The sequence below is a fragment of the Artemia sp. Qi Xiang Cuo genome, chromosome 20 (genome assembly GCF_049724085.1).
Source record: "Artemia sp. Qi Xiang Cuo chromosome 20, ASM4972408v1, whole genome shotgun sequence".
Lineage (NCBI taxonomy): Eukaryota > Metazoa > Arthropoda > Branchiopoda > Anostraca > Artemiidae > Artemia > Artemia sp. Qi Xiang Cuo.
This window is the reverse complement of record NC_142813.1, coordinates 29,530,631-29,593,850: the sequence shown is the minus strand read 5'-3', so window position 1 is coordinate 29,593,850 and position 63,220 is coordinate 29,530,631. Positions and strand designations below refer to the sequence as shown.

Below are 63,220 nucleotides of genomic sequence, written 5' to 3'. Positions count from 1 at the left end.
AGGAAAAAAATGGCCTGAGGGGAGGGGGCTATTTGCTCTCTAATCTCTTTTGACTCTCAAAAACTGAACCAGAAGATTCAATTTCAATTCAAATTAACCCTCTCTGAAGGTTTTACGATTATCCCGTCAATAAGAACCATATATTCGCCCAGGGCATAACTTACAACACCTACCTTTGGGCCCTGGGGGCTCTGTCGAGCCCGGAGTTTTTGTTACATGGTATTTGAACTATTTAAAAACAATGGCTATCTCAAAGTTCTTATCAGATGGGTTCGAGAAAAAAAGTGCGTGGAGGGGGGGGGGCGAGTTACCCTCCAATCTCTTTTGACTCTTAAAAAGTGAACTAGAACATTCAATTCCGGATCAAATGTGTCCTCTTTGAAGTTTATACCAGAGTGCCCTCCATAAGAACCATATATGCCCCCAGGGCGTAACTTAAAAACGCCCACCCTCGGGCCCTGGGAGGTTGTGTCGACACCGGAGTTTTTTTTATATGATCTTTGAGCTATTTTTAACAAAATAGCTATCTCAATTTTTTTTAGATGCATTTGGGAAAAAAGGATGTGGGGGGGGGGCTGGCTACCCTCCAATATCTTTTGACGCTTAAAAAGTGATCTAGAACTTTCAATTTCCTATTAAATTATCCCTCTCTGATGTTTATACGAGCATTCCTTCCATAAGATCCATATATACCCCAAGGGCTTAACTAATAACCCTTGCCCTGAAGACCTTGAGGGGGGAAGTGTCATACTCAAAGATATAATTTACAGAACTTTCAACTACGTTGAACAAAATGGCTATCTCAAAATTTTGATTGGATGTGTTTAGAGAAACGGTGGGTATGGAAGAGATGTTAGTTTCCTTCCAGTCACTTTCGACTAATAAAAAGGGCACTAGCCGTTTAAATTTCCAATCGAATGAGCCTTTTTTGAAGTTTTATGATAACACTTTATATAAAAGCCTTATAAGCCCCCCGGGCTAAACTTACAACCCTTGCCCTGAGGGATGCGGAGGATTGTCATTCTCAAAGACTTAATTTCCAGAACTTTCAACCGCGTTGAACAAAATGGCTATCTCAAAATTTTGAATGGATGTATTTGGGGGAAAGGTGAGCGTGCTGGGGGGGGGGGGTAGTTGCCCTTAAATCAATTTCGACTATTAAAAAAGGCACTAGCCCTTTGAATTTCAAATCGAATCAGCCCTTTTTGAAGTTTATACGACAAAGCTTTCTATGAAAAGTTTATATGGCCCCAGGGCATAACTTGAAACCCTTACCCTGAGGGCTGTGTCCTCCTCAAAAACATAATTTCTATCTGGAAATCAACTATGTAATGTGAAATGGCTATCTTAAAATTTTGATTGGATGTGTTTGGGGAAATGGTGGGCGTGGAAGGGGTGCTTGTTGCCTTCCAATCCCTTTTGACCCTTAAAAAGGGCACTAGAACTCTTGATTTCCAATCAAATTAGCCCCCTTTGAAGTTTTTACGACGACCCCTTCCATATAAAGTGCCTCTGGGAAGAAAAATAATAATAAATTAATAAATAATAAGACATTGACGCCATATAGCCTTTACTATAGGCAACGCTATAGCGTTGCCTCTGATTTGCTTCCAGTGAATCACAAGTCAATTTTACGACGGCATAAGTCAAGGGGGTTGTTAATTTTGTTTGTTCACAGAGCTCTATTTTTCTTTTGACCTATACTTATGTGTAAGTTATCTGATATGCCGATTGTACTTCTTCCTTGTTTTACCCACTATAGCGCTATAATCAGTTTTTCCACTTCGAAAATTTTCTAATCCTGTTCCGCCGGCCAAAAATCCTGAAAATATTTGTCAGCAGAACTGAAATATCTTGAAATTTTTCCTGGCAGAAAATAGCAAAAACCCTGTATAGCTATGTTGATTTTTCAAAGCATATGCAATTTCTGTTCGTATTTTAACACATAAGTGATGCTGAAAGTCAGAAAAAGGAATAAGATCAACAATGCAAGTGTCAGTCTTGAAAAAAGAAGTAGTCTACGGTCAGCGGTATTGGTCTCCCTTTTTGGACGTATTTTTTATAGCTAAATCCGATTTATAATTTTCCCTTTCTGCAGTTTAGCTACAATTTAAGATAGTTTTAATGATTCTTGTTCCTTTGATTTTAGTAATCGAACTGTGAGGAAGAACGAAATCTTATTATCTACTAATTTCAATGCAAGCGGATTCCCTGGAATGGCGGGAATTAAGATTTTGAGGTTTCATTACAGTTGTATTACAGTCTTTGACTGAGTGAATCGTCGAACTCACCTTTGGTAAGGTTCGTTCCGTACGTATAATAAAATATGCAAATCGTAAAAACCTCGAACTACCTCAGAAGTTGTGTTTGCGAACCATTTACTTCTCAGAACTTCATAAAAAAAATACCAAAAGATTGTCACAGTAATATAATGTCACAAAATAAAAGATATCAAATATGAGAGGAACTGTAGAAAAAAAAAAAAAAAAACAAGAAACTTCGAGGAGCCCGGCTCAGACAAATCAGCACGTCAAGACTGCATCATAGGTAAAGTAAATCGACCAAGATGAAGTCTCACGCTAATCGCCACATGACACATTTTCCAAGATTTTTTGCTGTGCAACAATGGAGGATAGGATGGCGAGGTCTCCCCTCCGTGACTCACATTTTCTGGAGCCAATTCTGAGCTGATTTTTCCATCTGAGTTTACTTTAACTATCGACTATAGTCTGAGACTAATTTATTCAATCACATTCGTCAACTGTAGCGTTTGATTTAACATTTTTCATTTTATCAAGAAGCTCTCTATCCCAGCACAACGAACTCGAGTTCTTTTTGGAATGTCTAGTGGCGATTTTTGACTGTAAAATGGCACTTCGCGTAGCAGATTTTAGCTTGTTGCGCTTTTCTGTTTTCACTTTCTTCATGACGCTGAAAAACTTCTTAACAACAGCGTTAGAAAAGGGCTAAACTGAGTAAATACCTGACCACCGATAGAACATTCCCAAACCGAGGTGCCCCAGCTGGCGTTCTAACCGCCGCCACACTCGTCCAAAAGTCAATAATGTCACCTTTGTCGGTCATGGTTACCTGCATATCCCTCCATTCCTCAAAAATTTTCTTGGCGTTCCAACCGGGCATCTTGTTTTTTTTTTCAGCAAGACTTCAAGAGTTGAATGGCTGACGAGTCCATGGCTTTTCCCAGATCTACGAGTTCGGCTAGCAAAAAATTTCTGATTCAAAGACAAATCACCTTTTTATCTGAATTATGGCTTCAACATAGAACTCCCTAACTGCTTTGTATATCAGTATCACCGACGACTATTAAGCTCATGTAAGATCGTTTGATTGCAAAGTCTCGAGACTTTCATGAGCTGCAACACTAAGGTGTGTTTTGCATAGGGGTAAATATTCGTCTTCTAGCAGAGGATCCCATTCAAGGCCGACCGTTCCCACCCTGCAGACGTAACTGGTTTCTGTATACCAGCATCTGTGTTTTCAAGTATCATCATTAAAAAGGGATGATAGAAAAGTTGATTACCCAAAATCTAAAATATCAACATTTCTCTCGTGGGGTTCCCTGACTATGAATTTGTTGATTCCTGGAAATATTCTTTTTTCCTGGCAAGAGATCAAAAATCCAGTTTCTTGCCCTGAAATATCCGGGCAAGAGGAAACACTAGAGATCAAAAATCCGGTAAATTTCCTGATTCATGGAAATAGTTTTTTTTATTTGGCAAGGGATCGAAAATCCGGTTTGCTCTGCAAAATCCGAGCAAGTGGAAAAACTGATAGATGCAATCCCATCCGTGGCTGCATCTATCACCACTGAAAAGCGTATTTTCTTGAAAATGTCGAGAAGCTGCTCATTGCAATAAGGACCTAGTCCTTGGCGAATCGCGCTGATGACTTTTTATTTTCCAAATGACACCTTTTCAAGGACAGACTTGGGAGGAAGGCTTTTGATCATTGGCACAAGTCTATCCGCAACACGTGTGTTTGTGTGTGTGTGTGTGTGTGTGTGTGTGCGTGTGTGTGTTTTATTGTTCAAATAAAATAGAGTTGTGAGAAAGTCAAACTTTAGTGTAAAGAGAGTGGCGTTGAGGAGGGGACAGTCCCTTTCATATACGGAATTCTATGTTGCACAGCGAAAAATCTTGGGAAATTTGACACGTGGCGATTAGTGTGAGACTTTATCTTGGTCGATTCACTTTATCTATGATGTAGTCTTGACGTGCTGATTTGTCTGAGCCGGTTTCCTCGAAGTCACTTGTTTGTGTGTGCTGACAAGAACTGCTGGCAAGAACATTCAGGATTTTTGGCCAGCGGGACAGGATTAGAAAAATTTTGAAGTGGAAAAACTGATTAAAGCGCTATTGTGGGTAAAACAAGGAAGAAGTACAATCGGCATATCAGATAACTTACACATAAGTATAGGTAAAAAGCAAAATAGAGCTCTGTGAACGAACAAAATTAACAACCCTCTCGACGTATGCCGTCGTAAAATTGACTTATGATTCACTGGAAGCAAATCAGAGGCAACGCTATAGCGTTGCCTATAGTAAAGGCTATACGGCTCCAATGTCGTATTATTTATTTATTTATTTTTATTTTTCTTCCCAGAGGCACTTCATATGGAAGGGGTCGTCGTAAAAACTTCAGAGGGGGCTAATTTGATTTGAAATCAAGAGTTCTAGTGCCCTTTTTAAGGGCCGAAAGGGATTGGAAGGCAACGAGCACCCCTTCCACGCCCACCATTTCCCCAAACACATCCAATCAAAATTTTGAGATAGCCATTCTATTTTACGTAGTTGATTTCCAGATAGAAATTATATTTTTGAGGAGGACACAGCCCTCAGGGTAAGGGTTTCAAGTTAGGCCCTGGGGCCATATAAACTTTTCATAGAAAGCTTTGTCGTATAAACTTCAAAAAGGGCTGATTCGATTGCTGGCAAAAAATGCAAAATTCCACATTTTTGTATATAGAAACCTGAAACCTCTACAGTAGGGTTCTTTAATACACTGAATATGATGGTGTGATTCTATAATTCCATTCAGGTTCTAGAGATTTCAGGGGGTCTTTCCTCCTTTTTCGAAAATAAGCCAAATTTTATCAGGCATGTAGCTTTTAATGGGCAAAAGTGATCTTGATGGAAGATATATATTGGAATTCAACATTAATATTTGATTCTTTTGATGTATCAATTGGTATCAAAAACCCGTTTTCTAGAGTTTCGGTTACCATTGAGCCGGGTCGCTCCTTACTTACAGTTCGTTACCACGAACTGTTTGATAAAGACGACCAGGTAGACCTCAGTGAAGACAAAACATTTGGAAAAAAGATTGGCCGTATTGATTATGACGCTAGAAACAATGGGGATTTTTTTTCAGGTTGGCTTGAAGTTACAAGGCACATAAACTGGACCCTGGGAGGTCCCCTTGTTACAGTGAATTGAGGTAAAAAAAAAAAGAAGTAGTAGCATAAATTCATGGCTCAAAAGTAAAAATAATAGTTTCTCCGATTGACATGAAACTTTCCTGGCTAGTAGACAGGGACGCACCTCTTGAATAAAGACAAAACATAAAAAAAAAGAAAAAATTATCGATTTGTAACGCTCGCAAAAGGCCCAACATTTTTTCTCTCCGATTCGCTTGTAACTCAATTGGCATGCAGACCTGCCAAACGAACATCAACCAGGACATATTATTAAAGAAAAAACATGGCTGTGGCGACCTGGGGTCCATGTTGTATATCTTGAAACAGAAACTGGGACAGGAGGGGAGGAACTTGGACCTTAATTTAAGCAATTTAGTCATACAGACTGAAAGTTCTTGTATGACTGATTGCATAAAAGTGAAATATAATTTTTTTGGAGTAGAATATATCTGTGAAGTCTGTGTATTATATTGATCCCTTTTGGGCGCTTTAATTTTTGGTCCTTGCCCCTGGAGCTGTACTTATGTCCCCCTGAAATTCTCATTTTTAGGATTTTCTGATTTATTTGATTTAAAGCCTTTTTTTGTAATTTAGATCTGGCACCAAATGTTATTGGGGGGGGGGGTAAATGTGGTTCTGAAGAGTTAACAGGTGCCTATTGGATGGATTTGGCTCCCAAAAAGAGCGCTAGCACTTCTAATGTGTGTTCGAATGAGCCCTCCCACAAGTATCTACGACCATTTGTTCTATATAATGAAGGGGGAAAATGCATGGGAGAAACATCGCTCTATACTAAGTAAACGCTACTTTGTTGACTCTGATAAATATTATGTTTCCAATCGGATGTCTCACAGCTCTGAGCCTCGTGTCCTTGTAACCTTCAGGTCGTGCTTGCTTCATTATTTGGATAAGTAGTCTTCTTATTGGCAATAGTTCATTTTCACCATAGTCAAGTTTTGATTAGAATACTGCGGACTTCTAATGTTAAATTTGAATTCTGAATCAAGACTGTTTTGTTTTGTTTGGACAGGAGTCTGTATGTTCCACGAATTTGACCGCGGCTGAATCCGTGGCTAATTGTGGCGGGATAACTATGTTGGGACAATTGATCGCATCAGCTTTAAGACTTTTGCCCGGCTACGATGGATCTATTTGAATAAATATTTTTTCTTATCAATCTCAAACCTCTCAAGCTTCTTTCTATTGACAGCTACTTCTTTGTTTGAAGTTCTTTTATCTTTTACTCTTGTAGCAGCTGTCTTTTTTATTACATCTGATAGTATTTCGTTAATCCAAGCTGAAAATCTAGAATGCTCCGCTCTTAGTACTGATATTTGTTTTGAAATTGAGTCAGATCTTTTCATCTGCAAGCTCATTTCTTCTAATTTTGCCACAATATTTTTCATTTCCAAGTGGAGGAGGGACATTGCCACTGCGTACTAGAAGCGGAAAGGAGTAAATGGGTTTGTATTAACTCATTCTCCAGTGGTAGGATTTTTCATTTCCAAGTGGAGGAGGGACATTGCCACTGCGTACTAGAAGCGGAAAGGAGTAAATGTGTTTGTATTAACTCATTCTCCAGTGGTAGGATTTTTCATTTCCAAGTGGAGGAGGGACATTGCCACTGCGTACTAGTAGCGGAAAGGAGTAAATGGGTTTGTATTAACTCATTCTCCAGTGGTAGGATTTTTCATTTCCAAGTGGAGGAGGGACATTGCCACTGCGTACTAGAAGCGGAAAGGAGTAAATCGGTTTGTATTAACTCATTCTCCAGTGGTAGGATTTTTCATTTCCAAGTGGAGGAGGGACATTGACACTGCGTACTAGAAGCGGAAAGGAGTAAATGGGTTTGTATTAACTCATTCTCCAGTGGTAGGATTTTTCATTTCCAAGTGGAAGAAGGACATTGTAACTGCGTACTAAAAGCGGAAAGGAGTAAATGAGTTTGTATTAACTCATTCTCCAGTGGTAGGATTTACAATCTGTTTCCAATTTTGTTTACAACTAGTTGCTTGGGATGAAACCTTTGACATCAACAAATCGTCAAATTGTTGGCTAATCCTGTAAAAATGAATTTATGAGTTTTAAGATTTCGACTATATTGTAATTCTTGACAGTCCGAAAAACCCATAGCGAGTCAAAATTAAGTGCAATTATTTTAAGTAACGGCGGTTTGATGTTATTTGGTTAAGTTTAAAGTGACGGTAGAAATTATATTTATGTCGTGAAAAGTTCAAAAACGAATGTCTAGCAGTTTTTTTAGACATTAGCAGTCGGTATAGCAGGCACAAAATCTGGCACAGTATCGTGAAAAATATTCGATTTTTTTTTTATATTTATTGAGATAATTAGAAGCGTGTAAAATGTAAAAATTTAACACATAATCATAATTTTGTGTGCTAAATCTGATTGTGGGTATTGTCTTCCAGCGTTCATTCCTTGGCCTGTTATTTAAGTTTAACTAGTGTTTATAATTTTTGTTTGTTAAATACGTAGACTTTTTGACACGCCTGAAAAATAAATACACTTGCTAGGATTGGAATATAGAACAGCTTTTTTTGTGCAAAATTTAAAGATTTTTGACGTTTTTTTGTTTTCTTTAATGTTAGACAAGGCTATTACTTTTGAGCTTGAATGGGTGCTGTTTTTCTTGTGAATGCTTAATTGCACTTTTAGTGTAGTTTTTCATTGTAATTGTTCTGTTTGTCTGTCCCCTCAGTAGGTTACAATTTTGCACCTTATCTACGTTGTTTTCACATTACGTTCTTTGAAAATTATGACATTGAATCTTTGAATTGCACTCCTCTGACCCTTTTATAGAAAACAGCAATACCAAAAAATATTCAAGATTTTACTATAACCATTATGGTCGAACATCAAAAATATCCCCCGCTTTTCGTATCAGATGAATAGTACAATCCTTTCAAAACCTGCGGTGCAGCTTTTTTCGATTTTTCTTCAGTTCCATTTTTATGAATCACAAATTGAATAGTATGGCCTTTTTAAAGGTCCATGGCGTCGACGATAGGAGCAAGTACAACAATTTTAAGAAGAAAGTCCGTGTCCGAAGACCTGAGTGTTATGGAGGTGCTTGTTCGAAAGGTGAGGCGCATTCATTTCTCCTACGATAAAACTTGGTTATATTCAGTTATGTTTAAAGTTAGTTGTAACTCTGCCTAGATAAATAAATATGCTGGGTAATAGACCATTCTATTTCTTGACATATATGAACAGTCTTTTCTTTTATACTCAACATAAAAAATGTCTATAGAAGTTTAAACTTCTAGTAATTACCACTTTAATTATTTGAATTATATACAAACTTGTCTACAATAACATAAAAAGGAGAAAGTAACAAATGAAAAAAGAGACAAAACAATTGCATTAATGAAACGACAAAATAACATGCAAGTGTGGCCTAATTTGAGAAAAGGAAAAAAAAAACAGAGTGGCCTACGTACGCGTGTGCGTGCTTGTCATTTTTACAATAGCGTTTCCAGGTATTTGGGCCGCCAGGGCCTTGTCCAAATGTATAATTGTTGGTTCTCTTTGGGTCAAGGGCTAGGTTTCTGGTCAGCTCAAGTGATTCCAGGCTATTTAAAATTACTCACTTGTAGCCATGACGGGTATATTGAACCTTCACAGAGAAAAATTGGAAGTTTTTCTCATGATATCGGTCTGGAAAAGTTATAATCTTCGTAATTATATTAGGATTTGATGTGCCTAATGTCCAGTTATATATACGAATTTTCTGTTCCCTTTACAGAATTTTCTTCTTGTACTAGGACTAGTACGTTTTATTGTACAAATTGAATTTTACGTTGTTTTATATACGAGTCAAGCAGTCCAAGGGTCATAAAGAGCTTTAGGGCTGAATTGTTGTTTTCTAGGTTCACAAGGCCTGAGCCTTGGAGATGGGAGGAAAAACCCATTAACGGATTTTTAAGGGTATGTGGGTCCCAAACTGGGAAATTGTAATTTTTGGGTCCTATGTGCACTTTTTCTGGGGAGTCTGAAATTGCAGTAGTTTCTTGTTGGCTTTTGTTTGGCTAGCTATCAGTTCTGATGAAAAAATAATTATCTTTCTTTTTTTAGTTAGGCCATTACGATATGTGGCTATTATTGTTTCAACCTCTTTCTAAATTAGAAAAAAAGCACCGACAAAAACTTACTGATGAATTTTGCAAGTCGCTCATATCTTTTCCCGACATATATGAATGGCAAATACAATCTTGCTATTTAGCTGATGATAGAATCTTCTATGCTATTTAGCTGATGATAATTCCGTGTCCACTGAAGGTAACCATGATCGTGAAGACGTTAGTTTTCAATTTCCTGAACTAAATAGTGTCTGAGCTTTACTTTTCAGCATGCGGGTTGAAGATAGACAAGCGGCCTGATGCGTGGATGGTCAATTTCAACGTTTATCAGAAACTCTATGTTCTAGGATATCATTTCTTGTCCTATGCGAGGGCGCACAGCTCAAACGGATCCATCTAGTCCTTATGCACGTGAAATAAGGGTGTGATATTCTGTTCATCTGCTCTAAGGATCTATTGCCATACGTAGCAACCATCACTCTTTTGAAAGTCTTGCATTAGGTCTGTGGCCGAATGCGGGTGTACTTTTTTGCAAGGCTCTCCAGAACTCTACACTACTGCAAACCTGAAAGAGGGTTTTAGGATGAATTGTAGCACCAATCAGATACCCATATAGCCTGAAAGAGGGTTTTTAGAATGAATTGTAGCACCAATCAGATACCCATCTAACCTTTGTATAAAATAATTGGCTCGGCGTCAGTGACGGCTATTTGCAATTACACCTATTACCTTCGCTATGACGAACCAACCTGACTTGCATTGCCACTTTCAAAGGCAACTAGCAGTAATATGACACCCTGGACAATATCTAAGAATAATATATTTTGTACAGAGTACTCGAATAACAGCATTGTCGGACAGTGTACTTCTACTTGGAATAATTTTTCAATCTCTTTGATGAAACCCGTTTCTGATCCCCGAAAACCCGTCTTCTGATTTCTTCAAAATAAAATTCAACAGACACAACCTTCATAAGGTCAAAAATGAAAAAGAATTTGACTAGTAGTGATCTAGGGTCAGAAGCGATAAAAAAAAATGTATGAAATAACTTTAGATGAGTTTTGACTTGGTCGGTTTTCTTGGTTATTTTTAAGATTCCAATGATTATGTGCTCTGTGTGTTAGAAGAATAGGGCGCATTACTATATATGAAGCGACTTTTGTCGCTTCATAAATAATAGAACAATCACCGCTTAGATAAATATAGAACTATCACCGACACCAAAAGGTGTTTACTTGCAAAATTTAGTTATTTGAATCAGCATCGGAGTACAGGGTTTTGGCCAATTGCTAAGCCAAAACGTTACAGTAGGAAGAATTTCAATGTATTACTATTTCAAATTGTAAAGTTATTTCTCCTGTTTAGTTCACATAAAACTTATGTTTTTGACACAAAGTCCTTGAATATTTAATGCAAGATTACATTAAATCAACGCCAAGATTATCAACACAATATGGTATTTGCTCAGCATTAGTTTATGTGGAAGTTTATGTCATATAAATGGTCCTTGAGCATTAGATGCTGAAACTTGATATTTATGTAAAAAAAATATTTATTTATTTATTTGAAAACACATCATACAAAAGCAAGAAGACAGAGCAGTAAAAGAAAACAAAATAATAAAGACAACAATTAGAAACTTCGCAAAATACAAAACAAGCAAATATACGAAAGGAACAATAATAAAAAAAAGACTTCTAAGCGAACGAGAATAAACACAAACATTTACTTTCTAATGTGCCCATTATCTTACCACTGCAAGAAATGGCTCCAGTCGTGTGACAATTTAGTCATTAAAATTCGAAATTCACAATACTTGTTGAAACGGTTGTGCATGAATCAGTTATACTATAAAGAATAAACACAAACAAGTTTTGGGTCCAAGGTGGGAGCCGAAGGCGATAATTTAAGAAACGATAACAGCACCATCTAATTTGCATAACATATGTACGAGAAAAGAAATCTTCAAAACGGCGGGACCTACTATATATGCTGCAGAACAGTAGCGTTAAACAATCATACAAGAATTAAATTAATATTATTATGAAAAATTATTGAGAAACCCGTCACAATTAAACACACAACAAGACGGAGCATAGGAGAAAACTCAATACTTCACTGCTTAACAATGTGGGACCAATCATTTAAATTCCCATAGTCTTATGTATTCTTTCTTTTGAACCTGTATATATCGGGTATTGCATTATTCCCTGACTTTTGCCTTGAAATTTCTTATATCTATGCTGGGCTATGTGTCTTCTTAACCTTAATGATGATCCTTCAACTTTATGAAATAATCTTATTTCCTTTTAAAGATACCAGATGACCAAAATTGCATAGAGATAAGAGTTGCTGTTATGGGAAATGTTGACGCTGGAAAGTCAACATTAATCGGTGTGCTGACGCAAGGCTCATTGGATGACGGATCTGGTGCTGCGCGTGTAAATTTATTCCGGCACGCTCATGAAATCAAAAGCGGAAACACCTCCTCCATCAGCAATGAAATCTTAGGTATTGATCAAGAGGTAAGTATTCTAAAAAGTTTTAAAAGCGTGCAATCTTTAAAAGTAGAAAACTGTAAGAACTCGCCGAAAAGTGAGAACAGAAATAATCAACATTACTAAATATTATACGCCCTGTACACGAAAATCTGTGATAAGATTTGTATACGCTCCTCTCAGTGTGTTAAGAATTAATAGAAGCGAGTCCCATTTTCTGTGCTAAAAATTGTATGTGGGCTATTCGCAGTCAAGAGTTTGCCGACTTTCGCGTTAAGTGTGTATTTAAGAACGAAAAGAAGAAAGGTTATTTTTTTTTTTTTTTTTTTTTTTTTTTTTGCCAAAAAATGAGTTAATGAAATGCAAAATCAATGGAATTTGGGGAGTTTTTTTTATTGACATTATAAGAAAGAGAGAGTACCGACTGCTAATGTAACAAAATGGCAGTTGTGCAAGCCACAACAATTTTAAACTTGCTGTGCTAATTGAAAACATTTGATGTACAAATTTTTCCAACTATGAACGTGTGTGGAGAATAAGGGTTATACACGCACAGTTTAATTTATGTGTAAGTCTGAACAGTCCTTAGAGCAACACTTATCCTTGGTCCACATAGAAAAAAATAGCTGCGATAGACAGTATTCGTCAGTTACATCAATGAACAGATTTCTTGCCGCTATGCTCACACAGGATTATCAAGTCACCCAAGTTTTACTGGCTAAACATTCAAAGTTGAAAGAGCGTGGTTGGAATAAATCAGGATAATGTTTTGCTCTTATGCTTTCAGGACTAAAACTGCATTTTTGTGTCTCTTCCCTTTCTTCGTAAATTTGTTGAACCGGACAGCAATAACTATCTTCTCAGCCAACTCATTTTCAATACTAAATGCTTCTTCCTTTGTTGTTACTGTTGTTTAAAAATTTGCTAAAAAAAATTGCTGATTTGCCCAATTTAAACTGAATTTTCTATCTTGATAGGATGCTTACAAAGCAACTAAAATTGATCCCTTATTGGTGAAATTGGTTGCTTCCTTCTTAGCAAATATATCGCAGGTTGTCAAATACCAGAATCATTATTCAAATCCTCTCCCTGTCCACAATGGCATACTCCAAAGTGCTCTCCTAGGTTCCCTCCTTTTTACAGTCATGATCAACAGCCTCGCAAAGGAATTGCTTAACCGATGGAAATTTGTTGATGACCTAACGGTTGTTGAAACTTGCTTCATAAATTTAATACGTGACCCTATGAGTATCCTCAATGAAATTGGAGACGAAGTCTTGGACTTAGACATGACAGTAAACCGCTCAAGTCCATGATAATGCCGATTTGTCTCCTCAAATCCTCGCCCTGTTTTCTTAATCCTATCCCTCCTGAAATTTCTATGTCCTCATTTAAAATACTTGGCGTCAAAAATCCTTCAAATTTAAAGTAGGATATCCAAGTTAAAGACATCCATAGAGCTTATGTGTATATCGCCCTCCTTAAGCTCCTAAATATTTAGCTTCCCCCCTTCCTATTCCTTACGGATTTACACGTCTTTTGTCTGTACTCATCTAGAATATGCTTGTCCAGTTTGGCACCCTGGTATCTCTCGCGAAGAATCGGAAAAAATCAAACTAATCCCAAAAAGAGCCTTGTGAATGATTTTCAAAGTAGGCAAAGTTCCATACTCTCTTCTCCTAAAAAAAGCTAGTCTGGAATCCCTTGAGCGAAGGAGGGTTTCGTTGTGCCTCCGTTTTGCAAAAAATGCAATAACAAATCCTCGGACAGCAAGTATTTTCCCGAAACGTCACTCCCCATCCAGATTACGGCCGCCTCGAGGTGTTTCTGAGCCCATCCCTGTTTTGTCCCCCATTTTCTGCGTTACTTCCAGATACGAAAGAACTTTTGTCCCCTTCATTACAGAAAAAATGAATAAAATGTCCCACTATTTTTTTCCCCTCTTTTTTTCTCTGTTTTTTTTTTATTAGCTGAGGGTGCCGCCCAGGTTCTTGTACTCATTTGCTTGTCCCTTTTCTTTTTTTGTTTTAGTTCCCCTTGTAATTCTTGTATATTTTATATTTCGTTCATCTTTTTTTTGTTGCTTATTTATTTATTTTTTTCCCTCCCTCCCCCTCTTTCTTGACCATTTTATCTTTTCAACTCTTATATTGACTTAGTGTAGTTGAATTATTTACACTTGTTTAGTGCTCCTTTTAATTTATATGTATTTATGTCTCGTTCTTGTTTGTATTTATTTCCTTATTTTGTCCCCCTTTTTTATGTCCCTTTTAATCCTTTTTCTGATTTGTATTTGTGTAAGTTTGGTTTGGCCAGTTTTTATTTTTTTAACTTTTTTAATTGACTTTTTACAGTGTAATTATTGACTTTTAAATGGTTGTTCATTATGATTTTTCTTTTTTTGTTGTTGTTTTTTACATTTTTGCCAGTTTTAGTGCAACCATTAATATTGTCGACTCCGAAGTCCGAATTTGGCCCTTTGTGGGCTGGTGGTAGAGATTTTTTAAAATAAAAATATCTTATCCTAAAAAAATATCTTATCTAAAATTGGCAATTAAATAGTGGTAATGACCTAATTTCGCTCCCATGTGAACCTAGGCTTGGGTAGGATGCACCAATATAATTTATATTAGGGTCTCACCCCCCCCCCTTTTTTTCTGTCTCGAAGACTGTGGCAATAAGTTTTTCTTTTGGAGGAGGTAATGTTCTAATTTGTAATGACTATTTTAGCTAAAAAAAGTTAGGTCCTTGTCATATCCTTTACCGGAAGAGTTAAACTCAACAGCTACCTAGAATGCTTATGTTTTAACAATGATTTTTCAATAATATTGTGCAAAAAATCTGATAGCTCTTGGTATTTATTATGTTACACTATTTGTTATTCCACCTTCATGAAATGATTTTTAGCACTGATATTGATTTTGGGAGAAAGCTAAATTGAAAAACGAGGTTTTAAGACGCGCTGGATTTAGTGGCATAATTTCTATGCACATTAAGTACCTTCTCTGTAGGGGGGAGCTCCTCTTTCTTTGCCAAATTTTTAATAAATAAATGTAAAAATGCATCATAGATATGTAGTACTACTTGAGATGAATCTTAGAAATATCTTTTAAATAATTGGTAATCAGAGGCTTTTATTTAATAAAAATCAACATAGATGAGCTTGTTTTCAGATTGTCGTCTGTGAAAGCTAAGTTTCTCCTGTTAACTAGCACTTTTGAGTAGAATGATATCGTGCGTGAGGTAAAATATATTCTATTTATTTTGCTTTTTATATCACTATTATTAGTTAAGAAAACAAAGTATTTAAGAAACAGAGACAAAATGAATTGTGATTCAACCGTGCAATTATAAATGTTTATCCACGTGCGATCAGATTTAATCCTATGAGGTCTGAATTTTAAATTTCTCCCTTCAACAGCTAAGAAGGGAGCTGAAATATGGTGCTTCTTGGATGTGCTACTATTTCTGTGTCACAGTGGAAGCCGTAAAAGAAACTTGATATATCTGTAAAATGTACTTCATAGGTCTTCTTTCCTGCTATTGACATTTTCTAGAAGAGAACCAAAGCTAAAAGATCTAAAAGAACCAGAACCTAAAAGAACCGGAGCCAGAACTAAAAGGAGTTGCGGTATCGTTAAAAAGCAAGTAAAGCAAAAAATGGCCGATATGATTCTTTTAGGTAACAAGCATCCTATATAGTTCCCAAAAACGGGAACAGAAGTGGTAAGTCAGAGATATTCAAGTGTCCTTTAACGTAGATAAAATAAGGAGGTCCTAGTACACGATTGACTTGTTGGACTAAATCATGGTATCATCAAGATTGAAAGTGACGTTACTTGGTAACTTGCTGATGGGCCTGTTAACCTAAAAGAGTTCAGTCTTTTATTGTTTAAAATAAATGTCCAATGGGATTAAAAGGCCTCCACAAGTGATTCATAATATTGATGTCTAGCGGGATAAGTGTAACACACCATGAGCAAAGTTTAGCAGCGAAAGCAGGCTGATCCAATGAAGAAAGATCATGGGATTTATTAATTATGTTTCCAAGGAGTTTATAACTGTCATAGACTTCCAACGATCTCTGTAATACGAAAAGTTCTGATTCCAGATATTCTACTGAAAAGTTCAAACTTAGTTACGGATCTCACCTTTTGAATTGTCAAGTTTAACTTCGCTAGTCCTTCTTAATACGATTTCAAGCTAATGTATTTCACTTTTTGTTCAAGCCAAGGGACGGTAAGTTCCCTATATAGGGGTTTCGGCCAAGACAGTTCTAATGTTGTAGTTCTTGTTTTGATCTGACTGTATTTTAGGAGTTATGGGCTATTATATTTTTTAGAATTGGGCGTGATTGTCTCTTACTAGGTTGCTAGCTACTGCTGCAATCCGGATGAATAAAAAGGACCAAGTATAATATTATTGTCTTATTCTGAATAATAACAAGTCAATAATCAGAACTTTTAGAATGTCCAGAGTGTCGCACATAGATTTGGGAAGGTAAAAACACAAGCTTATTACTTTCATATTTTAAAAAAGTTAAAGTGGATTTTTATTTTAGGGAAACGAAATTAATTATAGAAACTATATTAATGCTGAAGAAATTTGCATGAAATCCGCCAAAATTGTGAAGTTTATTGACTTGGCTGGACATGAAAAATATATGCATACTACGATCCGTGGAGTCACTATCTATGCTCCACATTACGCAATGCTAGTCGTTAAGGGCACTACTGGTGTTGTTGGAACTACAAGAGATCATTTAGGTAAGGCGAACGGACTAATTTCCTAATTCGATATGCCTTCAAAATCTGAAACAAACCTGCAGATGAAACATTATGTTTATACAATTTGCAAGATAACTATTCCTCGCGCAATATATGAGTACTTACCAAAGACCGCTAAGGCTACTGTGCTTATTCTGACTCCTCTATGTGTCCTGTCCACGTTACTTTACTGAAGCTTAAAATGAAGTACCTCAAAAAGCTTGGTTTATTTTTCAAGACTTTTTTTTTCAGTCAATGTGTTTTCGAGAAAGGTTTTTGCAACATGAAACAAATTCGTATAATTTGTACGGATGGAAAAAAGTAAAATGAAAGTAAATGACAGTAATATTTGCCGAAAAATGAGGCTTTAATATTAATGGCCAATTCTCAATTGTGTGATTGTTGGCTATTTTTACTAGTAATACTCTTTATGAATATGATATTCTGTGCCATAAATTTTTTTTTTAATATCATGCGCAAATCATCTGAATGTTATATGAATCAATTTTTTTTGGCTCCTTTTGTCTAAAATTGTTGCTCTCTTCCCTTGAAAACGAAAGCGGAAATTCAATTGGATCCATCTGACATGTATTTGAAGCCTTGTTTCAGTAGGAATCAAGCCTGGATTTCAATCTCTACAATGGGAAAGCCTCCAGCCCCTCCTGGCCCCTGAAACTCCCCATCCTACCACCAAATTTTAGCAGAAAGATATGCACCTTCAATCTTGTTTGAAGCATAATTTTAACCTAGTAAAGACCGAACCACGGCCTGTAAAATCTGACATTCTTGAAAAAAAAAACACGCCGTAAATGAGACGCTAGTTAGAGTGAGAGAAATTTCCCAATTGCCACTAATCTGGAAAAAGATTTTCTTGAAATTTTCTTTAACGTCTGTCTTGACTCTCCTACTCTTATTTTCACCCGCAGCCTCACCCTTTAGCACTGGGGGTGCGATGTAAACCATGTGGTGTGGGGTAAAGTGTCATATGTTGCCAAAAATGGCACTTTTGGTGCCATTTCTGAAGTAGAAATCCTAGGAAACATAAACAGCCCACCATCGAAATTATTGTTGTGACCGACGTGACAGGCTAATTATGGCTTCAGTCATAACACAGTGTACCCTCCATTTTTCAGCTAGATCTGTAGACAAAGATTTTAAAATATTTTTAGTCGGATTGAGATATTCTCTCATTGACCTTTGAATGAGAACTGCTAATAGCAGTATAAACACCAATCTAGTGACTTAAATTGTATTCTGTTGGCTGTAATTGCATAAGATCGGTCCAAAACCTTAGGTTCAGTTTGCTGTGACAGGTGTTACAATTTTTGGTGAAAAATGAAGATTAATAAACGAAGTTAATTGAATTTGGTTCACTCTGATTATGAAAGGAAATCCTATATTTTCTCTAGGCCTGTCAGGAAGTTCTAAAGTGCTCTTGTATACTAAAAACTTTTGCATATACTTAAAAAAAAATTGAACTTAGTACAGGAATGCACAGGAAAATAATGAATGTCCACTGCGTTGTGGTATTCGTTATTGCATAAAAATGTCAACAAACAGCTCTGATCCGTCTCAATACCGAACCCGTTAAGTAGTCCTTAAGAATTGGGTAATGGAACGGAAGGAATAACGAAAAGTCATTTCAGATCTAATAGGAACCGATAGGCAACTACTGATTAAGGGTTTGATTTTCAAAGGATATTAAAATATCCAATTAAAACTACAATGAATCATCAACTTAGAACGTAAGAACGGATCAAAAAAGAAAATTTTGCCATGTTTGCTCATTGTTTTTATATTTTCTAAAGTTTTCATTAATCATCATCAGTTTCTTAAGATAGTAGATACTGCAAATTCAGCCATAAAACACTTATAATACATAAAAGGGCTGAGTTCTGGAACGAAACCTTTGCATATGTTGTATCTATAGTGGTTTATAATCTTCCTATTGCAGGTTTAGCATTTGTTTTAGAAGTTCCTGTGTTCGTTGTAATCACAAAGGTAGATTTGGCATTGCCTCATATAAATGAAACATTGGAGCATTTGGAGGGTCTTTTGAAGTCCTTTGGTATAAGAAAAGTTCCCTTGAGGTAATCTTTGGTCATAATTCTTAATTGACAAGTCTTCTGCTCGTGTTGCCGTTACATTTTCCAGAAAACTGCTCCAAAATTTTCTAAAAAGTGATTATCATTTATTCATTAAAACTGGCGAAGAGTGAATAATTTTAAAGGAAAAAAAGGTGCCAATGGGTAAATAATAACAAGAGAGGAACTAATAGGATAGGGAGTAAATTTGAATGTTGGAATTTCATTAGCATTCTTCTTAAGCTAACGGCTGGTAAATTAACAAAAAGCCTGACTAATTTAAAATTAGCGCTTCCTGAAAAAATGTCATCTTGAAATGAATAATTTGCAGGAACCCTATTATCGACTTGACTATCCTTTTCAATAATAAGCCATATTGGCGGTTTTATTTAATTTGTTTTTCAATTTGAGACAGACCCAGAATTCAATAAACCCTATTCCTTAGTTAAAAAAAATAGAAAATGAGAAAAAAGGTCACTTGTTAAATACGCTTACCAAATATGACACTTAATGGGTTGTAGTTTATTTAACGGTTAGTAACTCTGCTGATCTGTACAGATAGTGAAAGAACAGATCAGTGTTTCTCGTTTGCCAATAGCGTTGTCCCAGATTTCATTATTAAATCATGTCTTAGAGCAAATAATGTGGGCAAGTTCAAGAGTTCAAGATCACTTTTGTAGTTGCTGAAGCGGAGTCCTATTATTATCTCAGTAAAATACTGTTTAAAGATACTTTCATTGCTAGATCTAATGTTACGGGAGCAGGGGTGCAGCATGGGTTTTGAGTGGGGGTGGGGTATAAAGAATGTTCCGACAAAATCGTGCAGTGTGCCGACAAATGCTGACACATCAGCTAAATTCCAAGGTATCGGTGCTACGTGTCGGCACCTCGGAACTTTGCCCCCCCCCCTCCTTAGTTGTACGCCTACACGTGGGTGCAGTAAATGTCTTCGGTTAATTGTTCGTCATAATTTCTTGAGACTCTGTTTCAACAGTCTCGCTTATTTTATTTTATTCAATTAAAGCTTAAAAAAAAAAACGCTAACCCTCAACAGAGATCTTGTTATGCTTGTATCTCAGACTTCTAGGCTTAGCAGAAATGTATGACATTATCCGGTAGAGCTTTAATGGGTTTTACTTTTTTTATTTTTTTATTTTTTATTTAAAGTAGAATGTAATATAATCTGTGCCAAGTTAACAAGGACTTCTAGGTTTGGCAATGATTCACTAATAAAGAGGATTTTTTTACCATTCATTTTCAGCAATGGATGAATAAAAACAAAATGGATGTTCTAAGTAGAGAAAAACAAAAATCCGGTATTTGGGTTGTGCCCGACTTTTTCTTACGGACGTTTTGAGTAAAAACGTCCGTAAGAAAATATATAAGTTTATCCTATATATAAGTTTATATAGAAATTCAAAACTTGGTTTTGCTTCTTTTTTTACACAGATTCAAAATGTATGATCTAAAATTTTAGGTATTTGAAATGAAATCATTCTCACTTGAGTATCTTTTTCCATCTGAATAAAAAAGGGTAGATATTGCTCTTGAATACCAGCAAATCCTAAAAGACCCCAGTGACAAAAACAAGAATCCGGTATTTGGGTTGTGAACAACTTTTGTTTTAATCATGATTTGTTGTAATTTTGCCTAGAGTAGTGAAAGAGAACTTATTTGCAATCAATTTTTGTTAGTTTTCTTTTTATCCACACAGTATCTAGCCGTAGTAGTTGTTAGCTAATAATAGGGGTATCGAAACACTCAAAATAGTTTTTTGTTTTTTTTTACGGTGAAGCCCGACATTTTCTTATGGACGTTTTGAGTATTCTGTTAGTCATAAGAATGAAACGTTGTTTTTATTTCTTTTTCAAGTTAAAGCTTCTCGTTTGCAACAGAATAATGAAAGCAGTAAAGCATTTTTATGTCCTGGATTGAAATTTAGAGAAAGTTTATATAAAAATTCAAAAGTTGGTTTTGCTTCTTTTTTACACAGATTCAAAATGTATGATCTAAAATTTTAGGTATTTGAAATGAAATAATTCTCACTTGAGTATCTTTTTCCATCTGAATAAAAAAGGGTAGATATTGCTCTTGAATACCAGGAAATCCTAAAAGACCCCAGTGTATGATTTGAATCTTAGTGGTGAATATTATCACAACTCTGAAGACTGACATTGCTGTTTGGTTTACAGTTTTTTGTTGTTGTTTTTTTTAGAAATAGTGTATTTTTGAAAAAAAAATGTAATTGACCAAACTGCTCCCTCAACTAGCACAGACAAACACATGGGTATGTTTTGCGCGTCTGTCTGTTTGGGTTGTCGTTTTGTGAACATGTGTCGGTATAGCTTCCAATTGACAATTTTCTGTAATAGTTCAGTTTCGCCTTTATTAGCGATTAATTCAAAAAAAGCTTTCTCCTCAAAATAAGTTTTTTAAAGAAAAGTAAAGAACTCCATTAAACAAAAAATTAGAAAAAACCATATCAAATAATCTATCAGGCATGAAAACACCACAGATCATAATCGATAAATAAATTAAACCCAAAACGAACAGAAATTACAATAAATAACCGAGTGGAACTGAAAACAAGCAGAAATTAACATAAGTTGGGCTCAAAACCCCTATGCCTTCCCAAGGCCAGAACATAATTTGCACTTTACTGAAAAAAATCTGTTCCTTTTGGGTTTTATTTATTTATCGATGCTGATTTGTGGTAGTTTCAAGGCCGTATCCAGGGGGGGTTACCCGATTTGAACCCCCCCCCCCCCCTGAAATTTTTGACCGAGTCGAAAATTAGTCGAAAATTAGTAAAACCTTAGTAAAAATTAGTAAAATTAGAATCAGAATCAGAATCATTTTAATGAAAACAGCTGTCAAAGACACATTAAAAAAATGCACTAAAAGGCGCTGTTTTTTACATGAAAACATTTTTACATGAAAACACTTCTCTATATTTTATTAAAAGCACTTGTAAAAAAAAGGAACAAAGGAGTTACTAAGTCTGTTTGTGCGGCACGAGACGGGCATAAGTTTGCTTTTCCTTCTGGTATTTCTGCGGAGAGGCATTTTAGGTGGTAATATTGTACTATGTACAGGACTAGACAATAAAAACTGGCCAAAATGAATCATCACCTGAAAACAGCGATCGTGAAGGCTTGGTATTTCAAGTGACTTCAGAGCGGAGCTGTAATCTACATATTTGTCGCAAAAAATGATCTTTACAGCTCGTTTCTGGATCCCCTCCAAATCATCACTTAAATAATCTATGTGATGAACTTGTGTGGGCCCCAGACGGGACACGCATATTCAAGGATGGGTCGAATAAAAGTGAGGTACGCGGTTTTCAGCTGATACACTAGAAAACCTAGGCGGCGCATCGCCACCAGTGTCCGCATAGCATAATGTCCCTTCTTAACCAGCTCTTGTACATGAATAGAGAACGAACAGTCCACACTAAAGGTGACGCCCAAGATAGTCGCACACGAAGCAGAAGGGAACAAATTCGCGGGGTAGGTAAAATCGCGTTTAAGTGGGTTGAACCTCAAAACCTTTGATTTATTCTCATTAATTTGAAGACTGTTCGCAGTACACTGTGATTTAAACTGATCGAAAAAATTTGGGTCGAACTGGGCTACAGCTTGCGAATCCTTTACGTGGTATTTAAGAAGCGCAGACAAATCATCGACGAATTTAAAACGATCGTCAAAGTCAGAAAGTACATAGTTGATAACAGCCAGGAAAAGAAGAGCTGCTAATTTGGTACCTTGTGGGGCGCCACATGTAATTTCCACCCATTCCGATTCAATATCACCGAAAAAAGGGGCGTACACTTTTTGATACCTGTGACGTAAGAAATCAACTACCAATTAGAGGATGTATTTACGGGTCCCCATTGACTTGAGATTCCGGGCGAAAAGAGGGTGCTTAATCAAATCCAATGGCTTTTGGTAGTCCAGCAGACCTAAATCTACAAACAAGTTTCCAAACACTAACCATTCATCTACTATGTTATAAAACCGTACTAAATAAACAGACGTGCTGCATCCCATCAAACAACCATACTGGAAGGAGTCAAGTGACGATGAAATGTCCGTGAGAAGTTCACGATATATGAAAGATTCTGCAACTTTAGCAAAGTTCGGTGTGATCGAAATAGGTCTTAACTGATCACATGTCTTAGGTCCTTTAACTTTGGGTATTACGCGGACATAGGCTCGCTTCCAAGCATCGGGAAAGGTTTGTTCACTGAAGCACTGATTGATGATCGATGCCAATGGTTTGGCTAAAAACAAGGCATATTCGCGAATAAGTTTGACCGGCAACTCACCAGGGTAAGAAGAGCAATTCGGTTTTAGTTTTTTAAGTTCCTTAAAAACAGCAAATTCGGTAAACTGTTTTATTTCGTCAGTTTCACAATCGACTAAGAGATCAACCAGTTCGGCCTCTGTAATTAAGGGGTAGGTGGTACAAATGCCAGCAAAGAACTCGTTTACGTCTGAAGCGCTCATTTGAGATCCGTCAGGCTTGGGTATTTTTAGCTCACTGTTAACTGACTTGCCAGTCATTTGTTTCACTGTGGAATGCCACTTCCGACTGCTACTTTGGAGAAGGGGTACTACCTTTTCCCGAACATAATTTCTTCGCTTGAAACGATTAATGGCCACGATTCGATTTCTAAGTTTCGCCGCCGCGGCTTTTTGTCCGGAACTGTGCAGCTTGCACCTCATCTTGATCATTTCTTTGAGGTCGCTTGTGATCCATGGCTTATCGGACTCACTTACCACTACAACTTTAGTGGGAAAAAACTTGTGAAACATCTCTAACAGAAGAGAGTTAAACTGCTGAACTTTGCTATTCAGGTTTACTATAGAACACAGGTCGTCGAAGCAGTAAGTGCCAATCCCCCGACCGAAATCGCATACTGATTGAGAGTTAAGCGGACGAATAGTCACTTTGGTTCTCTTTGGCTTTGGTTGGTTATTTTTGGCTTGCCACAGAATTACATAATGATCTGAACTCTGGAGAGGACCTAACGACCGAGGGGAGTAATAATTGTCACTCATGTTTGTAAAAATTAGGTCGAGTACTGCCACTCTGGTGCGTAGCATTGGTAACTACCTGCTTCAGATCAAGGGCACTGGATACCCATTGTCTGTTCGTCTGGTTAAAATCGCCAGCTATTATGAAGCCAGGATAGGCATGGGCACGACGAAGTTTATCGATGTAGGTCTGTAAGTAGCTGATAAGCTCTTTCCTATTTTTTGCACTCTGGGTAATACACAGATGCAATTATCAAACATGAGAACTTTTTTGATAGTTTGGATGGTTTGCACTCTACCCAGACAACTTCGTGACACGAATCGGTTGGTATATTTAATAGTTTAGATGAAATGTCATTACGAATATAGATACCAACGCCACCACCTTTTCTATTCAAGCCTCTATCACGGCGAGTGTTGAAATAGCTAGTGTAGCCTTTTATTCTACCCATTTCATCAATGATATACCAGCATTCGGTAACTGCGGCAATAAGAACATTCACTTCTCTCAGCAGTATCTCCATCTCGTCAACTTTATTTGTTAAGGATCGGGCATTACACAGAATGAAATTCGGAAGCTTTGCCTGCGCTGATAACTGGTTCAGGACGTACTAGCGGGGGAAGTTCATCAGAGAACCACGGTCAGATTGGCTGCAGCTGTGATGGAGAAAGAGTGGGAGGAATTTCGTACCTTTGCAAACATCTTATTTTCACAAGAGTCCTTGGTTCACATACAGCCGTCCTCCGGTCAGAAAGACGTTCCTCAGTAACATGAACGGGTATGGCCGTCTGTCTGTTTCACCACCCGCCTCTCTTTCCACGCCGCCTACGCTTTTTTTTAAGCACCACAAGCAGGGAGTCCTCTGGTGGCCGTTTGAGTAATCCAAAAAGCCGCAGACTGACAAATGTAAATGGTGTTATAGTCAGTTGAAATGAATTAAGTCTTCTTAAACATTCTTTTTGATAGGTAAAAGTCATTATGATTGCACTTAGTAAAGCTAGGGAGGCCAATTCTTTGAAAGAATGCACCATAAAAAACAGTTGTGACCTCCATACAAACAAGCTAAACTAGAGTTTAGCAGCACCATCTATATAAATCAAAATTAGATGACGCTGTAGTCTGTTGAAATGAATTAAGTCTTCTTAAACATTCTTTTTGATAGGTAAAAGTCATTAAGATTGCACTTAGCAAAGCTAGGGAGGACAATTCTTTGAAAAAATGCACCATCAAAAACAGTTGAGAACTCCACACAAACAACCTAAACTAGAGTGGCGCAAAAGCAGCTGTAATAGCGCTAGCAGCACCATCTCTGTTTTTAGTCGAAAACCGAGTCGAAAATTAGTAATCCCCCCCCCCCGAACAAAAATCCTAGATCCGCTCTTGGGTAGTTTCATGCTTGGTAAATTATTTGATTTTATTTTTGCTCATGTTTTGCTTAATGGAGTTCTTTACTTTTCTTTGAAAAACTTATGTTGTGGAAAAAGTTTTTTTAATTAATTTCTGTTCCTTTAATATTGACATAGTCGTTTCAGGGGAAAAGAAAATAATACTTTAAATCTTTTCGTTTTTTTAAGAATTTAAATTTTGGCCTGCTATTTGTATTCTGGAGAAAAATTTTCAGCAATTTGTAACGTCATGCACCCTTTTAAAAATCTGGACACAGATAGTACTGTTTAATTTAGTTTCATACCTCCTCTAGTTGACCTGAAATAGAAAACTGGATACCATTCGCAAAAAAATCTGTTTACTTTCTTTGATAGCATCTATACACTTACTTTATTTTGACTTGGTTGAATTTTAAGGGCAGAAGTATCCCCGAAATTCTGAACATAATTCCATAAATTTTTCTTGGGATACTGCTCAGATGCCTTATTGAGAATTAGCATTAACACAGTGTGTTTCTATTAAATCTTAAGGCAACATTTAGTTTTTAAACATAAAGGCAAATGGCAGGGTGGGTGTGGGAGGGGGATTAGAATTTCCATTCACTTTCGACTATTAAAAGGGACATTAGCCATTTCTATTTTCAATCGAATGAGCCCTTTTCGAAGTTCCTACGACAACTCCTTCGATACGAAGTCCCCTGGTCTAAACAACAACAACAACAACAAAATAATACATTATACCCACATCGATATTTACTATAAAAATATCAAGCCTTCCAATCACATTAGACTATTAAAAAGGGCACTAGGCCTTTCGATTTCTAATCGAATGAGCCCTTTTCGAGTTTCTACGACAGCGCTTTCTATAAACACCTTATGTGCCCCAGGGTATAAATTACAACCCTTACCCTAATGGCTGTGAGGGTGGTTGTCATCCTCTAAGACCTAATTTCCAGAACTTTCAACTACGTTAAACAAAATGGCTATCTCAAAATTTTGATTGGATGTGTCTGGGAAAATAGTGGGCGGGAGAGGGGCGCTAGTTGCTCTCCTATCACTTTTAACGCTTAGAAAAGGCGCTTGCCCTTTCAATTCCTATACAAATGAGCTCTTTTGAAGTTACTACGACAACGCTTTCAATAAAAACCTTATTTGCCCCCAGGGCATAACTTACAACCCTTGCCTTGAGGGCTTGGGGGGGCTATCATCCTCTAAGATCTAAGTTCCAGAACTTTCTGCAACGTTGAACAAAATGGCTATCTGAAAATTTTTATTGGATGTGTTTGGGGGACTGGTGGGCATGAGAGAGGGGTAGGTACCCTCCAATCACTTTGAACTATTTAAAAAGAAACCAGGCCTCTCAATTTGCAATTGAATGAGCCCCTTTTGAAGTTTTTGCGACAACTCTATCTATAAAAACCTTATATGCCCCTATGGCATAACTTACAACCCTTGCCCTGAGGGCTCTGGGGGGTTCGTCATCCTTAAATACATAATTTCCAGAACTTACAACTACGTTGAACAAAATGGCTATCTCTAAACTTGATTGAATGTGTTCGGCGAAATGGTGGGCGTGAGATGGGGGTTAATTACTCTCCATTCACTTTCGACTATTAAAAAGGGCAATTTCAATTTACAATCAAATGAGCCCTTTTTGAAATTTCTACAACAACTTTCAATATAAACCTTACATCCCCCCAGGGCATAACTTACAACTTTTCCATTGAGGGTTCTGACAGGGTTATCATCCTAAAAGACCTAATTTCCAGAACTTTCGCCTACGTTGAACAATGTAGATATCTCAAAATTTTGATTGGATGTGTTTGGGGAAATGGTGGGCGTGCGAGGGGGGTTAGTTGCCCTTCAGTCACTTTCGACTATTAAAAGGGCACTAGCCTTTTCAATTTCCAATTGACTGAGCCATTTTTGAAGTTTCTACAACATCGCTTTCTATTAAAACCTTACATGCCTCCAGGGCATAACTTACGACCCCTTCCCTGAGGGCTGTGGGGTGGAGGGGTTGTCATCCTTAAAGACCTAATTTCCAAAACTTTCAACTACGTTGAATAAAATGGGTATCTTAAACTTTTGATTGGATATGTGTGGGGGAAAGGTGGGCGTGAGAGGGGGGTTAGCCCTCAAATCACTTTTGACTATTAAAAAGGGTACTAGCCCTTTGAATTTCCAATCGAGAGCCCTTTTTCAAGTTTCTACGACAAAGATTTCAATACAAACTTATATGCCCCCTGGGCATTACTTATAACCCTTGCCCTGAAGACTGTGGGTGGAGTGTTCTAATCAAAGGTATAATTTCCTGAACTTTAAACTGCGTGGAACAAAATGGCTATCTCAAAATTTTGATTGGATGTTTTTTGGGAAATGATGGGCGTGGAAGGTTAGTTGCCTTCCAATCACTTTCGACTATTAAAAAGGGCACTAGCCATTTCAATTACCAATCGAATGAGCCCATTTTGAAGTTTCTACGACAATTCTTTCTATAAAAACCTTATATGCCCCAAGGGCGCAACTTACAATCCTTGCCCTGAGGACTGTGAGGGGGTTGTCATCCTCAGAGACCTAATTTCCAGAACTTTCAACTACGTTGAACAAAATGGCTATTTTAAAATTTTGATTGGATGTGTTTGGAGAAATAGTTGGCGTGAGAGGGGGGTTAGTTGCCTCCTATCACTTTCGACTATTAAAAAGGGCACTAGCCCTTTAAATTTCCAATCGAAGGAGCCCTTTTTCAAGTTTTCAATAAAAACTTATATTCCCCCAGGGCATAACTTATAACCCTTGCCCTGAAGACTGCGGGGGGAGTGTCCTGCTCAAATGTATAATTTCCTGAACTTTAAACTGTGTGGAACAAAAAAGCTAACTCAAAATTTTGATTGGATGAGTTCGGAGAAATGTTGGGCGTGGAAGGGTTGTTAGTTGCCTTCCAATCACTTTTGACTATTAAAAAGGGCACTAGCCATTTCAATTTTCAATCGAATGAGCCCTTTTTGAAGTTTCTACGACAAAGCGTTGTATAAAAACCTTTTATGCCCCCAGGGCATTTCTTACAACCTTTACCCTGACGGTTTTGGAAGCTGTCATCCAGGCAGACCTAGTTTTTAAGCCTATCTGTTGCGTGAAACAACCAGGCTATCATTATGCGTTGAGTGTCTGGGGTTAGAGAAATTGTGGGTGCGAGAGGAGGGATAGCTGCCTTCCAAGTCATTTTGGCTCCCACAATTTGCCATTTCCCGTAGTCTTACCTTCCGAATGAGTTCTTTTTGAAGCTTCTACAACAACGCCTTTTATGAAAACCTTATATGCCCCCAAGGCATAACTTGTAACCCTTGCCCTGGGGGCTCTGGGGGACTTTCCTCCTCAAAAACATATTTTCTATCTGGAAATCAACTACGCTGAACAAAATGGCTATCTCAAAATTTTGATTGGATGTGTTTTGGGAAATGGTGGGCGTGAAAGGGGTGTTTGTTTAAATCACTTTCGACTATTAGAAAGGGCAAAAGCCACTCCGATTTCCAATTGAATGAGCCCTTTTCGAAGTTCCTACGACAACTTGTTCGATACGAAGTACCCTGGTTTAAAGGAAAAAAATAATAAATAATACATTGTGCCAACATCGTTCTTACGTGCCCCCAGGGCATAACTTAAAACCCTTGCCCTGAGGGTTGTGGGGGAGTGACCTTCTCAAAAACATATTTTCTATCTGGAAATCAACTACGCTGAACAAAATGGCTATGTCAAAATTTGATTGGATGTGTTTGGGGGAATGATGGGCGTGGGTAGGGGGGTTAGTTGCATTCCAATCTCTTTAGACTATTAAAAAAGACACAAGCCCCTCCGATTTTCAATTAAATGTGCCCTTTCTGAAGTCTCTACAATAACTCTTTTGATGCAAAGTGCCCTGGTCTAAGACCAAGAAAAAAAAATTATACAATGTGCCAACATCGTTCTTTGCTTAGGCAGCTCTATCGCTCCGCCTATGATTAAAATTGTATTTATTTTTAAAGCCTGGCTATTGAAGAAATATGAGAAGGATGCCTATCCGGGTTAACGGAATAGTATTGTCTACGTAAAGAGAGGTTTCATGTAAACCTCTTTACATGTAAACCAATATTTTTGTTTACGGCCGTTTCATGTAAAAGAGGTGTTCGTAGAAAGTAAGGAAGTGGCTCATCCGTTCAGAACTTGAAAGTTCCGATGCCCTTATTAAGACCCAAAGTGATTGAGGAGCAAAATCCTCCTACTCTTCTTGTTGTTTTAATGGCATTGGATCAAATATATTAATTATATATTTCTCCAAGAATGATCAAAACATAAAAAAAATATACTTAATAGGGGGTAAAACCTAAACAACCCCTAGGGCGAAGGCCAAAAATTATGTAATTTGTCAAATCTTCACAAATACACTTTAATAGAAAAGGGAATTTCTGCACTCGAATACTCGAATCGCTCGAATATATATAAAACTCGAATCACTCAAAAATATTAAATCTTTATAATTGTGGGTATAACCTGAGCCGGTTTCAATACCGGTATTTCCGTAACTTGCTGAGACCTCAATCTTGCAAATATTGCAACCATACATGTAAAGACCATTACCCTTCCAAAACTGCCAAATTTTTATCAGAAAGGATTTTCAATCACTATAATTGAACGGCTAAAGTGAGCCAGTGACTCTACCAACAACCCTCCCAAGGCTTGTGGATTTTCCCATCTTATTTCACTGGAATCATACTAGAAATTTCAAACGTTATAATTAGAGGCGCAAAGCAGACCAGTGCCCTCTCCAACATCATCCGTCACCAACAATTTTTCAGCAGAGATGAAGACCAGGTATTTTCTCCTATCGGCTTGGGAATCACGGTGTACGTTCAACCTTTGAGATTAGAGAATATGTATTTGTAGAGTTGTAACCCCTTCCCCGATCCTTGTATGTAACTTCTCTGATTAGCTTGAAACGTTGTGGGTAGGAATATTTAGGCAAGAGACTGTCGGGAGACATTTTCTGAGGTTTGAGCACTTCTGAGCCCTATCTACCTCCTCCACAATAGTTTGGAGATCTGTCTGGAATTTAATTGGGACATCTCTACAGTAAACGGGATTTTTGGCAAAAAATTTACTTCAGGTCGCTGGTCTTTTTTGTTTTTTTTTGGCTGAAATAGTGTTAGGCTTCCAATATGTTAAAGTTGGGATCCACCGAAGTATGAAACTTAGAAGCCTAGATGGTACAAGTCAGCGCTCTAATATTTCTTGAGGAGTTTTTATAGTTACCTATCCACCCACTTTCAAGTGATTCCCACGCTTTCGACTTTTCAATCACTTTTTCAGCAAGCTACTACAGAAAATACCTGTATATGTAGATCCCAGATAAATCAATCAAAACGTATTAGTTGGTTTTAGCAGTCTCCCGTCTGATGATTTGACATCTTTGAAGCACCTCGGGCCAAAACTGTCCTTCATTGGCCTGTTTTAATCCTTGGGATTGAATCCTTATGGTAGCATTGTCAAGCATTGTATGATTGAAGGTCCAGGTGTTCTTTGAATCCTTCAAATACCCCTAGCCCTTCCAACGCGAACAACGCAGTTTTTGTTGCTATCTCTGTAATAACTGCATGCTTATCTTATAACAAAAAATAATTTTTTGCTGAAAATAAGGGTTACAAATTAACTAGAGGAATATGGATAAGGCTAAGACACTGCAACCTCAGGGGGTGTGAGAGTCATTGTAGCCCAACTCTTATCTGTGGTAATGTCTTTACTTTTTTAATTTTTATTTTATCATTCATTTTAATTTCTGGTCGTTTTGAGTTTAACGCGTGTTATTTTACTTTATTTTGCTCTTTTTTGGTTTTTATATAGCTTTTTACTTTTCTTCTAAAGCTTTTTTTAAATAATTTAATTTGTAAGGCCCTGTAAGGTTTAAAACATGACTTAATTTAAAGGTACAATTTGTTCTTGGTTCAGCAGATGCAAGCGGGCTCAGATGAAAATAATAGACCGAGTTTATTATTCTGTTCATCCCCTAGTTAGGTCTTAGTTTTTTGTTTTTTTTTATAGAGTTGAAGATGAAGATACAGTGATGACTGCTGGAAGAGTTGTAGATGGGCAGATCGTGCCCATTTTTGCTGTTTTTAGTGTATCTGGCTATGGATTAGATCTTCTTAATGCAATACTTGCATTTACTCTCGTCTCTTACCGCAAGAGAACGGGAGAAAATGATGCAGGTATGTCCCTTTTTTCTGGTTGTAATTCTTTTCTTTGTTTTACGTACCTACAAGTCATGTCTCGTCTTTGACTCATTTCTTTTTTGTACTTTGTTCAAAATGTAGTCCAACTATACTCAGCGACCTTTTTTAATAGGTGGACGACCCTTTGTAAGAAACTTTAGGAAGACTAGTCGAAGGCCCTCTAATAATAAAAATATGTATTGCAGCAAAATGCACCGCTTTGCTTTTGCTCCCTCCCCCTCCCGAGTCATTGGGAAAATTCTCACAAAAGTTCCTTGAAAAGCTAACTAAAGACAGTTGCTTAGATAAAATTTTACTTTGGTTAGGCCTCGCGCATCTACCGCCGGGTAGGTCAGAAACAAGGTCAAGTTAGGTCGGAAAAATACTTTCTTATAGCCATTATATAAATGAAAAAGCACGTGTATGCAATCAACTTACTGTATTTGTTTGTATCTACAGAGAGGTGTAAAATCTGTAAACTTTCCATTTATGAAGTCAATAAAAATTACTGGTTCCTGGTTTGCGTTTACTGACTTAAGGTATCTGACAAATAACTAAATAAGAAAAAAATAATGCGTCAATAGGTAATTATAATAAGGATACAGGTAAAAAGCGTATATAACTGCACGAAAAATAAAGTTAAAAATATATATTTGTAATAATATTAGATTTGCCTTGATAGCCTCTTATTGGATAATAGTGAAAACATGAAGCTATAAATTGTGTCCACAGTAAAATGTAACAAGTCAATTTTTCAGTAATCAAGTGTTGACCCAAAAAACTTTGTTTTTAGTGTAATTGTGAACTTTATTAACGTGCTGTTGCTCTGAATCAACAACAGGTGAAAACTCAAGCTTGTGAAAATATATATCTGCAGTAATTCTCAAGATATACGACACAACGCGTATCAAACCAAACAATACGAAAAATTAGTGGGTAACGTTTACTCATTGACTCACTCAGGATCCACAGATCGAAATACATGGAACATTATAGTATGGATACTGAATACCGCAGATCGTCAATCATCAGAAACGAATGAGGGGGAAGACGAAAGAAAACTAACGACCGTGCGAGATGGAAATAAACGCAAATATAACCATACAACCAAGCTTGGAATACGGTAATGTGGAGGGGAATTTTAGGGACGAGTTACATCTTTTTGTATGCTTAGGGAGATTTTGGAGGTACAAGACGATCTTAGGTACCGCTTTATCAAATTCTAGGTGCCAGGAATGACACTTTAAAACTTAATATTATTCAGATTAATATTGTAGATCGGGAAACTCCTCTCATACTGTAACGGTGTGGGAATTTGGAACCCATTTTACCAATAGGTGTTTCGCAGAAAATGACAGAATGTGGCTTCCACACTGCGCACGTCACTTTCTGCTATAAGTAGCTAAATTTTGGCTAGACCGTAAAAGCGCGTCTCCATTTGGCAGATTCTGCAAATCTGCACTGCAAATCTGCAAATTTTATTTCAATGGAGACTGCTTTTCCGTCTCCGTATTGGCAGTTTGCAGATTCTGCAACCTTCGACGTTGCTTTTTCTGCAAGATGGCAGAATCAGGGATAATGGAGATCAGACTTGGCGGATACAAAATAACTGCCGGACAAATAAAAGACTCTTGTAAATATTCTCAGAAAAGAATTTTTAAAAGAAATTGTTGATGATTTATGAAAATGGGTAAAACAGCTAAAGATACAGAAGCTATAAAGGGTTCTAGAAAATGGACAACAGAAGAGGTGATTGTATTAATAGAAATATGGAAGGATTTTTATGACCAACTTTGTTCAATGGCAAATAAAATTCTTATATGTGAGGAAATGGCAAATCTGATGGTTGATAAAGGCTATGAGAAGAGATCCCCTACAGATATAAAAATAAGAATTAGATACTTAACAGATCAGTACAATAGAGTGCGACCAAGATCTTCTGATACAGGGAAAGGTGGAGAAGAAAAGCCAGCATGGATATTTTACAGTCAGGTGCATGAAATCTTAGGTAAGATTCTTTCTTAAACTTGTTATGGCTAATGATACCTTTTTAATATTTTATTGAAACTTGCATTTATAGGAATTGTTGCTTTGAAAAGTGTTTGCTCAGTCTCTTCTAAAACAAGTGCTGTAATACTGAAAAAAAGGGTCAATATATACCAAATCATATTATTGAGTTAGGACTAAAGTTAATACACCATTCAATGCCTTTTTTTATTCTGATTAAGAATATAATAAGCATTTCTATCAGAAATGAATGTCAGCCCCCCCCCCTATATAGGCTATACCTAACCTAACCTAACCTAACCTATCCCTAAATTGGCCTATATAGGGGGGGGGCTTAATTTAAGGTCCTATATAAATGATTAGTATAGTCGTAATCAGAATTAAAAATGCATCGAATGGTGTATTCACTTTAGTCCTAACTCAATAATATGATTTGGGACACATTGACCAAAAAAAGTAGCCTACCATCTCATCCCCTTTCAACACTATTTGTAAATATAATAGGCATCCTTGCCCCCCTCCACCTTAATGGGGCCAGGGATAAACCTAGGCTCTTTATAAAACTTTACAGGTTCTGTTGACTTTTAATAGGGTAAAAGGACACTTTACTAGGGTCTATGACAGTCCCAAATCTCATACTTATACCTACAAAGCTGCATATGTGCTTTGGCTGTATCTTACTGATTCTATTAGCTGCCAAAACATGGAAAATGAAGAAAAAACAGGTTTAAGAAAAACAGAAATGTCAAAAACAATTAGGCTATGTTTCAGGTTGTAAACTATTGTGGGTAGGCTTTTGCTATATTTGTTATTAGTTAAAGTGTTTTATTTGAATTATGCTTAGCCTTCTAGTTATAATATCCAAAGACCTAAATTTTAAATTGCGGTTCACTGTGAGGTCCCTAGAAACTGGCTAAAATAATGTAGAATCTTGCAACCTAAAAAGTTGTTGGACACACTATCTAGTATTTAAAGTATTTATTATGAATCTTTATAGTTATGGATTATCTAATTTTTGTATGATTTCTTTTGACTATGTTCTATTTTCAAATTTATCTCTAAGACTAGGCACCCCTGCCTCTACTTTCTAGGAGAAACTTTGTATTGGCCCTCTTTAACTTTTTTTGTAAATGGAAACTCTTGGCATTAAATTAACTAAATGACAGGGCAGAAAAAATTGCTGACCAATTTAAATTTTCTTGAATACCATATAAAAAACCTTAGATATAAAAATATTCTGAGTCAAATATAAACAAATGAAAATCTTGTTCCTAATATGGCTCTGTAAATACAACAGTGACAGCTAATACCTTTTTGTTTGTGCTTTATATTTTTCAAATTTCTAGGAGTACGCCCAGCTTTCAATGAAGAAATTGCTGAGACACATGAAACATCAATTGAAGCAGATGTAGATGAAATGTTGGAAAACCATAATCAAGGTTAGTAATTAACTTGTACAGTATATATTTTTGGAGTGTTTTTCTTAATTTTTTCCCAGTAATTAATTTTGCTGGGATCAATAAAAAAGAACTCCCATGTGATCTTTGAAATTCATAAATCTTTTCTAAGAAATGACTGGAAAATTAGCTTGAATTGTGGTTGAATAGAACAATAGCTTCTGGAAGGAAAGGGGGGTTTTTCTTATTGAGGCAATGGGATTCCAACTCCTGGCATGACTATGTATGGCCTAACATTGTTATTTTTAGAATTATAAATACAATGTTTTATTTCCTTTTTCAAACAACTTAAAAAGTTGACACAAAGCAACAACTAAGAATGGAAATGATTAATGGCTGAGGTATTTTGTTTTTACCATAACAGACATTTCAAGACAGGTTTGCAGTACTATGAAAAGGTTTCGGTAAGATATGCAAAATATTGGACCTTTAAGCCACCCTCTTCTGTTGCCATGACTGCAATGAAGTCAAAACCTCCATTCTTGTTGAGAAAAGTCTGTAAAAATGATGCTTTTCTTGATTATATCCAAAACATCACTAATTTTGTGGTAAATTGTGAAATATTTCCCAGGAGGGGAGGGAGTAAATTTATTCACAACTTATTTTTAATCAAAACTATTTCTATACCTCCCTCAAAAGATTGATACAAAATACAATATTTGCTAGTGAAAATCTAGTAGCAAAGTTGACATTTTGAAACTTTTTAACTTGTTCTTTATATAAAAAAAAAACAAGATAGAATTCAAAATTGGACAAAGATCAAATTATGTAATTACGAGTTATATGTTTTTTTTATATAGATCCAATGTTTAGCTAACCCCTCATATATATTTATATATGTGTATTTTCTGTTTAAGGAACTCAAAATGCAAATCCAGGGCCAAGCATTTCAAGGAAAAGACAGCTTAGCAAAGATGATACCAGTAAGTATATTCATGAAGTCTTACTAATATTAGTAAAGTAAAAATGACTTTGTTGCAAAAGCAATTGGTTCATTGCTCCAATATTTACATTCTCCCATCTTCATTTTTGGAAATATTATTAGATAGAGAATTGGAGAGTATTTTCCTCTTTTATTTGCGTCATAAGATACCCAGTAGTCAGCTACTTGCCAAATCAATAGGTCAAATAGTGATAAAAACTCTGTTATTTATTTATTAACACAAGAAACGTAAGAATAATGCTGGTCAAATAGAATATATTGCACTTAAAGAAAAAGCCAAATAAATGACAAAGATAAAAATACATTATTTGCTTCCTAAGATACCCAGTAGTCAGTTACTTGCCATATCAACAGTCAAATAGTAATCAAAAATCTTTTTTTTATTTATTAACACAAGAAACATTAGAATAATGCTGGTTAAATAAAATATAATACACTCATAAAAAAAATCCAAATAAATAGCAAGGATAACAAATACATTATTTTGTTTCATAAGATACCCAGTAGTCAGATACTTGACATATCAACAGTCAAATAGAAATAAAAACCATGTTGTTTATTTATTAACACAGGACATGTTAGAATAATGCTGGTTAATTCTGCTTATAATAGTTTGTCCTTTTCAAACATGTCTGTAGGCGGGGGGGTGTTACTTAATGTTGAAATTGAAGAAAAGCATATCTGTAATGTATTTTTTTAAAATTATGCTCAAATCCTATTATTAAGCATCTTTTCACTCGAAACGACAAAGAGTAAGACGTTAAAAAGGGGAGAGGGGTTGAAAATGCTGAAACTACGAGACTTGCACTGGAAATACAAGAAATACCAACATTTTCCTTTTTCTGTAGAATCTTTCTATCCTGTATTTACAAAAGACACTAAACTTTAAAATCAGTGGCCTGCACAATCATCCTGTATAATATATAGAAAAGGCACAAAACTTTAAAATCAGTGGCCTGTATTATTACCACGTATAAAATATTATGCAAAAAAAAATAGTTCCATTAAGGAGTAATCACTACATTTTTTTTCCTTTCTTTTTTTGTGACTTTCAAAAACATAGCAGAAAGTAAAGAACAGGTTCCTTATTGACAGAGCAGCGAAAAGTAATTCAGAAGCTTAGGGAAAATGTCATTGTCAATCATGTATTTACAAAAGGCACTAAACTTTAAAATCAGTGGCCAGTATTATTACCCTGTATACAATATTATGCAAAAAAACAAAAATTTAGTTCCATAAAGGAGTAATCACTACATATTTTTTTTCTTTATTTTTTAGCTGACTTTCAAAAACACAGCAGAAAGCAAAGAAGAGGTTCCTTATTGACAGAACAGCAAAACCTAATCCAGGAGCTTAGGGAAAGTGAGATTGCAGAGAAGGAAGAGAGGAAACAACTCTTCTTCATTCTTTGAAACTCAAAAATTACTAGTGGATGCTGCTAAAAAAAAATAATGAAATTCTAGAGGAAATTTCAAAAGAAAGACAATCCAAAAGAAGTGTGAATAGCATGCATAGCTGCCATCACCCCAAAATGAGCAATGTGAAGGTTCTTCAAACTAATTCTTGCAATTTGATGGATGATATTCATATCATTTCCTCTGCTCCCACAGATGCAAAGAGGGCAAATAGTGTTAACACAGTAAAACCAAAAATTATGATTATTAAAAAAGAGTACAAATAACTGCTGCTTGTTTTTTTAATTGGTAAGCATATAACTGAATAGTTTTAGATGTTATAAAAATTAAGGTGAATAAAATATATTTTGTGATGGAAAATTTTGCATGTTCTCCTGGAATTAGGATCTCTTGCTTAAAGGCAATTTGAATTTATATATTTATTTTTGTATTACTTAAAGCCAAGACAGTTTCATTTTAATTGGCATCTTAGGAGACACTTTTCTACACATAAAATGATGTTAAATTTCAGGTGGTAGAAAACTGTTAATTTGACAGTTCCAAGGCAATAAATACTTTATCCCCATAGGTAAAACAACTTTTTAATTACCAAAATAACAGTTGCACTAAACAAAAATTAGTGACAGACTCTTGACAACTGAACTCACAAATTTATAGCCTTCTCTGGTTGAATTTCATGGGGTAGAAAACTATCAATTTGACAGTTCTAAGGCAATAAATACTTTATCCCCATAGGTAAAACAACTTTTTAATTACCAAAATAACAGTTACACTAAACAAAAATTAGTTACAGACTCTTGACAACTGAACTCACAAATTTATAACCTTCTCTGGTTGAATTTCATGGGGTAGAAAAGTAGTAATTTGACAGTTCTAAGGCAATAAATACTTTATCCCCATAGGTAAAACAACTTTTTTAATTACCAAATTAACAGTTGCACTAAACAAAATTAGTGACAGACTCTTAACAACTGAACTCACGAATTTATTGCCTTCTCTGAGCCCAAAAATGACTCACTAAGGCTTGTCGGACATCAGATCCACTTGTAGAGACCCCCTGGTGACTTTCATGCAGGAATATTCTAGGCTGTGCTCCAATGACCTGGACACGGTTTACCCTGCGATTCTGTAAATGCCTTTCAAGGCCAGACAAATAATTTTTCCACTCCTGCAACACTTCAAAGTTCCTCATTGAGCAAAAATTATTAAGTGCTAAAGCTACTACACACACTTTATTTTCTGTCCCAAACTTAAAGTTTAAGCTATAAGCAAGCCTTGGAAATCTGGTTTTGACATGGCCGAATAGATTTTCAATGACCCTTCTTACTCTGGACAACCTAAAAAAAAGAATCTATTTCTTAAAAGAAACGAAAAATAGCCCTGAAGTCTAAATAGTTTTATAAAAAAGAAAAATAAACAGTCGAAACTTGAGTAAAGGTTTATTAATTTTAAACATTTAATTTAGGTTATTTTATAAAATAATATGAACATTAAAAAAAAAAAAAAAAAAACAACTGAGACATAGTGAGGAAAAAGATTCGATAAGAGACACCAAGTTAGAATGAAGTTAAAACAAAAAGAAAATGAACAAAATTAAAAAGACATGTTCTTACAATCTAGAGCTTTGGATAAAATGTTTTACTCTATTTTTGAAGTACATGATTCTTTATAATGACCGGTATTAAAGGGAGATACCATCTTTTGCAAAATCATCTAAAATATCTTAGGGCATGACAAATCTAGGCACTGAAATAAAATTAACTTTCTTAAACATATTACACACAAGAGAGCTGGGTGGTTGGACACAAGCATCAGAGCATAAGACCTACAAGAGGGAGTTTACAAGAGGGAGTAGCCTACAAGAGAAAGTGACACAGCCCAATGGTCCTAAGGTAAGGTCTGTACATATCACTGGGGTCCTTTATGTCAGATCAATTCATTGACTGGCAAGAATCATGATTTTACTTTCTTTTAGAGAAGGATATAAACTGCTCAAGAAAATACAAAAAATGTCTTGTTTTCAATAACTTTCAACCAATTTGCATTTTCTTTTTAACATTAAAAACAGGGTAAACCAAAATTTAATTCAGATTATGGATAGAATAGAATTGCAGCTATGAAATAGTAGCAAAGTGATTGGTTTTATTCACATGTTAAAACTGTGAGGGCAGAAAGATAGCATACCAAAACATATGCAGGGAATATAAACCTTAAATACCATGCATAAAATTAATAATTTGTCTTTAATCAACAATGTTCAACCAATTTACATTTGATTTTTCATTTGTAAAACAGTTTACATAAAATTTTCAAGATTTAATTCAGTAGATGGATAGAAAAAAACTCAATTATGAAAAAATATTAAAATGTTTTGTTTTTATTGACAAACTAAAGGAGAGCAGAAAGAGAGCATACCAAAACTTGCAAAGGAAACATTAACCTTAGATCTTTCATTTTTGAAGCCATATCCATTACAGGATTTCATTATAATTAAATTTTTCAGTTTGTATTGTCATTGTCCTAGGGCTTTTAAAACAATAAACATTATTGTTATCATTATTGATTTTTCTTTTAATTTTTATGGAACCAATTATCTTCTGAGCTTGGAATTCTAACTGTTATTCATTTAGGTTTAATAACATAGTTAAGTGTTTAAGCTGTGTAGCTATACTAAGCTGAGAAATATTTGATTGATTATTAACATACTATTCTGAGAAATTTACTTAAAAAAAAACAAAACCAAAATTACTTGCTTTAGAGAAAACATGGACCTTAAATTCTCTACATTTTTGCCCTACTCTGTTCACAGTGACAAGAAAAAGGAAGCCATTTGCTGGTTATGCTTAACAACAAGTTTAGCAGCTTTATTTTTTGTTGTAGTATGTATTGCTCATTAAATAAACAGTCAAATATAGAAATTTTATTAAAAGACCTTGAGTTTTTAATTATACTAGTAAATGAATGATATTTTTTTTTCTAATTTAACCTAAAACGAGGTTTCTAACAACCAAAAATACTTTAAATAAAGCAGACATGAATTGGTCTGCTAATGAAAGCTCAAGAAGTAGACTATAATCTTTGGATGAAAGCTTTGGAGCCTAGAGAAAATGCAAAAAGCTTACCTTTTATTAAAAAGAATTTCTTCTGGCTCAGTTGATTGCTTTCTAAAAGGCTTCATCATCCAAGCCTCTAGTCTAAAAGCCCCATCCCCAATAAGATGAAATGGAATCTTGACACCATTCAAATACCTTGAATAGCTTGGAAAGAGTGCCATTCATAGCTTTTTGGTAAATACTGGTGGACATAAATGCACCAGCATCACTACATCTACCTGGTATGCCTGCTTTAGCATACAAATATTGGTACTTGGCATCTGATATCACAAGTATATTCACACTATACCAGCCCTTAAAATTATAATAGTCACTGTGATATCTTTTGGGAGGGTGGAAAGGGACATGGCAACCGTCTATAGCCCCAATAGTCATAGGAAATCCCCAAAGTTCGTCAAATTCCTTTTCTTTTACCATTAATTGTTCCAAGCTGGTAGGCCATTTGGCACAATAACTCTCAGTGCAGCATCTATAAAATCATGAAAGCACTTCCCAAAAGTACTCCTTCCCAAGCCAAATAGTGAGCCTACTGTTTTATAATCACTGTTTGTTGCTAAAATAAAGATGGCAACAGCAACTTTCTTGTCCACTCTAATGGCTGGCCTGAATTTTGTGTCATTTGTTTGTATAGCATTTTCTACTTTATTCACAATCAAATAAAAGCTGTCCCAGTTTATTCTAAAATAACTGTAGAACTCAGCATAGGTATATCCTTGACGAACATTATCCCACTTGTGAGTTTGAGGCATAAACCTAATTCTTTTAGAATAAAGCTCACTCCTGAGCTTTTGCAGCTCCATGAGCTGTGAATTTACATTGAGATTGTCTCTCCCTCTTTTAGACCTTGATAAATTAGTGAAGATCGAGTTTGTTATCATAGATAAACTCTGCAACAAGATCATTAATTCTAAATTTGATTGAACAAGACGCATCTGAAGCATATCCATTGTGTTTTTTGTACACCCACGAACCTGTTGTTTAAATATTTTGCCGAATAACCGCAAATGGAGATGACAATGATTGCGGATTCGGCATTCTGGCAGATGTGCAGAATCTGCCAAATGGAGACGCGCTCTAAAAATCTATAAAATCATCAGTATCATCACCTAAAGTCATTCACAGTCATCATAAGTATCCTATTCAAAATTAAACATGTGGAAGCAACTGGATGGCTTGTGATGAAGAAATGGTGTAAAATTCTTTCTAGGCTACTACTTTTAACTTATTTTCAAAATTTATTAATTTCTCATTCAGAAATACTTTCTTATTGCTACCGTGTTCATTCTTCCGTAACATAACATTAACATATGTAGCAAAAACCTATATGTAGAGTTAGAGGTTGTTGGTTTCCATATCAGTTCGACGATCACGTGCATGTGTATGGCTTTTGTAGAGTACCGCTGACCAATTAAAACTTGCACCCGCTGATCAACAAAAACTTGCTGAAAAAAAAGTAAAACACAGCTATAAGATAAAGATAATAAGATGTGTTTAATCCTCCTTTCTATGAACATCCGGAGTTATCTTCTCGATTTTAGTGCCAATTTTCGTAAATTGTTAACAATATAAAACCTCCAAAAAAAGGAGAGAAAAAGTTACTTGGGAATCTAAAAGTACTAAGAGCACAAACTAGCAAACCTCCAAAGCAATTACCTTGATAAAAATAAGTTTAATTAAAAAATTACTCGAGACAGTTTTACTAGTTAAAAAATCTCTGACCTATTGAGAATATACATCTTCCTTTTAGGGGGAGTCAGGGGGGGGGTAATTTTTAAATTTCAAATGGCACTTAGTATAAATTAGGTAAAATTCTACTTTGGTTACTTTTACCTATCTTGGAAAGGGGTGAAGTTAGGAAAATGAAACTTTCAGGGATAGGTCTACAGGCTAAAATATGTCCTGGGAAGGTATTTTGAAGTACTTATCTCCTCTCCTTCTCCCTCTAGAGGATCCTGAAATTTGCCTACATGACAGGTAGACCTATTGAAATTTTGACAAAACAATATTTTACCTTAATTTTCAGTTATATGATTCTTTTTCTCGGGCTTTATTTCTGAGAATACAATTCTGTTATTTGAGTAGTATTTTAAGCCATATCAATGTTTTTTTTTCAAAATTTAGGAAATACATTTGCATATCTTTAAAACTCTATAAATCAGGATTGAGCAAAGTTGTGAAGCTGAAAACAATTTTGTTGGACTTCATTTTAAGCAGAAGATCCATATTACAAGGTTTCACTTTTATAACTCACAGATTTTTAAAGGTCATCAAAGGTCAGGACCCTCTAGAGGGAGAATGAGTTGATGTAGGTACTTCAAAATACCTTCCCGGGGCATACTTTAGCCTGTTGATCTATCCCTGAACGTTTCATTTTCCTAATGATACTCATTTCCAAGATAGCCAAAAGTAGCTAAAGTAGAATTTTACCAAAAATCATTCCATATTTGGGATCTAGAAAGAAAAAGAAGTAGGTCTTGTATAAAATATTCTTAAGACCCAGCGTACCCTTAAAAAGAGATATAAGCTCCTTAAAGGTCATGTCACAATATTTCCTTCTATGGCATATTGACCATTGAATAATAATGTTCCTTGCAGTGATACTTTGCTTCTGACATATTGACTCATTATCCAAGGATACCCAGTTGATTAAAACATAAAAGGTGTTGTCTTGCCTATAAGCAAAGTAGTCCAGTAAGACTACAAAAAGAGGGCCAAATCTCGGCATTTGAGCAACAGAAATATTTTTTACACCAAAATGGTCAGAAAAATATGCTTAATAACATAAGCAAATTCGGCCCAAACCAACTGTTCAGAAATACCCCTGTTTCAGGGAAAAGGGGGCGGGGGAATCTTGAATTTTAATTTCTGCAGTATTTTCTGGATTAAAAGGTCGTTTCCTATTAATTCGAGTCCGAGTAGACGGAAAATAACATCATAATTGGAAAAAAATCCACCACTTATTACCCCATTTTCCCATTTTCAATTAAGTATTATATTATTATAATACTACAAATAGCATTTTTACCCCCTCTGACCTCGTCTAGGGTGAAAATGGAGTACTAAGTGATGGAATTTTTCAGTTCTGGTATCATTTTCTATCTCCCTGGACTCAAATTAATAGGGAACCCAGATCCAGAAAATATTGGAGGTATGTACATTAGAGATTTTCTCCCATCTTTCCCCTGAAAAGGGGGTATATCGGCACGGCTGATTCTGAATGTGTTATCAAGCAAATTCTTTTGAACATTTTGGTGCCAAAAATATTTCTTTTGCTCAAATGTCGGGTCAAAATTATAGGTTTACTGGACTGAAAGGATTTTAGAAGACAGATTTTATACCCTAACAGAAGACGATTTATGGAAATAATATTTACAAGTGTTGCTTGGCAATAGTTTTTTTTTTAGAATTTAAAAAAGCTGAAACTACAAAATTGCAGTATCTATCTAAATAATTTGATTTTATTTTGTATTTAATGCATAAATTATGCTATGGGGGTATGAATTAGACTTGCTCGAATTCTTTTCTACCGATAATGACTTCCTATAATCTTTTATGAAATAGATAATTGCGCCACAGAGAAACTAGTGTATAATTGTGTGGACCAAAAATTAGACCGAGGAGGACTTCCGCCGCAAATACCTGGGGGAACCTTTGGGACCAGAACCTTCAAAACTTGATATATTTTCACATATTCTCTAAAAGTTCCTGCCGTGTTCATTTAACTTCCTTTGTTTTTTTCTGCTTATATATAAAGACCCCTCTTTGTTAGTTAAATAGTATTGTGGAAGGTTTCTCTTAACAAGTGATACCTTTTTTGTATTACATTTCTTTAGTTCAAATTTCACACTTTTAACTGTGTATCCAAAACTTAATGCAAATAGTATAAAGAAATAATTGTAAGTTTGTTCCCTAGAGGTATAGTTTGTGTGAAGTCTCTTCTTTTTTTTTTCAGGGTTTTTTCTTTTTTAATTTTTCCTTAGTAAACACCGAAAGATCTAAACACCATTAAATCTCCTATTTGTTTTAGGAGCCACCTGAATTTCACATTTGTGAAATTGTTCGATTGCCGAAAGTTGGCACAGTCTTGGGAGGGCTTGTACGAAGAGGAGTTTTGACAGAAGGAAGCGAACTTCTTGTCGGTAGGTGAAACTAGAAAAGTTGGAAAAGGGGTTAAAGGGAAATATGGTGTCCTTGGAAGCTTAAAAATATTTTTACAATAAATTTGATTTCATTGAGAGTATAAAATGTTGCAACACTAGCTCGGATTCAATAAGAAGCAAATTGCTTAGCGTGGTGGTACTTATTAGACACTGTAGATGAAGTTATATATACATAGATAAAAATCTTAAGAAATTGGCTGATTAAATTGTAAGAAATGATAACAAATAAACACACTTAGAAACAATAGCAAAAATTTTCTCAAGACAGTGGAATTCAATTCAGTGGATATTTTGGCCCTATGTTTCAAGGGCCATCCTCAGCAGAACACCAACAAAAATATATATATAAAGAACTTACATTAAAATGCAAACCTTATAACTAAAAATAGTCCTAGAATCATTACTTCAACGAAGTTCAACCAGAAGTGATAAATAAAGTGATATGAGATTATAAAATTCTTTCAAACGAAATAAAATAATTAAATACAAGCTTTCAAAACTAGTCTTGCTTTTTTGACAGTAAGTCCTAAAGGCCTTTTTGTAACAGGTTCGCTACTATTGTCTGTTGATTTAGTAAAATATTTTGTTTGATCATTTTTAATTAAATGTGTATAAATAATTTAATGAATATTCCCCCAAGTCCCTATTCAAAGAAATATTAGAATATATATATATATATATATATATATATATTTATATATATATATATATAATAGAATAGTATTTATTTGCGCTAAAAGCCCATAGACCATGGCAAAAAATATAAACAAAGAACCGTTACAAAGAAATTGCACAAATCCTAGCCTAATCTTACAGAAATCTACTTTTATGATTCATCGCGAGACGAAGGAACCGTGCCATGGTTCTGATACCTATAAAACACTCATCCGCACAAACTCTCACCAACCAATCAAATTTCATAATCCCTCCTACCAAACACTTCAAGTCTCCAATCACTCAGCTCCTCACATTCACACATCAAGTGATAAACGCTCTCATCTTAACCTCCACACATAGGACAAATATATATATATATATATATATATATATATATATATATATATATATATATATATATATTGTTGGTGTTGTGCTGAGGACGGCCCTTGGGCATAGGGTCGAAAAAAATTCCCTGTTGTTTCTGAGTAAGTTTGTTTGTTATGGAAAGGCAGTGTGGTCTTCGTCGCTATTTAAAAAATAACAGATTTAGCTTTATGAAATAGAAAGGATGTGGAGACCAGTCATTGGCTAATTACTGATACTGATGGTCATTGGCTATAACTGACCTACTTTGGCTAATAACTGATAATACAAATTTCAGCAGATAGAAAAGCTTATCTAAGGGTCTTATCCTTATATGGTGTAATAGAAGAAAGTGACTTGTACTATGTATGAAAACAATATTGTTGATGCTATGGCAGGAACGGAAATGTGTGACTAAATTAGTACCTAGGCAGAAATTAAGCATGGGTTTGTTTTATCCGTTTTTAAATGGACAATTCAGATGGATTTTGTGCAAATACTGTGGGAGAGCACGATACTAAATGGGACGATACAGTACCACTAAAATCAGATTAGGGATAAGATTCGGGAGTCTGGATACTAGCCAAATAAATGAATTTTGGAGGCTTTGAGAGTTCAGGGTACGATATTTGGTTTCAAGATTGATGTTGAGTACATCCAAGTTGCTTAAATTAGGAATAAGTGGTAAATAGATTCAGAGAAAATAGACTTCACACCAAGGTGAGGAGGGTTTTTTCGCAGTTGAAAAGAGCTTAAGAAAATAGGAAGATACATCTTAGAATAATGATTAGGATACTAGAAGCCACTGTGATTATAATTAAGAAGTAAAGTTCTGAAACGTGGGCACTCATTTGACAGACTGTGTGTCAAATGAGAAGGTCACAAAAAATGTAATACGTTTATACTGTCTAGGGATAGAATGAAGGAGCAAATAAGAAGGTTGTATCACCTCTGGAATTTAGGATGCCCAAATTCGTGCTTTTTGGAATCCAGCAGGGGCCAAACGAGAAGAATGATATCCTCGGATAGTGTTGGAAAAGATAGTAAAGGAAGTAAACAGGGAAATTGAACGAAGCGTGGTAGAGGAAGAGTTTGCCCTTCTGTCTTGGCCGAAGGGGCACCTTGATTTTGCGACGAGTCGTCAGTAGTAGCGATAAACATTGAAGGTATATTTCAAGAGCCCAAGGTTTTTTATAGTACCTTAATTTGTATATGCTTATTGAATGTACTTAAATTATAGCTTATTTGTTAGTGATTTTACATCATTTATAAATGAGCGAGGGGTTTTTTTTCTTTTCTTTTTCTTTTTTTTTCACGAACAAATTTTGCAGTGTGAATTGATCATTATAAAAACACAAAATGTGGATTTGTTGAAACCTGACTTGCCAGTGAGTATTTTAACGCAGATATCGAGATAACTGATATTCTGTAAATAATTTGTAAGATTTCTCAATAAAATGTGGTTTTCTGTTAACGGTAACGGCTTCCTTTGTTTCCAGCTGAATTCTACGCTTCATATACGAAACAAGTGCATACTTCACGTATACTACTACTGCTAACAACTCACTGCAGCACCAAGCTGCCTGAGGCCAACACAGCGATGCACGCTCCTCCTTCATCCCAATCAATTCAAAGCCTTCCTCTTTACACCCTCCAGGAAGTTGACATTTCCTTAAATCTTTCCTTATGACATCCTCCAACCCCCAACTGAGGACGACCTGCTTTTTGTTTGGCCCTATGTGGTTGGCCGATAAGGACGATCTTTGGTAATTTGTCATCCTTCATCTGTAGAACGTGCCCTAACCATCTCAACCTATCTCTAATTATAGCCCTAGAAAGGGGGATTAAACCACACCTTTCGCACCCTGAACTCGCAAAACCACTAAAAGTTCATTTTACTCATACTTTGCTCTAGGATGCTTAAATCATACATAATCTAAGTCCAGGAAAGTGTTACTTCCCTATTTGATTCTGTGTTGTCCCATTGCCTTTGCTGTGTCCCTTAAGACAGAGTCCATCAAAATTATCGATCCATATAAGTAGGGACAGAAGACAACCCTGCTTAGCTCCTGATTTAATACAAAACCAGTTACTAAACTCAATTCCTACCTTTACCGTAGCTGTGTTGTTTTCGTACATAGTGCTAATCACTTCAATGTATTTGTCTGGTATACTATACAAGGATAACACCTTTGCTAAAGAACTTTTCTATCAGCTGAATCAAATGCTTGCTAATGATCTATAAAATTGAGGACTAAAGGTATTTGATGACTCAGGCACTTCTCAATTATTAATCTAAGAGAGAAAATTTGATCAATACATCCTCTACCCTTCTTAAAACTACGCTGTCCCTCTCGTAAAACTTTGTTTACAGCATCTCTAAGTCTAAAAAGTATCATCATACTAAGTAATATACTACCTACAGAAACCAGACTAATGCCTATAAGTACCACATTCACTTTTATTACCTTTTTTATAAAGGGGTTTAATCAGGGTTATCCTAGAATCACTAGGTACTTCACACATAGGATGGCAGAAGAGACTCAAATTAACTTGAGGCAGTGTTATTTAGAAAGTCTTTGTAATAAGTACCATTGGAAACTTATAAAATTGAATGCTAAAATTTGTCTTTTAGACGATGACATCTAGTAACTTTCAGTACTTTCAGTTTTTTTCTAACCGAAAACACGTGATAGAACTCTCTTCAAAGAACTGTTTTGAATTATAGAAGTAGAAAAATATTTGAAGTGGGAATTTGAAAATACCGCCTTCCCATGTACAATTTGCAGTTGATGTGCTTTTGAAAAATTCAATGACTTAAGACACCTGGAATGCAATTTTTCAAAAAGTAGCTCTTCGCTATAGCCGAAGTAATAAACTAGGATACAGACTAGGTGGATGAAAGAAATATTTCACAGTTTTCCAAAAGTGTCAAGTGAATGAAACTGTTAAAGCGGCTGTCAGAACCTGTCAATTCTGACTTTGAGACGACACAGTCAAAGTGCTGAAATCTGAGCCAAGGGGGGAGGGGTGAATTAGCAATGTTATGAACTCAAGAAGGATTAATGAGCTAATTGTAACTATTTTATAAATAATAAGAGGAAAGAATTCTTGAAGATGTACATGACCCTCACTTTTAGTTATGATTCTTTATCGCAAAATATTTTTATCGTGACTGTTATATTGAAGTAACGGTATTTTATTTGTAGGGCCCTTCGTTGATGGAGAATTCCAGCGTGCTCGAATATCATCGATTCATAGAAACAAACAGCCGTATAGAGCTGTATATGCAGGTCATAGCGCATCTGTGGTTCTCGACATGGAGTTTGACGATTTAATACGTAAAGGGATGGTGTTACTGTGCCCAATGGCAAAACCAGAAGCAACTTTTCACTTCAGTGTGAGTTTCTCTCTAAAGTATTTTTAAAGTTGGCTTATCGCTTTTTGCGTCATTAATTTTAGCTTTTGAACTTCTTGTCTCTAAGCATAATATGTGATGATATTAAAAGAATAATCTTTTTGCTAAATATATCCAATAAAATAGATTACATCTGTTAATTGTTCAATGTAACGAAATAATATAATTAATTCACTTTTCACTTCCTCTCAGTAAGATAATATAAAACTGAATTTTACTAATCTTTATAAAAAAAAAATATTTAGAGGCTGTGCATGCTGTAAAGACTTGTGAGTCGTTGTGAGTTCCTTGTGTGTCTGGACCCGTAGCAATTTGCTCAGAAAATGCTATTTTCCCAGCAACTAACTTGTAATACATAATTTCTTAAAGCACTATCTACTCTTTCTATAGGTGTGGCTAAATTCCTTAAAGGGCTTGAGCAGCTTTATTTTGCGTAGGTGGGGCGCAGGTAAGTGAAACATATTCGCTCTAAAGACCGGTAATGGCTCTGAAAATCGATAACCCTTTAAATTAAAATAATAATTTAAAAATTAATCATATTATTGAAAATATGACCGAAAAAGAAAAAGTAAGGAATATTTTAAATTAAAAACCAAGGAAAAAAGATAAGGACATACCTGGGCACACTTTTTTCCCCGATTAAGTTACTAGGAAGTACAGATTAAAGAAATAATGTTGGCTCAACTTCTAAAAGTTTCCTGAGATGCTTTATGTCTCACATTAAACGTTGCCTGGAAGTGGGACTTCTTTAGTAAAATAGTGTCGTACTTCTGCATTTTTAAGAGTGGTTCTTTGCTAGACGTTTCTAACCTGATAGATTACCTTAGCTAATAAATTTCCTATTTATCAGCTAATGGCGTTTGCCGTAGGCTTGAAACCTGGTTATGTAAATTACAGAAAAAGTCATTACTTCAGATATTCAGTTATAGCCTTAGTACAAAGTAGCTAAAATATTGTGGTTTTGGGTCTTTTGTAAACTTGTGTGATCAAAACTGCCAAAAGTACTGTTTGTGTTTTATTATTGTTTTGTTGTTTAATTCCAGTTTCGAAATCAAAATTTGATGATAATTTTATAACCATAAAATTGTGTGAGATAAGATAATACTTTATTGAGAAACGACTATCACAGGCTAAATAAAAATAGCCGAATTTGCGTTCCAAGTCAAATAATGTCAAAATCAAAACATTTGGAATCAAAAACATAATGCAAGTCAAAATCACTAAGAATAAGAGAAACAGCCAGAAATACTGATAACTAAAGAAAGGTGTAAAAGACTAGATTAAAAAGTAGAGCTTAAAAATTGAAAAACACAAAATAACTGGAGCCAAAGAAGCATCAAAAATTGGCAAAACGAATATGGCAATTGAATAGTTATTGTGATAATACATTATTAAAGAAAGTGCAATAGCGCTGCCTAAGTAAAGAGCGATGTGGGCACAATGTAATATTTACTTATTTATTATTTTTCTGTTGATATAAAAAGAGACGAAGGAGTTGTTTTTTGTTCAGGACCTATATTTGAAATTATTAAAGGGCTTCAAGATAAAGGGAATGAAATTTTTGCAAAACCTCTCGATGAAAGCATGGATTCGAGAGTTAGTTGGGATTGCTTTGGAGGTTAAGCGGGGTAATCAGGATCTAGTGCGGTTATGAAATTTAAAGGAAATGTTCTCAATGTGGGGATTGGGAGTGGTGGACTTTGCAAAACGCAAGCAAATTTTATCCCTCCTTCTTTTAAGGTGGTAATACCTTCTTTTAAGGTGGCATACGACTTTAAGGAGGAAGGAGTATGAGATTTTACTTTCTTTGTAAATGATTTTGAGTGAACGCTTTTTGACTGACTCCATTTTGTTGCTAAATTCACTTGAAAATTGTAAATGCTAGGCCGGACGTGCATATTCCAATAACGGCCTGACGAAGAATAAGTAAGCACTGAGAAAATGCATCTTGAGGCAGTTAAATTTATTCAGAAGTAGCAATGCTTATTTAACAATGTTTGAAACATGCATGTCCTACTGAAGACTATTAGAAGTTGTGGCTCTAACGGTTCATTTACACATTGTGGAAATCCATGCGGAAATCCATCCATATCTTTTCGAACGATGGCCCAGAAAACGCTTGTTTTCACGCAAAATTTTTAAATCAATGCATCAGCGTGGCCCTCCTCTGAAACCTGTTGAGCAATAGAGAGCCAAATGACACCAATCTCCTTGTTTTTTTTTATTACCTGGGTGAGAAGTATCATACAAGCTGGGGTAGCCTTGAACCAATGTTGTAAGATCATGAAGTTTTTCATGATCTATATTCATGGTTTTATTCATTTAAAAACTTTGCCGAGAATCCGTCCTGATTTGACCAAATCATTGCGGAAAGCTGGAGAGTTCTTCAAACACGAAAACAGACGGATTCTCCGCACGGATTGTTGAATCTGGACGGATTTCCCCGACGTATAAATGCATTATAAGGAGTTCAATTTGGCATTAGAATTTTGAGTGGAATAAGGTATAGGAAAACGAGGGTAGATTTTAAGAAGTGTATCTTCATTATATTTAATTTGTTGGTATCTGCTTTTTATATTTAGATTCTTAGCTTCATCTAAAAGGAGTCACTTAATATTTCTATGACATATTTCAAGGATCAACAAGCAATACACATAACCTCCCTCAAATGAGCCCACTCTCCCCCCCCCCCCCTCCTTATTAAGTTTTAAACTATAATAACATTTCTATTAAGATACAAGAGAAGGAAATTTATTAAAAGAGTAGTAGCACATGAATACGGCTCAATTAATTGAAATGCAGGAAGTATTAGTTATAAAACCGTTCATCGTAAACTAAACAATCCAGAGTGATCCTCGATGCAAAAGGTTGAAACACCTGATTCACGCCTCAAGTACAAGTAAGAAATTACCGAAGAATGAATTTCAAAGTAGCAAATTTGCAGCTAACCTATTAGAACCAAGAGAGCTTATTATTAGCACGTATTTCCTTGCGTAATTTCTGGGGGAGGGGGGAGAAACAGCCTTTCAGCATTTTCATAGGTATGCCGCTGCTTTTACTGGTATCAATTGTCTCCATTCTCTATTCATTGAACTCAAGTCGTATTTGAAGCAGATATCATGTATCCATCAACATTCTAAATGACCGAATAGGGTGTGAGCTTTAATTTGAAGCTGTGTTGAAGCGGAAAAATAAAGTTACCTCTGTGTGCTGTTTTTACCTTAAATGATACTTTCTTTTATTTAGGCGACAATCTGTGTACTTTACCACTCAACTGAAATTCACCCTGGCTTTGAAACTACAGTATACATAGGAAGTGTTCAGCAAACGGCTGTTGTAGAATATATACACAACCCAAGCTTTTTGCGCACTGACGACCATGCTTCAGTTGTGTTTCGTTTCAAGCAATACCCAGAATATATCCAGCCGGGTTCGCGCTTATTTTTTAGAACTGGGAACAGCAAGGGTATTGGAAAAGTGACTAGAATAGCCAAAGTTCTTGAGGATTTAGTATAAAAATAGGCAAATTTAAAAGGAATTGTGAAAATTTGAACATGCTGCTTAGAAGTTTCAATTAGGTTATATACAAACACAAAAAAAAAGATGTCCTCCGATTTCGTTGAGATACCTCATTTCTCTATTTGATCAGTTTAGGCTAATATAAACAATTTTTTTTTTTTTTACAGGAGTAGCTTTATTAATCTATTAGCCTAATTTTTATTTTAACTAACGTGGATTTTTTTTCTTTCAGCGCTTTACCAACTAGACTTCCAGATTAGTTCCCCCCCCCCCTTCGACTTTAAAATGAGATGTCAAAACTAGTTTGCAAGTTGGTAAATGCTGTTGAAGGTGTCTCAAGTGTTTTTATCTATTCGTGTCCCCTTTGAAATTCAGCTGTATTTTCTGCTCTAAAACGTCGAAATAATTGTCTTGTTGAAACGAAAAAAAATCCTCAAACTGTGTAATTATTGCAACATTGACGAAATTGAGTTAATGGCCCAATATTATTTATTAATGCGTTTGATTTATTTGATATTTTAAGTGTTGACTTTGCAGTGCCAAATTCCCATTTGTATTATTTTCAAACTGACGTAGTTTCATTCAAAGCCCAAAATTTTTTAGAGTATCACTTGTATATGTGCGGTGGATTCACTAAACTTTAAGTAACAAAAACGACTAAATAGCCATAGGCGCGTATAGGTTTGCCCAAAGACATAAGATCTCCGGCTTGTTTTTTTAGGGAAGCACTCTTCTTTTCTTTTCTTCTTTTAGAATTCAAATAAGAAAAATTCAAAAGCAATGAAAATGGGGTTTTATTGTTATATTTTAATGTAGTTGTAGAACCAAATAGAGCATTTACTGATAAAAATTGAGTTTGTGTTGCCTGAGTCCGAAGTACTGAAAATTCTGTTTGTTGTGTTATGGTATGTTTACCAACCGTTTCTGAAGAAATGAATGAAATGACGCTTAAAAAAAAGTAGACTTTAAATTTTGTGAAAAATCTACTTTCCTTTATTCGTCGTTTAAGTTCTTTGGGTTTAGCTTAGCCTAACGTATTTAATTTAGCTTAGTAAAAACTTGCATTCAATAAATAACAGAGTGACGGAAATGTCGATTCATCATGGATCTGCGTTTATATGGACACCATGGGTCGTTTCATATAGTTTTTGTAAGATTCAAATTTGGCTTGAGTAATTTCATTGCTTATTTTTTAACCATTTTTTATAGCGGGAATAGAAAAGTGACGAAGCGTTGTGGTTTCTTAGAATAAGAAAAAATACGTTTACGTACTTTTGTCTTTGGATGGCATTGTAAATCCCCAACCGTCGATCTTTTTCCTTTTTTTTTTAATTCCCGGTAAATAATCTGAACGTTTTAAATGTGTCTTGTGCAAAGGGCTTCAATGCTAGTTTCCAGTATGTACGTTCGACGTAAAGCCTAAACAGAAAGCGATGAAGAATCTTATAAAAAAAAATGTATTTTTACCCAAGACTGTATTATTTTTTTTTGCTGGAAACTTGGTAACACGGATACGATGGTAGTTTTTTCAAATGTACTCGTGGAAGGTCCCCTCTCAAGAAATTTAAGATTACTAGACATAAAAATTTATGTAATCAAAAATTGATTTTGTTTGCTCTTTATTTCTTTCTTCTTCATTTAGACATTTCCCTGGAATATTCTATAATTTTGTAATGAGCTATTTGGAGAACGAGTTCTAGAGAAATAAGATGTGCTAAAAGCAATGAAATGTAGAGAAAAAAAATGGTAAAAAATCTATAAGGAACCCATAAATTACTATATGCTTCCCTCTTTATTTGGATACGAATAATTTTATCCACAGCAACATTGTTAGTACTCAACAAGCTTTAATATAAAAAACTATCAGTAATTAAACAAAAAAAAAGTTTTTTCAGCTGAAAGTAAGGAGCCGCATTAAAACTTAAAACGAACTGAAATTATTACGCATATGGGGGGGATGCCCCCGCCTCAGTATCTCTCTCTTTACGCTAATATATTTTTTTAATTTGTCAAAAGCTTATTAAACGGTCCTTGTGCATCAGGAGTCATTCTTAAAACAAGCTTTTAACATAATTTTTTTCAGAATTTTTCTAGAAGGTAGAGGGGGGGGGGTCTTGAGCCCATCCTGGAGTATTCGCTGCCTCCTTTTTTGCTTTTTTTTCAAATAAATAATTTTTAGCTTTCTTTTATTCCATGTATCATTTATCGAATTACAAAAAAAAAACTTAAGAATAAGTCTACGCACAAAGACTTTACTAGTGTTTAACATGATATTTGCAAGTGTAATTTAAAATAAGGTTTAAAGTTTTTACATTACGAAATAAGTAACAATTTCTGGATGTCTGATTTGCTCTTCAGGACTATTATGTAACGCGTAAGTTATTGTGTTTCGTGACGGATAGATTATTTTACATCCATTTAGTCTTTCATACCATCAAAATATTTGCTAGGTTTATTAATGCTTTAGTATTTAGGATTATTTTATTAGCATAAGACAAATTCATTTATTTTTTTTTTTGTAGTGGTATATTTTCTTTACTGTCATAATTGCACATGGTTTATTTGTTTTTTATTTTTTTATAGTTTGTCTCTTGTTTCTTAATCCCTCTTGACACTTTATTCAGTCTTGTTCTCGCGTTTTAATAAGGCGTATACATTACTTAGCATTTGAGAAATAAAATATTATTCCATTTGATCAACAAGGATACCTTAAAGTGCCAATTTTTCTCTTCTTTTTCTTCTCTGCTTAATATGACAAAGCTGTGTTTTTGCATATGCTTCAAAGCATTAATTTTGTAAATAAATGAGCACTGAATTTAACAGAAAAGACACTTCTATAAGTCATTGTTTTAACGACATTTAATGTCTTAAAAAAAGAAGAAGCATGTAAAGAAATTCACTGGTTATATTCTTCAAGAAATAAAATAGTATCTGTGGTGGAAAATTCGTATTTTATTTTGTCCCCGTGTTATATTGAGACAAGTTTTCATGGTCGCGTCTTATTAGAAATTTTACGCTGTCTTTCGAGTCTTTTATATTTTGAATCGGAGTATTGATCGGAATAAATTGTTTTTTGCAAGTCTTTTTCTATGTTTTCTCTTGTAGAACGTCTAAATAGTGGTTTAATATCCATTCCACTCTTTAAGAATGATGTGGTAGAGACGGGGTGTATGTGTGAGCTCCTCAGGTGGTCTAGATGCCATCTATGTTATATACAGAGTTATTGCAGCTGAGTTTGCATCTTTGCCCTTAATGGGATAAAGCTTCTGCATTACTTTAAGGTTATTTCCATACTGATTTCTACACTCTAATTATAGATTTTTAGTTGAGTAGTATTTGAGGGACCTTCTATAATTCTTAGTATAGGTATTTCTCTCTGGGTATTCTCAACAGCACCATCTTCTTTTTTCTTATATAGACTGGCACGCCATCTATTCTGCTATTTTCGTATAGCGCCATCTTTGTTGCCATCACTGTTTCTTCTGAATAAGTGAAGTTACATAGTTGCCAAATATTGCATAGCTGCCAAATTTAGACAGTATATTTTGCCATTTTCGGCGATAAAATTCGGGCTGCATTTTTCGGAGATAGCCTGTGCAGAAGTGAGCAACAACGAACATTCAAGAGGCCGTACAGTACTAGCGGGATTTTTCTCCTTAAACTGCTGGGATAAGGTGATTCGTGTGTTGCACTTCCCACGGGTCTTATCTACCGCTAAATCTTTAAAGCTTGTAACGCCGGTGTTGCCAAATTGAACTGAAGGTTTTGCTGACAAAACCTTTGCCAAAATAAATAAAATAGATATGGTAGAACTCTGCCCACGGTGCAAGAAAAATATAATAAGAGCTTAAGGAGGAATTCAGTGCAGAGACTGCTTAAAATGGCTCCACTTTGGTTGCGCAGGTCTTGCGTATAATAAGGAAGCTGCTGACAAACTCCGAGGACAATGGCAATGCTATAGTTGCAAATCTTCTGGCAACGACCAATATAAAGCAACTCCTCCACCAAAAGCACAAAATACTAGAGGGACTCCGAGAGAAGAATCCACCAAAAGCCAAGGTCCCTCGGTAAGCCAGCCTACGGAACCCAAAGAGATTCCTTTGGTCACTAGTTTCCCAGATAACAACACAGAATCCGGCTACTGTCACAAAGATGTCGACACTACCACCTCTTTCCTCTGTTTTCTCTGCAACGAGTGGGAACATGCCGCTTGCCGAGGTATAAATGCAGATCTCGTGCTGGTCTTGAAGAGAGAAGACAGCGAGTGTCTCCTGTTTAAATACGAATGCCTCTCCTGCTCCAAACGAAAAGTAGCACTTCTACAGCTTCAAGTGCGACAGCTAACAGAAGCTCAGCCTCACAGACCTTATGAGGCAACACCTTCGAATTATAGTGAAAAACCCTCACCTCATGACATCCAGCCGACAATAAATGCAATTATTCAGGTAGAAGTAGAAAAGGAATTAAGAGAACAGAAAAAGATGAATTTTGTAGTCATGGGGCTGCCTGAATCTACTGCTGTCAATGAAATTACACAAGTTGTCAAATTGACTCAAGAAAACGAGCTCAGGGCAAATATCACTGAAGGGGAGATACTAGAAACTGCCCGGATTGGAAGACGAAAAGAAGATGGTAGTCCACGCACTTTGTTAGTTAAGCTAAAAAAATCACAAGAGCTTGAGATGAAGAGGCAAACAATCCTGAGGACAGCTCCAAATCTAAGAAAATCATCAAATGAAGAAACTCGTACCAAAGTATATATAAACCCAGATCTCACGCCCATACAGAGACAAATGCTCGCCATGAAGCGACAACAGAAGAGAAATACCCGCACCCAGTGCGATCGTCAAATGGAGATGCAGAGCCATTGGAGGCGAGGTAAAGACTCCAACGAAGAGCAACGACAAATATGAAGTAGAATAACCAAAGCCAAACAAATGCCACCATCCTTCAAGCTTAACAAAAAAGCTAATAAAGTAAAAACACTAAAGAAATTATATTTAAATGCTGATTCACTACCAAACAAATTATCAGAATTAAAAGTAGAAATGGCAGCAAAGAACCCAGACATAGTAGCAGTGGTCGAAGCTAAGCCTAAACACTGTCGATATCTCCCAACTTTACCAGAGTTGGCCATCGACGGCTACAAAAGACACACCTTGAACATAGATCAAGAAGAAGGTCGGGGAATTATTTGCTACGTCTTAGACAATTTATCAATCCAGAAAGCGTCATCAAAAACAAATGGACAGGAAATTATTTGGCTTCAGATATCAAACACAAACCAAGCAACTCTAAATTTGGCTGTAATATATAGAAGTCCAAATAGCACAGCCGTGAATGACCAAGTACTCTTTAAAAATATTCACGCTATATGTCAAAGATTAACAGAACCAACTCTCATAATTGGAGATTTCAATTACCCTAACATAGATTGGGACCTGCCACACCTCCTAGAGCATAGCGGGTCACCCTCACAGAGGGAATTTCTGAAGACAGTGAACGATAATTACCTAGAACAGTTTATTAAAAAACCAACAAGAATCCGAGGAAGCGACAAGCCAACGCTACTGGACCTAGTCCTATGCAGTAATATGGAACTAATAAAAGAATTTACTATAGGTCCTCCTGTTGGAAAATCGGACCAGGTTACACTTTTCTTAGAGGTGGTGATAAGTTGCAAAACTATGAGAAAAAAAGAGAGGTGGATGTATTCAAAAGGTGATTACAATACCATGCGAACGGAGCTAGAAGTTTTCAACTGGACTGAAATGCTAAATAACACAGATCTAGTAGATGGCATGTACAGAAAGTTTGTATCCGTAATCATAGACCTCACAAAGAAGTATGTACCAATAGTCAAAATATTTAAACGACCGCCTCTAAAACGAGACATCCTTGACCTAATAAAAACCAAGCGGCAAGCCTGGGAGACGCTCAAGCAGACTGATACCGAAAGTAATCGTAGAAATTATCGCAGAATCGCCAACAAAGTCAGGAGAGCCACTAGACAAGAAGCAAGCGAAAAGGAGAGGAAAGTAGCCGAAAACTGTTAAATAGAAGAAGAAACTCAAAGATCAACCCCAAGGCGTTTTGGAACTTCGTGAACTCAAAAAGAAAAGAACAGCCGGTTATTCCCGATCTTAGAAACTCAGCAACAAATTTAACAATCAGAGACCCAATAGCTAAAGCCAACCTGCTAAATCAGCAGTTTTTCCACTGTTTTCACAACAGAGAGGGACAAAGATGAAAGTCAAGTGGAATGTCAGCCACTAGACGCAGGCAAATTTGAAGAAATAGAACTGACAATAAAAATTGTCTACAAAAAACTAAAAAATCTAAACCCTTACAAATCAGAAGGTCCAGATGGCCTACATCCTAGAGTGCTCAAAGAGCTGGCACAAGAAATTGCAGCGCCATTGCACTACATTTTTGTCAAGTCGCTACAAACAGGGAACCTGCCTGATACATGGAAGCAAGCAACAGTGAGACCCCTCTTCAAAAAAGGAAGCAAATCAGATCCAAGTAATTACAGACCTATCAATTTAACCTGTATCACATGCAAAATACTAGAATCTTTACTTCACGATAATATATTACAGTACCTACTCGAAAGGAGCCTCATTTCACTCGCACAGTTTGGATTCCTCAAGAAAAGATCAGCAGAAAGCCAGCTACTTGTCGCTACAAACACCTGGAGAAAATATATGGATAGTGGGATGCAGATAGATATTTTATACTTAGATCTCAGAAAAGCCTTTGATAAAGTCTCACAAAGTCAACTTCTTTGAAAACTAGAGTCTATTGGTGTTGGTGATACTATTCTAAAGTGGGTTCTCAACATCCTGAAAGGAAGATCTCCGCGAGTGAGACTGGAGGGATACCTTAGCAGCAATGAGACAAAAGTCACAAGGGGAGTGGTTCAAGGTAGTGTTCTGGGGCCTTTACTATTCAATATTTACATAAATGATCTCCCAAATAACATAGATTCAGAGATACTGCTTTATGCAGATGACACGAAAATCTTTCCCGCAATAACAAGCCTTGAAGATACAGAAATACTACATCAAGACTTAAACAAAACAGCAGAATGGATGAAAAAATGGAGCATGGAAGTGAATACAGAAAAAAGTTGTCATATTCGGCTAGGCCCAAAACACATTTCTCGGCACTACTGCTTTGAAGGACAACAGATACCTATACAAGAAGAAGATCGAGACCTGGGAGTGACAATAGACAGTGGTATGACTTTCACCAAGCACTACGAACCAATCATCTCTAAGTCATCACAAGTCTTGGGAATTATTCAAAGAAATTTCTTTCTTACTGACTCAACACTGTTTTCTACATTCTTCAAATCTTTAGTGAGACCAATGATCAAACATGGTCATACAACAACCAGACCGTTTTTTCAAAAAGACAGCAATGCAATAGAAAAAATCCAAAGAAGGGCTACTAAATTTGTTCCATCACTTAGAGACTTATCATACCAAGACCGTTTGAAAAAACTGTCGCTCCCAAGCCTCTCATACCGATTTTTGAGAGGAGATCTTATTGAAGTGTACAAAATATGCAACAGATACTACGACAACATCCCTCCAGAAGAGATAATAACATTCAAGAATAATAACCTGAGAGGTCAAGAGTTTAAGCTAACTGAAGAACGTTTCAGAAGAGATGTTGGGAGATGGGCATTCAGCAACCGTATTGTCTCCGAGTGGAATGCACTACCATCAGACACTGTTAACTCAGATTCAGTCAATGCATTTAAGAACAAAATTGACAAACATTATAGTGATAAAGCATTTGATTATTTAAATTTTTGTAGAAGAGGCGCAAGCCTGTTTTCGCAATATATTATTATTATTATTATTAGATCTGTGACGATTTTGTAATAGGAGAAAACTGCTTTTTGACCGACTTTACCTCTGGAGAGAATTTATTTCTACAGACATTTGTGTTTGCCATACACGCAATCAGTTTTTGAAGTACAAAAAAAAATTGTTTGCTGGGAACAAATTGGAATCTTGCTTATTTTAAGTTTCGTTGTTAGTTTGGACAATTGAGAGGCTCGTAGGACAGCTGAAGCATGCAAATAGGGCTGTAGAACAAATACGATTTTGCGCTGTTGTCAGTTAAAACATAATTTTGTTTTCAAATGGATATATATTTTCTTAGCGAAAAGAATCGTCTCTGATTTCCTGGTTAGATACAGATAACAAAACTTGACATAAAAATGAAATATGAATTGAAAAAAAAGGGCCAGATGCTGAAATTACGTAGAAATAGGATAAGAACTGCAAACAATCTAACAGGGTAACATCTTGATGCAGAAGAATATTGTTTAAAACGGAGAGTAAGAGGGGAGAAAATCAATTATTAAAATGCTCAGTAGCAAAGGATACCAAACTGCTTTACAGCTGTGTGCGCGGCTGTAAATTGGGGACTAAATTGAGCCTTTGGAGAAAACTAGCCGGGAAAGCCTGGTTTTATGTGATTCAGAAAGTATATCTCGGATTCTGTGACTAACCAATGGAAACTGCACAAACCAAACTGAATTTAGCCCTTGTCTCTTTTAAAGGGTGTAGCTCATTCTTTTTTTAACTTCGAAAATGAACTAGATAGCGTGTTATTGAGATTCTCTTTAGGTTACCAAAATGTTGCGGCTATCAGCAAAAGGCCCAGATAATTTATCAGCAAAAGTCTTAAACAATGATTTAGGGATGTCAAATGGGACAAATGCTGGAAATCGTGTTTCACAAACTTTGTTTTTGACGTCCAAAGCTAAAATAGTGGTAAACCATGGGGGATGAGAGCACTAACTGGTGGTAGGGATGGGAGAGGCAGAATTTATATATTTGGGTTTTTTTAGAGACCAAATTTTGCTCCCAATCTTGTCAGTTCCTCGTAGTCTTTGCGTTTTATGTAATAAATCACCAGAATGATCATTTTAAATAAAAAGAATTAAAAGAGAAAAAGAATTGTTTAGGCTCAGGCAAACAAAAGGTAATGCCTTATTTACAAGAAGGGGTTGCATCTCGGAAAAAAATACTGTTGTATTAATTGAAGATGCAGAATATACCACCTCGTATTGCCACGGTATTCTTGATATACCACTACCAGACGGTCTTCCTGACATTTCAACAGTGTCGCTTATCTCTTTTTACACCAGTGATGAGCCGTCAAGTTAGAAGGAGAATTATGTCCGCAGCAATGAAATAAAAGACTTGAAAATTTCTGAATGAAGAACTGAAGAGAGGAGATGATAAGGCCTTGATCCTAAAACTTATACTATGCTGGGGTGGATTTCTTCAATAATCTTGCAGAATAAAGATGTGCCTGATAGCTGGTGAGGCTTTAGTCTTCTCTCAGTGTTGAGTGAAATACTTTAGTGTCAAAGAGAGAACCGGATTTACAGCTAAGTAAGTCACTACCGAAATATGAAGAAATCTGTTACAAAAAAAAATTCACAATACAAATAACCAACATTAAACAGAACAAAAAACTATGTCGTGTCAGTAAATAACTGTATACGTGTTGATTGGTTGTGCTTGTGAATACCGACATGAGCGGTCTATGCACTTTTTACGCTACATGTGTTTTTCGCATCTAAAAGTCCTTTTTCAATCTCATAAAATTCTCAGACACGAATATAGCTGTCTTTTAGCTTTGATTTTGCTTTAAAAACAGCAAATATTATATCTTTTGTTGCAAATTGACGAAAACTTGTGCAACCAGGCTGGTTGTCCGCAGCGTTTGGAAGTCTGAAGTGCTAACAGACATTTGCTATTCTGTATTAACGCTCCGCCTAAGTCTCTGCTATATTAAAAATACCCGAGTCTAAATAAGTTAGAGGGCTTTGTTTCGCTCCAAAGAAAGACCAAATAGTTAAGTAAACGGTTGTATTGGTAAATGATCAAGCTCTACCTTATTAGTAACCAACAGCAACTCTAATGACTAAGCCTGGCTTTTCATTGAGGAAAGTGACCTATCAACTTTCTCAAATTTCCTTTATATTCCAGCGTAACTGAGGTGTTTGTTACCAAAACGATCCCTTCAGAGTTTCTTATTGATCTACCTGCAAAAGAATGGACTCTTTCTCCATCTTTTGTCTCTATTTCTTCAACATGGCCTACTTCTTCAACGTTGCTGCTTCGTCTTGTGCCAAAATAAGCAGATTTTAATCTCGCAAGTTTTGTGTAAATGAAGAAGATTTAAAGTTAAATTGCAAAGGTTGTCATAGGTTTTTTTAGAAAGAGTTCATTCAAGTGACTCTAAAAATTCTGCTAGGCAATCCAACAATCGTCTTGCTATCAAAGAAGTAAAATTTTGACATTCGGAGTTTTTCAGGGACTATAGTATGAACTACGACTAACTTAACGCCAATATGCATAGTCCCAATATTGTGTTGATGATAAATAGTTTAAAAGATTTTTTTAACTCCGAATTTTGTAACACGATACCACAGAAATTTATGCTGGTCCTAGCTTTGGGCTCTCGGATCCATGTATAGGTTATTCAGACCAGAGAAGAGATTAAAGCTTTGATCCATCAAAGAATTAATTTGAGGTTTTTATGAGGGATGAAAAGATTTTCAAATACGAAAATCGTCA

The 63,220-nt window shown here is 35.8% G+C and overlaps 4 protein-coding genes across 5 annotated transcripts; 3 read left to right on the top strand and 1 right to left on the bottom strand.

Annotated features, from left to right (window-relative positions):
* Positions 1–8,448: 8,448 nt before the first annotated feature.
* On the top strand, positions 8,449–53,800 carry LOC148940069 (GTP-binding protein 2-like). The gene is given in 11 exon segments (XM_089106066.1): positions 8,449–8,539; positions 11,853–12,062; positions 16,597–16,801; positions 18,756–18,891; positions 31,383–31,491; positions 31,493–31,549; positions 32,012–32,091; positions 41,649–41,676; positions 44,515–44,626; positions 48,880–49,070; positions 52,335–53,800. Coding segments are annotated over 11 exon segments (1,488 nt in total). The 5' UTR covers position 8,449; the 3' UTR covers positions 52,605–53,800.
* On the top strand, positions 33,009–36,251 carry LOC148940071 (myb/SANT-like DNA-binding domain-containing protein 1). 2 transcript variants are annotated; one of them, XM_089106353.1, is made up of 3 exons: positions 33,009–33,560; positions 34,906–34,998; positions 35,874–36,251. In XM_089106353.1, exons 1-3 carry the CDS (start codon positions 33,233–33,235, stop codon positions 35,978–35,980), a joined length of 528 nt encoding a protein of 175 aa, XP_088962479.1. In that variant the 5' UTR covers positions 33,009–33,232; the 3' UTR covers positions 35,981–36,251. The 2 variants fall into 2 exon arrangements, with proteins under 2 accessions (XP_088962479.1, XP_088962480.1); XM_089106354.1 differs by lacking the exon at positions 34,906–34,998.
* Positions 37,407–41,140, bottom strand: LOC148940070 (uncharacterized). The gene is made up of 2 exons (XM_089106355.1): positions 40,497–41,140; positions 37,407–38,711 (listed from the first exon to the last, which is right to left on the bottom strand). The coding sequence occupies exons 1-2, from the start codon at positions 40,646–40,648 to the stop codon at positions 38,360–38,362; spliced, it is 504 nt and encodes a 167-aa protein (XP_088962481.1). The 5' UTR covers positions 40,649–41,140; the 3' UTR covers positions 37,407–38,359.
* A 5,916-nt stretch (positions 53,801–59,716) lies between the features above and the next one.
* On the top strand, positions 59,717–61,798 carry LOC148940068 (uncharacterized). Its single transcript, XM_089106065.1, has 2 exons — positions 59,717–60,272; positions 61,677–61,798. Exons 1-2 carry the CDS (start codon positions 59,717–59,719, stop codon positions 61,796–61,798), a joined length of 678 nt encoding a protein of 225 aa, XP_088962191.1.
* The last annotated feature ends 1,422 nt before the right edge of the window (positions 61,799–63,220 follow it).

Excerpts from the sequence above, each read along its gene's own strand:
- LOC148940070 (XM_089106355.1), bottom strand. The coding sequence starts at position 40,648 with ATGGCACTCTTTCCAAGCTATTCAAGGTATTTGAATGGTGTCAAGATT. Across the intron at positions 38,712-40,496 it reads GAAATTCTTTTTAATAAAAG|GTTGTCCAGAGTAAGAAGGG; the intron begins GTAAGCTTTTTG and ends TCTTTTTTTTAG.
- LOC148940068 (XM_089106065.1), top strand. The coding sequence starts at position 59,717 with ATGGAAGTGAATACAGAAAAAAGTTGTCATATTCGGCTAGGCCCAAAA. Across the intron at positions 60,273-61,676 it reads GTTTAAGCTAACTGAAGAAC|ATGCAGAATATACCACCTCG; the intron begins GTTTCAGAAGAG and ends TATTAATTGAAG.
- LOC148940071 (XM_089106353.1), top strand. The coding sequence starts at position 33,233 with ATGAAAATGGGTAAAACAGCTAAAGATACAGAAGCTATAAAGGGTTCT. Across the intron at positions 33,561-34,905 it reads TCAGGTGCATGAAATCTTAG|GAGTACGCCCAGCTTTCAAT; the intron begins GTAAGATTCTTT and ends TCAAATTTCTAG. Across the intron at positions 34,999-35,873 it reads GTTGGAAAACCATAATCAAG|GAACTCAAAATGCAAATCCA; the intron begins GTTAGTAATTAA and ends TTTCTGTTTAAG.